This window comes from Nicotiana sylvestris, chromosome 6 (assembly GCF_000393655.2).
Source record: "Nicotiana sylvestris chromosome 6, ASM39365v2, whole genome shotgun sequence".
Taxonomy (NCBI): domain Eukaryota; kingdom Viridiplantae; phylum Streptophyta; class Magnoliopsida; order Solanales; family Solanaceae; genus Nicotiana; species Nicotiana sylvestris.
Genome location: NC_091062.1, coordinates 94,715,538 through 94,787,626, shown reverse-complemented (window position 1 = coordinate 94,787,626; position 72,089 = coordinate 94,715,538). Strand labels below are relative to the sequence as shown.

The 72,089-nt window shown below is 39.6% G+C and overlaps 1 protein-coding gene across 3 annotated transcripts; it reads left to right on the top strand.

Moving 5' to 3' along the window:
- The first annotated feature begins 15,764 nt into the window (after positions 1–15,764).
- On the top strand, positions 15,765–34,770 carry LOC104241726 (ABC transporter A family member 11-like). 3 transcript variants are annotated; one of them, XM_070150372.1, is made up of 16 exons: positions 15,765–16,338; positions 24,519–24,753; positions 24,869–25,065; positions 25,141–25,326; positions 25,429–25,524; positions 25,602–25,790; positions 26,028–26,187; positions 26,280–26,533; positions 26,975–27,092; positions 27,190–27,266; positions 27,361–27,450; positions 27,651–27,794; positions 27,877–28,179; positions 28,257–28,337; positions 28,426–28,602; positions 34,367–34,770. In XM_070150372.1, the coding sequence occupies exons 1-16, from the start codon at positions 15,964–15,966 to the stop codon at positions 34,562–34,564; spliced, it is 2,880 nt and encodes a 959-aa protein (XP_070006473.1). In that variant the 5' UTR covers positions 15,765–15,963; the 3' UTR covers positions 34,565–34,770. The 3 variants fall into 3 exon arrangements, with proteins under 3 accessions (XP_070006473.1, XP_070006471.1, XP_070006472.1); XM_070150370.1 differs by having other exon boundaries at positions 24,869–25,326; XM_070150371.1 differs by having other exon boundaries at positions 24,869–25,326; positions 28,426–28,606; positions 34,367–34,561.
- Positions 34,771–72,089: the final 37,319 nt, after the last annotated feature.

Genomic DNA, 72,089 nt, shown 5'->3' with positions numbered 1-72,089 from the left:
TTGAGTCTCCTTTAGGTGCCGTATGGCCGTTGCCTCGTTAAAAACCTTGCCGGTAAAACCCTTCTAGGGATAAAATCCGGTCGAAGGAAAAGAGTGCAACAGGTGCTCGAGGATGTTCTCGGAATTTTCCATCAGATGCCCTAGCAATAATATCGTTTTAGCATTGATATGTTCCAATTGCTTGGAAGTTGTTCGCCCTCCATGGTACCGAGCTTGTAAGACCCTTTGCCGACTACTTCGAGGACGCGGTATGGTCCTTCCCAATTTTGGCCTAGCTTTCTTTCATTAGGGTTTCGGGTGTTAAGGGTGACTTTCCTTAGAACCAAGTCCCCGTCTCCGAAATGCCGGAGGTTTGTTCTCCTGTTATAATATCTTTCGATCCTTTGCTTTTGGGTGGCCATCCAGACCAGCGAGGCTTCCCATTTTTCATCTATTAGTCGAGGGTCGTTGTCATGGCCTCGTTGTTCGATCTTTCAGTGGTGTGTTGGAATCTAACGCTTGGCTCCCCGACCTCCACTAGTATCAAAGCCTCAGCGCCATATACTAGAGAGAAAGGTGTATCCCCTGTGCTTGATTTTGAAGTTATTCGGTATGCCCATAGCACTATTCGGTATGCCCATAGCACTTCGGGCAACATTTCTCTCCATTTTCCCTTGGTATTTTCCAGCTTCTTTTTTAAGTTATGGATGATGGTTTTATTTGTGGACTCGACGTGGCCGTTTGCACATGGGTGGTAAGGCGTCAATAGGATTCTCTTGATTTTGTGATCCTCAAGGAATTGTGTTACCTTGCTCCCGATGAACTGCCTTCCGTTATCGCATGTTATCTCGGAAGGAATCCCGAATCGGCACATAATGTGTTCCCAGATTAAGTTAATGACTTCCTTTTCTTTTACCTTTTCGAAGGCTTGCGCTTCCACCCATTTTGAGAAATTGTTAGTCAAAAATAAAATGAATTTAGCTTTACCTGGTGCCGTTGGTAGGGGCCCGACGATGTCCATCCCCCATTTCATGAATGGCCACAGAGATAAGACTGAATATAGTTGTTCACCGGGTTGGTGAATCATAGGGGAAAATCTCTGGCATTTATCGCATTTTCGGATGAATTCCTTAGTATATTTTTCCATGTTGTCCCAGTAGTAGCGTGCTCTGATTATTTTTTAGACCAAGGAGTCGGCACCGGAGTGATTTCCATAAGTACCCTCGTGAATTTCTCGAAGTACGTAATCCGTATTCCCCGACCCCAGACATACTGCTAGGGGGCTATCAAAAGTTCTTATATACAGAGTCTTGTTTTCATCGAGCGAGAACCGGGTTGCTTTGGTTCACATGGCCCTCGATTCCTTTGGATCCACGGGCAATTTTCCCTCTTTCAGGTAATCAATATATTTATTTCTCCAGTCCTATGTTAGACTAGTGGACTTAATCTCCGCGTGACCTTCCTCGATCACTGATTTAGATAGCTGAATAACAGCCCCGGGGAGTAAGTCATCTTCTTCAACAGACGATCCCAGGTTTGCGAGGGCATCGGCCTCGCTATTCTGCTCTTGATGTACATGGACTTAATTCTATTCTTTGAAGCGACGTAATGTGACTTGGATCTTATCCAAATACATCTGCATCCTGTCTTTTCGGACCTCATAGCTCTCATTCACCTGGTTCACTACCAGGAGTGAATCACATTTTGCTTCAATAGTTTCAGCTCCCAGGTTTTTGGCCAGTTCTAAACCTACAATCATAGCCTCATACTCGGCTTCATTGTTAGTCAATTTTGCAGTTTTTATAGATTGTCTAATTACGCCGCCCGTATGTGGCTTTAGGACTATGCCGAGTTTGGAACCTCTCACGTTTGTGGCGCCGTCAATGAACAGGGTCCATACCCCGGAAGACATGCCTGATTTCAGTAAAAGTTCCTTTTCTACCTCGGACACAAGGGAGGGCGAGAAATCGGCCACGAAGTCTGCCAGAATCTGGGACTTGATGGTCGTTCGAGGTTGATACTCGATATCATACCCCCCGAGTTCGATGGCCCATTTGGCCAATCGACCCGATAATTCGGGTTTATGCAATATGCTCCAGAGGGGGTATGTCATTAGAACACAAATATGATGGCATTGAAAATAGGGTTTCAATTTTCGCGATGCGCTTATTAACGCAAGAGCCAATTTTTCAAGGTATGGGTACCTAGTTTCGGCATCCCCTAGGGTCCGGCTTATATAATAAAAAGGGAATAACGTACCTTGCTCTTCTCGAACTAGCACGCCGCTTACTACTATCTCGGATACGGCCAAGTATAGATATAATGTTTCATTCTTCTTTGGCGTGTGGAGCAGAGGTGGGCTACTCAGATATCACTTCAACTCTTCTAAGGCACGTTGGCATTTTTGAGTCCATTCAAAGTTGTTCTTTCTTTTGAGTAAAGAAAAGAAATGATGGCTCATGTCGGGTGACCTGGATATGAATCTGCCCAGAGCCGTTATTCGACCTATTAGCCGTTGTACGGCCTTTACATTATTTACCACCGTGATTTCTTCGATGGCCTTGATTTTACCGGGGTTAATCTCGATACCCCTGTTTGATACCATGAAGCCTAAGAATTTGCCCGAACCCACTCCGAAGGCACATTTCTCGGGGTTGAGCTTCATGTTGTAACTTTTGAGGATGTCGGATGTTTCCTGCAAATGAGTTAAATGGTCCTCTGCGCGTAGGGACTTAACTAGCATGTCGTCAATATAAACTTCCATGGATTTGCCTATTTGACTCTCAAAAATTTTGTTAACTAGACGCTGGTATGTAACCCTTGCGTTTTTAGTCCGAAAGGCATTGCATTGTAACAGTAGGTACCATACTTTGTGATGAACGAGGTCTCCTCCCTGTCTTTGGGGTTCATCTAAATTTGATTGTACCCCGAATAATCATCGAGAAAGGTGAGGGTCTCGTGGTCGGCTGTAGCATCGATCAGACGATCGATGTTAGGCAATGGGAACAAATCCTTAGGATACGCCTTATTTAAGTTTTTATAGTATACGCACATTCTTAGCTTATTTCCCTTTTTAGGTACCACTACTACGTTGGCCAGCCATTCGGGGTACTTTACTTCTCTGATGGATTCTATTTTAAGGAGTTTTTTACCTCATCCTTGATGAATGCGTGTTTTATCTCCGACTAGGGTCTTCTTTTCTGCTTCACTGGTTTAAACCTGGGGTCGACACTCAATCGGTGGGAGGTTATTTCCGGTGGGATACCTGTCATATCTAAGTGGGACCATGCGAAACAATCGATATTGTCGACAAGAAATTGAATGAATTTTTTCCTAAGTTCGTGGGTTAACCCCGTTCCCGGGTATATCTTATGATCGGGGAGGTGTTCGATCAAAACAACTTGCTCCAGATCTTGGATTGTCGATTTTGTTGCATCCGACTCTTCGGGGGCAATGAAAGTTCGAGGAGAAAGGAAATCTTCTCTGTCATCCTCGAGGGTCTGTATGCTCCCAAACATGTCTGAGGTCGGGAGCAGGGGGGTCGACTCCTCCTGGTAAATCGCGAACATTTCTTTCGCTGCATGCTGCTCTCCATATATAGTCGTTATGCCATTCTTTGTTGGAAATTTAATCATCTGGTGCAGGGTTGGTGGTACTACCCTCATGCTGTGTATCTACGGCCTGCCAAGCAATGCATTATACCTTATGTTACCATTGATGACTTGAAACTTTGTGTTCTGGACCGTGCCGGACGTGTCAACTGGGAGGGTGATTTCTCCTTTTGTTACTTTGCCGGTCATGTTGAAGCCGTGGAGAACCCAGGAGGCGGGTATGATTTGGTCGAGCAACCTAAATTGTTCTACTACCTCTAACCTGATTACATTGGCCGAGCTGCCTGGATCCACGAGTACACGTTTAACTTGAACGTTGTTTAGAAGAAATGAGATTACCAACGCGTCGTTGTGTGGTTCTGTCAAGGTCTCGAGATCCTCTTTGCTGAACGCGAGGGTGTCTTTGGCTACGCAGTCTCGAATCGGCCCTTCTATTATGGTGGATATTTTTGTCCACTTGATCATGGGCCCTTGGAGAATGTCGATCCCTCCAATAATCATATGAACGACATGCCGAGGGATCTCTTTTTGTGCCCAGGTCGGAACAGACACACCATTATCTCCCCGGTTCTCCAGGTGGTTGTTTTCATCTCTATTTACTGAGTTAGGTATTTCGACCTGAAATTTGAAGATCTTGGACAAGAACAGGTGTGAAAGATAACTTGCGTTATGTGACTAAACCAGCAAGAAAATAATCACAATTATTTTTAGCCCCACGGTGGGAGCCAAACTGTTTACCGTGAAAATGGTAATAACAATTAAATTTGATTATGAGATTCTAAAAATACGTGATCTATTTTTATGATAGTTTGTTAAGCAGTTGATGCTATGTGTGAGACTTAGAAACAAAATGAGAGTTAAGGATAGGGCAATAATCAAACCATTAGTCCAACTATCGGGGCCTCGAGCTTGTCGATTCGGGGCCTCGAGGTCGATTCCGGAGCCCGGCTGTGAGCTATCAAAGGTAGTCGAAGGGTGACTAACAGTTATACTAAAATTAACGGAGGCTCTTTGTGGCCAATGATGAGCAATAAATGATGAACAAATATGAAGATAATAAATAAAAGCAATAATATCAAGAGAGTATGTTAGAGAGCAAATAGAATGTTCTTGTATATTTCGTGTGGATCAACTGAAGCAACATGCCTTTACAAGATGACAAGGTCCCCTTTATATAGGAGGAGAATCCCAATATTGTACAAAATATATTAATTACAAAGATAAAGGGATGGGACAGCTAGTTGACACCCTGATCCAGGGCTAGGATAGTCCACTAGGCTCTATCAATCCTAGTCGTGTACCTTGGGAACTCCCCACTCCTACCATAGCCGTGGTTGACATTATCCCAAGGTCGGGCGTCACGAACCTCGAAGGGAAAATTAGACCGTAGCCTTAAAGCCTCGAGGCTTTGAGAAAGATCTTCTGAGGTTCCTCGATAACGAGAAATTGGACCCTCCGATTTCACCGTACACACTATAGAATTTTATATTGATGACATACTAGTAAGTTCCTGCGAGCAAAAGACCATTTAAAATATTTCCAGGAGACTTTAAATATACTAAGGAAGTACAATATAAAGCTCAACCTATAAAAGTGTGCATTCGGGGTTAGCTCGGGCAAGTTTCTCGGATTCATGGTATCCAATCGGGGGATCGAGATCAACCCCGATAAAATTAAAGATATCGAGGATATCAAGGTTGTAGATAACGTAAAGGACGTGTAGAGGTTAACCGGGCGCATAGCCGCCCTGGGTCGATTCATTTCGAGATCCTCAAACAGGAGTCACCGATTCTTCTCACTGCTTAGGAAGACGAACAATTTTGCTTGGACTCTGGAATGCCAGCAAGCCTTGGAGTAACTAAAGCAGTATCTATCGACCACACCGCTACTTCATACCCCAAAATTGGACGAATAACTTTACTTGAACTTGGCAGTCTCGGAGATAGCGGTAAGTGGACTCCTAGTCCGAGAAGTGCAAGGTACGCAATTCCATGTCTATTATGTTAGTCGGAATTTGGGTGAGGCCGAAACTACATATCCACACTTAGAAAAATTAGCGCTTGCTTCAATAAGCGCCTCTAGGAAACTAAAACCATACTTCTAATGTCATCCAATATGTGTTGCGACAACTTATCCTCTTCTAAATATCTTGCATAAAACTGAACTTTCAGGTCGATTGGCTAAATGGACCGTTAAAACCAGTGGGTACGATATTGAGTATCTACCCCGAACCGCCATCAAGTCTCAAATATTGGCAGAGTTTGTGGCTGATTTTGCACCAACCCTTGTACCTAATGTCAAAAAAGAACTGCTGATGAAATCGGGTACATCTTCGAGAGTCAGGGCCCTCTTTACGGACGATGATTCAAACGTGAAGGGGTCCGGACTAGTCATAGTACTAAAATCACCCACGGGTAATATAGTTAGATAGTCTATTAGAACTACAAAATTGACTAACAATGAGGCTGAATATGAGGCCATGATTGTAGGTCTCAAAGTAGCTAAAAGTTTGGGAGTAGAGGTCATAGAGGCCACGTGTGATTCTCTCCTCGTGGTAAACCAAGTTAGCATTACTTTTGAAGTACGAGAAGAATGAATGCAGAGGTACTTGGATAAATTACAGATGACTCTACATCGATTTAAGGAATGGACCTTGTAGCATGTACCTCGAGAACAGAATAGCGAGGCCGACGCTCTTACCAATCTAGGTTTATCGGTCAAAGACGATGAACTCAACTCGAGGACTGTCGTCCAACTCATGAGGTTGGTGATCAAAGAAGGCCACACCGAAATAAACTCCATGAGTCTGACCTGGGATTGGATAAACAAGTACATAGAGTACTTAAAGAACGAGAAGTTCCTATCGGATCTAAATGAGTCGAGAGCTCTTCCCATAAAGGCAACACGATTTACTTTGTCCGAAAATGGAATGTTGTTTAGAAGGATGTTCGATGGACCGTTGGCGATATGCTTGGGACCAAGAGATACCAATTACGTCCTACGAGAAGTTCACGAAGGCACTTGTGAAAATCATTCCGGTATCGAATCGTTGGTTCACAAAGTAATTAGAGCGAGATATACTGGACCAATATGGAAAAGGATGCAAAGGAGTTCGTTCGAAGATGCGACCAATGCCAAAGGTATGTGCCAACGATTTACCAGCCCGGAGAGCAGCTCCATTCGGTCTTATGCCCATGGCCGTTCATGAAATAGGGAATGGATATCGTCGGCCCTCTTCCGTCGGCCCATAGTAAAGCTCAGTTTATTTTATTTATGATTGATTATTTTTCTAAGTGGGTTGAAGCACAGGCCTTCGAGAAAGTCAAAGAAAAAGAAGTCATAGACTTTATCTAGGATCACATCATATGTCGATTCAGGATGCCCTCCGAAATCGTATGTGATAATGGAAAGCAATTCATCGGTAGCAAAGTGACTAAATTTCTCGAGGATTACAAGATCAAAAGAATCCTATCGATGCCTTATCATCCCAACAGGAACAGACAAGCCGAATCTATCAATAAAACCATCATTCATAACCTTCAGAAAAGATTGACCAATGCCAAAAGGAAATGGACAGAGATACTGCCCGAAGTTCTATGGGCGTACCGTACAACATCGAAATCCAGTACCGGAGCAACACCATTCTCATTATTTTATGGCGTTGAAGCTCTAATCTCGGTCGAAGTCGGAGAGCCCAACATCAGATTTTGATATGCAACAGAAGAATCTAATAATGAGGCCATGAATACGAGCCTAGAATTGTTGGATGAAAGAAGCGAAGCCGCCCTCGTCCGATTGACCGCTCAAAAATAGCGGGTTGAAAGGTATTAAAATCGAAAAACCAATCTTCGACATTTTAACATCGGGGACTTGGTGCTAAGAAAGCTCACCCTCAACACCAAAATCCAAATGAAGGAAATCTGGGTCCGAACTGGGAAGGACCGTATCAAGTTTTTGAAATCACCGGGAAAGGCTCTTACAAGCTCGGCAAAATGAACGACGAACAATTACCGAGCAACTTGAACGTATCACACCTAAAATAGTACTACTACTAAGGTACGACCCTTTCTATTTTCATTTATATTTTAAACTAACCCTTGTAGGTGTTCGATCAGAAATAACGATGGACTCCTCGACACGAAGTCTTTAGGTCTGAAAGCACGCGTTGCACTCTTTTTTCCGTAGACCGGTTTTGTCCCAAATGGGTTTTCCGGTGAGGTTTTTAATGAGGCAGCCATTGATCGTGCTAACTTAGAACAATTCAATAGTATCCAAGGCTTCTTTACAATAAACCTCAAATACTGGGGGCAATACCCTCAAATGTTTATTTTGTTGCGAGGAAATTACTTCATGGCATCAGGGTCTTGATAGGAAAATTTGTAAGGGCCAAACGGTCAAACGAATCGTACCCATGTAGTTTGCTCGAGCCCTGGCATAGAACATGTATGCATGTATAATCAATTATAAAGAGAAGTATTTTTCCTTGCCAATATCTCATGTCTTAGAAAAGTTCTTCTACTTTACAATTTCATACCATCTATCTATTATGTAAACAAGCCTAAGGGTCGATCATAACCAGAGTTCGGATAATTACCCCAACAATCGGGGACTACCGTCCGAAAAATAAACGAGATCGAATCGTTGAAATTTCGAGATCATAAGACCTTTTAGGCAACTTTCAATTTTTATAAGCCACGACCACCCCACTCGGGGACTGACACTTCGGGCAAGCTCTAAGTGAAATGGGAAAATTAGCCCAAGCAGCAAATTCCAAACTAAAGAGGCTACGACCAAATTAACACAGCTCGGAGAAGTCTGAATTCCGTAACAACATAGGCCTTCGAATTCTTTCATAAACCGGTTAAAAGGGCTACCCCCTAGCGAAGTCATAAAAGGCTTCGATAATATCAAGCCTCGAAAACTCTAAAGAGTACAAAATTGTTTGAACACTCGAACAATTCTTTATTTCATGCTAAGTCATTTCAACCTTTTTGAACACGAATGATAAACAAAGGGAAAACTTTAAAGGCCAAAAAGGGGAGAAAAGCCTTATGTATATGATTAAACGATCATTTTACAAAGGCTAGATCGGCCAAATACAAAATTTGCAAAGGCCTAAGGGCTACTTTCACTTCGAGTTCGATAGATCCTTCTCACTCGACTAGAAATCCTAAGGGCTATCTAATTTCGAGTTCGAGCATATCCTCACTCAATCATTAAGCTTAAGGTCTATATAAACTCAAGTTCGAGTTATCATTCGGGGTCCATCAATTAGAAAATGTCGAAGGCAAGGCTTATTGTCGGCCCTTACCTTCTCCAAACCATGGACCCTCGGGTGCAACTTCATGATCTTATGCTAAGGCATATTTATCCTTACATGGAATAACAAAAATGACAACTGATTCATAGAGAAAATTTTTATATATTCATTAGGATCTTTTTTTTTACAAGGGCAGCACGACCCAATGGAAGTTCTTTACAAAAGGCCAAAACGACCTCAACAAAATGAGAGAAATTAAGAGCCTAAGTATCCTGGTCATCTCCGGGAGTGGCATCCCCATCCTCGGTGTCTTCTGTACTTTCAGATCTGCTCAAGATTTCAGATTCATCATCATCAAGATAAGCTAATTTCTCAGCTTTAGCTTCAAGCTTCTTGGTGTTCTCGATCTCGGTTGAAAGATCGAAACCCCGAGCGTGGATTTCCTCAACGGTGACCCTACGAGATTGAAGCTTAGCATGCTCGGAAATCCTCTCTGCTCGAATCTGAGCGTTCTCAGCAACTTTCTTTGCTCGGGCTTGAGTAGCCTCGGCATAAGCCCGGTAGATGACCACCGCAACATCAACATCATCTTTGGTTTTCTTGACCTCCGATTTAGCCACTTCAAGCTCCATGACTAGTTTCAGCCGAACAGATTTTGCTGAACCCAATTCAAACTGGAGCTCCTTGATTTTTGGCTTATGCCAAGGTCTTATCTTTCACCCATCGAAGCTGGATTGAAGCCGAGGCCAGCTGGGCTCGGGCAGACTCCTTTCTGAGGCCAAGCGATCCATGTTCTTTTTCCATTCTTCGGCCTCAGTTTTTATTGCTTCTATTTCATTACAGAGCTGCACGATCACATTGAGCTTTTTTTGGACCTGCGGATTCCGACCATCAGTCACCATGACCGAGTCATCATCTATAACTTCAAAGATTCTTCTTACCTGCTCGGAAAATTTGACGTGTTATTTTTGAGCCATTTCTAGCTCTACGCTAAGGCCTGAAGCTTCCATTTCCCTTTGCTCACCGAGAAGCTTGAAGGCATTTTCTCCTTAGTAAGCCCTCGGACCTCGACCTCATGTCGACTCAGCTCCCCTTGAAATCGGAGGAAAGCCTCGTGATAAAGCACTGAAGCCTGCAAACATAGAAGGGAAAGTTATACAAAGGCAGAAAAGTCTAAGTATGAAAATTGCGATAGGGAAATCAAGGATTACCTGGTTTAGAGCCTGTTGGGCTCCGTTAAAAAGACAAGGCGCTCCCACCGCGTCCATTTGGGCTCGATCCTCTTCTTTAATTAAACACCATAGGTAGATGGCCACCCCTATGGGGGTAACAAGAACTCGAGCATCCTCCAAGACTACAATAACAATTGTTCGCTTTCACCCGGGATCGGCACTAGGGGCCGAAAACTGATTGGTCAGTTTAAAACTCGGGGAAGCCTCGCCTGAGCTTTTCTTCGGAACCTCCAAGTCACTTAAAATGGTGACATCCTCTACCTTAACAAAATAACCACGGAAAGTATCTTCCTCTCCATGGGATCCTTCCCCATGACAAGTCTCGGCGACCTGAGCATCGCGTATCATCGAGTCGGAAACTAAAGAAAACAAGGGGGAATCCCCGATCTCTATTGCCGCAAGTGGATCCTTTAGGCACCGCCTCCGTCTTGGGGAGCCTAGAGCCCGATTTCTACAACAATGTTTGCTGCCTCTTCAACAATCTCTTTTCCCCAAGGTAAAGCGTCTTCATTTTCTCTTAGCTCGGGGACTCGGGCTGAAGTCTCCTTCTCGACCTCATTTAACCTAGGTGGAACATTATCAACTCCCACCGGTTCTGAGGTTCTCCGAACTATGTGTTAGCTCAAGAACGAGCCACCAGCCCGAAATCATCTTCATTATCTTCTTTTTCATCCTTTTCGGGCTCCTCCAGCAGCCGACAGACTGAGTCCATTGTTAAAGGGATGACGCCCCCCTTGGGTTTACGAGTTGTCCTCTTTCGAGGCATTTGCCTCTCAGAATCGCAGAAGTCGAAGCCCTCTTCCTCTTCTTCTCCCCTACCAGCTTCGAAGCAGATGATATGGGATGAATTTCTTCATCACCGGACAGAGGCCTCATCATCACCTCTTTCCCAAGACCTACAAAAGAAGCGAAACAAATAAGTTCGGAAAAATGCTCAAACAGTGGTCAAATCATTAAGTCGAGGTGAGAAACTTACAATGGCTACTAGCCTCCCAACGACCCCTCGCCAAATCACTCCATGTGCGCTCTATGTGGGTCAATTGCGATATAAGACTTCTGACTCGGTCCTCGAGTTGGGGGACCGCACCCGGCATCCAGGCAACAACTACATCCAGCAAAACACTTATAAGAAAAAGTGAAAAAATAAAGACAATAAATAGGAATTAGGGACAGAGTCATACTTACATTTCATATTTCATTTATAAGGAAATGGCATACTTTCGGCCGGGATCAAGTTCGAGGTCTTCACTCGAACAAATCGGCCCATCCAGCCCCGGTCTTTGTCCTCATCTATGCTCGAGAAAGGTGCCCTAGTGGTTTGACATTGAAGCTTTATTAGTCCCCCTCGATAGAGTCGGGGGCTATATAGGCATATCAGGTGGTCGAGAGTGAAGGGAAGTCCATCGACTCTAGTTGAGAAAAAATGGAGTAATATCACTATCCTCCAAAAGGAGGGATGAATCTGGCTGAGGGTTACCTCGTACTTCTTGTAGAAATCTATAATGATCGGATCCAAGGGACCCAATGTGAAAGGGTAAGTATAAACACTTAAGAACTCTTCCAAATGAGTGGTGATTGCCTCTTCTGGAGCAGGCACCACCACGTGTTTTTTCCCCCCAGTTGCAATCTTTTTTAACTTGGGAGAGAAACTTTTCAGTTATCGAGCATATATATCTCGATACTGGCTCGCATCGGCCCGACGTCACGGAAGTCTTTTCAACCTTGAAATCATAATCGAGAACACACTCTCCGGGGAAAACTTTTCAGGGCATGGCTTCGCCGCCGGTTCCTCGCCGGCCAACCCTGACGATGAAGCAGTCTCTTTTTGCGGAACGATTTTAGATGTTTTGGCCATTTTAAGCAAGGAAGAATATAGATTGGAGTATTTGGTGTTTCAGAAGAAAAAGCTAAGAAACTTAAAGATCTGGAGATAGGAAACTCTGAAGAGTGCAAAGAACCATGGAGATTAAGATGAAGGAAAATGAAAGTAAAGTTTTAAAGAATGAAGAATGTGGCTATTTATTGGTTTCAACGACGGTTCAACACTGGTAGTGGCTGACCGTCGACTAACGCGTATTAAATGCCTAGCAAACTGAACCGACGGGATGTTTTGGTCACTTCGGCCGCTTGCGTGACAATGCTTACGTCATGGAAAATCAAGGGGAAGTTCGAAGACTCAATTTGTTTCTTGTCATTACACTCCAAAAAATGAGGGGACTATCTGTATACGGTCAAAATCGGGCCTCTCTAATTTTGTCTGACTAACCCAAATCGGGGTGGCAGATTAAGGCTCAGCCTCGGTTATATCAGAACATGGTACGAAGATGGATTGGTAAGCTCGTGGATCAATGGCCGATCAAGATCGAGACCAGCTGTGATCGAGACCGAAGCGAGAAAGAGATCGAGCGAGATCAAAGGAAGCCTGCTAGGTTGAATAACAAAAAGTCGAGATATCCGTGACCGAGCAAGGATCGTGGCAGAAATCTCAGCACGTATCAAGTCAAGACAGGACATTTAGCCAATCATGGGATTTCATTCTGTATTTAGAATTGTAGAATTCCTCTATTATATAAATAGGGTTCTGAACATTTTGTGTGTGTGTGTGTATATATATATCGCATAAACAAGCAATGTACTACATTTTTTCTCTCTTAAGCTCTCTTAAGCTCTAGTGTCTAGTTCATGCTTTTTCAATAGTATACTCATTTGGTTCGAGGGCGATTTAGCTCGAGGACTGCAGTTGTTCATCACATTGGTTTGCTTTATATTACTATTAATTTTTAGTATTAATTTTCATATTTATCAGTTTGTGCCAAGTGAAATTACATATCCTTAAAATCACTACTAAATTTAATTGTTATCCAATTTTAAGGGTAAACAAAATCATATATATATCCATCTGTCAAGGGAATAAGAACGCGGATCGTATAAACCTCACTCTTTTACTTTTTTAAAGTTTAATTACAGCCTGGTTCTTCTTTTTGCCTTCCGAATTTCTCATTATGGTTTCATACCTGTAAACATCTAAGGGGTCGTTTGGTTGGAATAGGGCTTATGCCGGTATAAATTATGATGGTATAAGTTATATTGGGATAAGTTATGCTGGGATTGTTGTTTATTCACTGTTTGATATGTTGTATTAAGAATAATAATTGTATAATTTCTAATAAGAAGGTATAAGTTATACCGGTGCTAATTACCCCACCCTCTATAAGGTATAAGTTATCCCGGTGTTAAAATTAACACCGGAATAACTTATACGTGATTTGCTAACCAAACAGAGTATTAAGATGATATTAAATTTTTATACCATCCATATACCTTCTTATACCTCATACCAAATGACCCCTAAGTTCCTATAGTTACAACAATGGACTATGACATCTATGCATATTTCAACCATGCAATTAATGTATGAATTTTTAGAGCCCGTTTGGACAGAAGAAATTTTTTCCTTTTTTAAAAAAAATTTTACTTTTTTCAATTTTCACTTGAAGATGCATTTTGAAAATTTTCAAAAATTTGAAAAACTTCAAAAAGTTATTTTTCTAAATTTTCACTCACTAAACTTAAAAAATAACCCAAAATTATACTCATGTCCAAACACAACTCTAAGTAGGCGTTTGGAAATAAGAATTGTAAAATTTGAAAAAATGGTGAAATTTTTTTTAAGAGAAAATGGTATTTGAAACTTAGAGTTGTGTTTGGACATAAATTTTAGTTTGGGTTGTTTTTGAAGTTTTGTGAGTGATTTGAGTGAAAATTTTGAAAATAGCTTTTTGTAGTTTTTCAAATTTTCAAAAATTTCCAAAATGCATCTTCAAGTGAAAATTGAAAATTTTATGAACAAACACTGATTTCGAAGAAAGGTGAAATTTTTTTGGAAAAATCTTCCACCAAATTTTATGTCCAAATGGGCATGAATTTCAATTACCATTTTTACTTAAAAAAAAAATTCACCCTTATTTGAAATTTTACAATACTTATGTCCAAACGCCCAATTGGACTTACTTAACTTTTCCAAAAGCAGAAAATACAAAAGTTCCAGTCCAAAGTGTCAATTCTTAGTGGAAACTTTTAGAATACTGAATCACTTTCATTTTCCACAATAAAGTAAACACTATGTTACATAGCCTTATCAATATTTTAAAAAGAAAATAGAACTAATTATGTTGGTTAAGGTATACAGGAGTGGTAGAGATGTCTCTACTCTTAATAATAACATGTATAGAATTTGAGCCTTAAAAATTGAAAATTTCTTCAAAACAATTACTTCTTTTATCACCTTAATAATTTATTCACCGCGAATTTAAATTAATTACTCATCTGTTTCAAATTAGATGATGTACTTTCCTTTTTAGTCTGTTCCAAAATAAATGACACATTTCTAAATTTGGAAATAATTCAACTTAAAACCCTTTATATTACCCATTTTACCCTTAATGAGAAACTTTTATAACCACACAAATTTTATGGTCCCACAAAACCTTTACCTCTTAAACTTCTAACGCCAACAATTTTAAAAGTATTATTTTTTTCTTAAACTTCGTGTCTAGTCAAACTACCTCATCTAAATTGAAACGGAGAGAGGGAGTAGTACATTCTAGATAGAAAATGCCTAACAACTTGTTTGGATGGTTATTCTTGTTGTATTGTATTGTTATCCCAAAACAATGTTTGTTTTGATTGTTTTATTAAAATTAATTGTATTGTACTGTTAAATCCATTGTTCCGGAACAATGAAAAGTCCCCTTTTTTGAAACAACCGATTTGATGTGGTGAGATTATATTGTTTCCATTTGTCTTTCCAATTAAGCCCTAACTTATTACTCCACAATTCTATTTTACCCTTTATCCTTTTTTTGTATTTTAACTCCAAATCTCCAACCTATTACCTACTTTGTTTTTTTCCTGAACTTCTGCCGCTATCGTTAAAGGTGTTTTGCCGCCTTATATTTTATTTTTTCTCCTAATTTGCTTTTAACTCAATTCTAATTATCTGTGCTCCTTTGTTTTGCCTTCTTCTGTCTCGCTCCTTTGTTCTGCTTTTTTAAGGTGTTTTACCTTCTTCTGTTTTATTTTTTAAAATTATTTTTATACATAATTTTTATTAAATTTAATATTTAAACAATTGAGGGTATTTTAGTAAACTTATCAATTATAGTACAATACGATACAGTAAAACCAAACAACAAAATATTATTTAACAATAACAAACAATACAATCTATCCAAATATTGTATTCATAAAACGATACGATACGGTACATTATAAAACGATCCAAACAGAGTGTAAAGATAACCAATAATACGATGAAATGGTTACTTCAGCATCAATAAGGAAAATAATCCAAACCATTACAATAGTTGTAATCTGTTTTTTTCTCATCGTACGCAAATGGTTTACCAAGTCACCGTCAACGCTTCGTCGCGCCTATGCTTGACTTCTTTGGATCTTTTTCTTTGTCTGTTAATGACGAGAAACCTTTATTTTCCAACTACTGACAACAGCCTTTAATCTAGTATTTGAATTGTTTTTTATTTTATTTTATAATTTTTATTGGAGAAGGGCAAACTATATTATTAGGGGTAGAATAGTCTTTCCAAAAGTGAAAATGGCGGAAGTATTTAAACGGTTTAGCAAGAAAGGACGTTGGTTTCCCCGGCGAAGAATGAATAAAAGACTCGCCATTGCCTTTGTTAACTTCACCATCACACCATGCCCATAAATTCTTCCATATTTTAACTCAAATATACCAATTTTTTAAAAAAGTACTCCTCACTATAGAGAAAGTTGCCTAATTAACACTTGATCATATATACAAAAAGAGAATGCATTCAAGTGAAACTCTACCCAAAGTTCGCCTGACTTGGAATTAGAAATGGCAATGGAATTGCAAAGAGGATTTTCATTGTTTTGGCAACAAACAATTGCTTTACTGAAGAAGAATTTCTTGCTGTCGATGAGAAGCAAGAGAGCCACATTTCTTCAGTTATTTTCGTCGCTCTTCTTCTTAGGTCTCTTGTTTGGAATCCAAAAGGCCATGGATTTTTGCTCCAAGCATCCGTCCGCTATAGGGGCAGTGAATGATCCTCAGGCTCTCACGAATCCTCCTATACCGCCATGCGAGCACAAGTTCTTTATTAAGCGTCCGTGTTATGACTTTGTGTGGAGTGGCAGTGGCAACAAAAGAATTGAATCCATTGTTAATGGTATTTTGGCAAATAATCCAGGTCGACCTATTCCTCCTACCAAGGTACAACTTTCACTATCCGTTGTTGCAGTTACAGTACTTTGCTGTTTTTATTTTTTTATTTTTAAAGGATATAATTTGCTTGATTTTATGCCAATGATCAATCCATCCAATAGCTTGATTTTCTAGCAAAAGCGGATTTAGGATGGGATAAACTGACTAATCGCTTCCGGCTCAGATATTTATACATATACGTAATAAAATCATACTCATAACTTTATATCCTAAATTCTCCTGTGTTTTGAGGGCAAAGCACAGAACATTCATAGATTAAATTACTATATCTTTCTCTTTTGCATTTTTGGCATAAGATGGAGAATGTAAATATTGGAACTTTTTAGGCTTCCTGATCATCAGCTCCTTGAAAAATTCGAATAGACAAGGAACTGAGTTTTTGTAATCACCCTTTGGAAATACTCGATCACAATCTCCATCTCAGTGCTATTTTTTGATGGATTATTATATGCAGCGGAAGCAATCCCAGTATCAAAATCACATGTAATTTAGACAACTAGCATAAACGGGATTTCACGGGTTACCTCTTGAAGCGTGAACATATCTCTTCTACCACGTGAGCCTTCAGTTCCATAACTTCTTAATGGAATCTCCATCACCCGCACAATCGTGATCCTCGAACGTTCCACGGTCTTCTACTGTGTTACCCAAATAATACCCGAAAATAGCAATTTCGTGTGGGCGAAATTTCTAGGAAAACTTGGCTGAAAATTTCAGCCACCATGTACTCATCCCTCTAGGTGGAAAACCTTATGTATTTATAGCACAAGTTTTAAGGGTTAAGACCCTTTTCCAAAACCTGTTAGGTTTTCTTTTCCACCAGAAAAAGGATTCCTTTATTTCCTATTATTTAGGCACAGTAGGGACCACAGAATTTAATTAACAAGGCTTCCAATTATGGAATTAATTTGTAATTTTCGAAATTAATATCCACCATAATTAATTACGAATTATTCCACTAAAAATTCGTAATTACACTCCTTATTCAATTTCGAAATTCATCCATTAAATCTTATTTAACTCCCCATGTTAAGATTCAGATACGAATCAATTAAATTAAATTACTGACGATTTAATTTATTGATTATTTCCTTTAGACTTTCGCTTAACTTATTTCATGTGTCGGATACAAAATCCACCGGCCGGGTTTACACATGAAAACTTATAAGCTTTCATAAAGGTATATCATCAATCTCTAAACCGAGACATGGATTCCATCAACTAACTATTACTTCGCCAATGTATATTATTATTATCCAATTTACCAGGCATATTGACCCACGAAAGAAATCTCGCCTTTTAATAAATCAAAACAATAATAATATACACAGCTAATAATAATTATATCAAGATTAAGAGTATAAGTACATTTAATGGCTAGAGAGTTTATTTTATTAAGTCAGTATAAAATACTTATCTCTACCTGGTCCGTTCAATACATACAAAATGTACTAGCACAAGAAGTTGGAATTAAACCATTCCCATAATCAAGATTAATTATATTTAATCTTGTGCTACAATCATTCCTGATGGTTTGTCCAATTCCATCATTAGATTGTGAACTCAAACTTTATACTTATAAGAACCGATGATTTAATCTTCCGTGTATAAGCTAAACTCTATACACTAAATCATCTACTATATAAGCAAAGGACACAGACTATTATATGATCTATTTAAAACTTTATTAAAACTGAATAAACAATTATTTCATAATAAATACTATATCTAAACCAAACTCATGGTTAATAGTATATATCCCAACAATCTCCCACTTAGACTTTTAACCATGATAATTATTAGAATATACTATATCCAAATGCATGGTTAATAGTATATACCCCAATAATCTCCCACTTAGACTCATAACCATGCATCTACAACTTTCTCAGGCATTCTTTTACATGACTATTAAAAGCCTTCACCAAATAAGGTTTTGTTAAAGAATCTTGCCAAGTTATATCTGATGCAATATTTGTCCAGTAGTACTTTTGTCGTAATTATCTAGTTTGGTATTAAACTCTTCAGAGATCCTGTTACCGAAACTATCCCAAGAATGAACACCGAACTATAATTTTCTTTAGCTTTCTCCCACTAAGACGAAGTACCACTAATATTACCTTCGTTACCTCACGACATTGAAATATTAGTGACTTCTTACTATAGTGTTCAATGTTCAAACATCACTCCCACTCGATAAAGGCATATTATGTCTATTAACGTTCTCCCACTACTTAAATGCAATGGAACGTCAATTCTGACGTGTGGGTTTTGATGTTCTTGAACATCTAGTTATTTCTTTGCCCAGTTCCTGTAAAAATAGTTTACTTCTAGGAACATGTTTTATTAAACAGTCCTTATCTAGAAAAATGCATTTGTTTTAACAATTGCCTTATTTTCTTTAGGACAATAAAATAAAGCTTCATTCGTTTTCTTGGATATTCGATAAACATGCACCTATCCATCCTTAGTTCCAACTTACATATCTGCTTTCCCTTTCAGCACATATGCGGGATAATCCTATATCTGAACATGCCACAGACCAAGCTTACATTCAGTCCACAGTTCTATAGATGTCCCAGGTACTAGCTTAGAAGGAACTAAATTCAGAATGTAATTTGAAGTTTCCAGGAAATATTCCAAAAATAAATAAGGCAAATCTGAATAACACGTCATTAGTCTATCCATATCCAAAAGAGACTTATTTCTTCTTTCTACTACACGACTCTATTATGGAGTTTACGGTGTAGTCAATTGAGATGTAATCCCTATTCTGATATGTAACTAAAAAACTCTTTAGAGAGATGCTCGCCACTACAATCAAATTGTAGTAACTTAATATATTTCTTTGGTGCTTCTCTATTTCAAGTCTTAAAAACCTTGAATTACTTAATTCATTAAGACTTACAGTGCATCAAATAAATATATTAATATTTTGAGTAATCATTTATGAACGTCATAAAATACTCAAAATCTATCTCTTACGAGTATGTTCATTTAACCATACAAATCAGAAAGGATTCATTCTAGCTTATCACTAGTTTTATTTCCTTTTAAAGGGAAACATCTTTTAGTCAAATTTCCTTCCAAACAGGATCCACAAGTTGGTAGTGCCTCTACTTTCAATGAACCTTAAGGTCCATACTTGACCAACTTGAAATCCTATCCAGATTAATATGACTTAGATAAAAGTGCACAGATAAGTTTTACTCAATTTTGAAGAACATATTCTCTTATGAGGTAGACTAATATTGTTCTGTTCAGGAGAGACATCAATATATAATAACAAGGTCATGCATTCATGTACCACAAGAGATAAAGTGTTTATTAAGCTCAATAACTCAAGAGTTATTCGAAAAATAAAACAAATATCCATCTCTTATTTTGCCCAGAAACCGGAATTAAATTCCTTCTAACAAAAGTACATATATTGCATCCTTAAAATTAATGCCTTATCACTAAAAGAAAATTTTAACAAGTAATACGACAAATTGCATAAAATCATTGTGGAGTTGAGATAAAAATATTAAATAGATCATAATAAGTCAAAACACTGAATAGTAAAATTCAGACTGCATTCAATATTTATATACATACATGCATCTGGAATAATAAATTTCGATGGGAAAAGAATTATTCATGCAAAGTATATTATATAATGCAAGAATTATACAATCCAAAAATAAATAGAACCAACTCAGATGGAGAGCATACTATTATTTTCAGTCAATTGTATATAACTTTTTAATACAAAAATTTTAAAACACACTACACATATATGTCATGCATCTTGAATAGCAATTTCGATGGGAAAGAACTACTCATGCAACATACATATGCAATGCCAGATTATTCACTCCAATAATTAAAACAGACCCAACTCAGATGGAGAGTATACTGTTAATTTAAGTCAAGTGAACATCATTTTTAATAGCTCTAGTTTCATTGATCCAACATGTATACTCAGATGGAGAGTAAGTACACGATGTAAATTACTAGTATTTCACCTAATGAGCTTACAATAAATTTATCCGATATGGAGGAAGACCTAAAGTTAACGCATAAATTTATTACTCACTTGAAATTAATAGTGGAAGACCATAGAAATATATTTCTATCACCACTTAATCATGATTGTATTGTAGTTACAAAATTGATTCAACCCTTTAAGCTCAGATGGAGAGTTAATACTGGTTATCAATAACTAGTAACTATAGCCAGTGAGTTCATAATAAATTTATCCGATATGGAGGAAGACCTAATGTCAACGCATAAATTTATTATCTCACTATAAATAAAAAAAATGAAGACAATAGGGGTTTATTCCCATCACCACTTTATCACAACCACGAACTTTTCTCTGAGGATTAAGTTCCATATTAAAAAAAATGCTCAATACCCATTTAAACAGTCTTAAAATACTAAAATTAATATTTCACACTGTATAGTGGTGATTATTGTTGACTGGACTATTTCTGATAAATCTACCAAATTTCATATCAATCAAAAATTGCGACCAAATTTGAAAAATTATCATTTTAAGCATTTTTTTAAGAATTTAAAATATGACCTACATTTTTTTTTATCATATACCAATTCATGTCAAATCAACATGTGTTATCATGTTCCAGATTAGACATATAAAATGATAGAAAGAATGACTTTTCGTATGTAAATCACATTTTAATCCGTCAAACCTCCAAAAAACTCACCTAAACGATCCCAAATCATCAAAATACGATGTGATTCACTGCATAGCAGTGAGTTCTTCTTAAATGATCGTTTCTAATGATCCTACCGAATTTCAGGTCATTCGGAGATCGTGAAATTCATGATTGCCAAAAACTAGACCAAATTCGAATAATTTTTTTTTTTTGGCGTAGTCAGGATTAAATCCATGTGATTTGCATTCTTGCTATATATCATATCAAGTTAAATCATCATGTTTCAGATTTAACACAAATATAACCGATATATAAAGAATAATTTTCATATTTATAACAAATTCAATTTAATAAACTGCTTGAAAACCCATCTAAACGACCTCAAAATGCCAAAAAAACAACATGATTCACTGCATAGCAAGGAGTTTTTTTTCACTAGATCGTTTTCGATGAACCCACCAAGTTTCAGGTTAATCGGAGTCCGTCAAATTCATGACCACTAGCCTGTAACCAAACTCGGAGAATAACCGTTTTAAGTAGTTTCATGAATTAAAATAAATATGATATTGATTTCCATTCTCCTTATAATTACACTATGAGCTCAAGGCATATATTATTTTCTTCCTATTTCTAGGATATATAATATCTCCTTTTGCAATAAATTATCCTTTTATTAAATACATAAGAACCTGAGATATTATATTTTCTCCCGTTCAGTGAAAACCCCAATATCTCTTCTCATGGGTGGAGTTAGTTTCACTAGTACCCAAAGATAAATACTCTTTTTCTAGTTATGAACCTCCACCATTAATGTAGATTTCTCAAGGATAATTTTCACATGGTATATTAAACATATTTCAGTGACTCAAATAAATAGACCATTTTGTGGATCCTACTTATTAATCATAATGCTCAATCCATGAATAGATATAATTTCACATGTACAAATTTACTAAGAATTTTTCATGAGTTCAAATAAACAAACCACTTCAGTGGTAACTATTTATTACTCATAAAATTCTCAATTTACAAGTGAATATATATTTAGCTCATAAAATTATTTTATGGTAGACCATAGCTTAAAAGTCATACCAACATTATAAAACTCATACAACATACCGTCATATTTCACTTAATTAGAACCTCCAATCAGAGAACAAAATTCTTCATCGAAAATCCAAACTAGTAATCACGTAGGGCATGAAAATATAAACTTAAATTTGAGAAATTTTTTATGCACAAACATGCCAAACGCTCCAATCATTAGTCATCCAGAATATCAAATAGAGAATTTTACTTTCTTACAAAATAATTATATCATTACACAATATGAATTATACCTTGTAAGACCTAGTCAATAAAATCTTACACCTCTATTATTGAATTTAATACAACAACACGTTTATTTGCTAATAGTCAATGTGTAAACCTATTATATGACTAGTATTTAATCATGGGGACCATGGGGAGTCATCCCCAACACCATTGAATTAAAAAAGAATTAAAATTATTAAGAAATAATTTCCAGAAAATAGAAAAACGTCCAAAACACAGTCTAAACGACCTCAAAACGCCGAAAAATACCATGATTCACTGCATATCAGTGAGTGTTTCTCACCACGGCGTTTCCGATGGATCCACCAAATTTCAGCTCAATCGGAGTCCGTCAAGTTCGCTGACCTCCGAAAATTCCGGCTATTCGGTCAAAAACAGGTTTTGCGTTTTTCTAGGGTTTACCCCAAAAAATTCAGATAATCTCAATCAAATATCAATAAAAAAACATATATCTCATGATTATAAGAATAATCCATAAATTATGCACAGTTAATTCACAAAACAGCAGTGCAGTTTTTCAGAAAACCACATATATATGTAATTCAAAAAATGCACATAAACACCATATTCTTGTTTCATGAAAAACTTAGTTATCTAATTAGATGTGAGTGAGCTCTGATACCAATTGATGGATTATTATATGCAGCGGAAGCAATCCCAGTATCAAAATCACATGTAATTTAGACAACTAGCATAAACGGGATTTCACGGGTTACCTCTTGAAGCGTGAACATATCTCTTCTACCACGTGAGCCTTCAGTTCCATAACTTCTTAATGGAATCTCCATCACCCGCACAATCGTGATCCTCGAACGTTCCACGGTCTTCTACTGTGTTACCCAAATAATACCCGAAAATAGCAATTTCGTGTGGGCGAAATTTCTAGGAAAACTTGGCTGAAAATTTCAGCCACCATGTACTCATCCCTCTAGGTGGAAAACCTTATGTATTTATAGCACAAGTTTTAAGGGTTAAGACCCTTTTCCAAAACCTGTTAGGTTTTCTTTTCCACCAGAAAAAGGATTCCTTTATTTCCTATTATTTAGGCACAGTAGGGACCACAGAATTTAATTAACAAGGCTTCCAATTATGGAATTAATTTGTAATTTTCGAAATTAATATCCACCATAATTAATTACGAATTATTCCACTAAAAATTCGTAATTACACTCCTTATTCAATTTCGAAATTCATCCATTAAATCTTATTTAACTCCCCATGTTAAGATTCAGATACGAATCAATTAAATTAAATTACTGACGATTTAATTTATTGATTATTTCCTTTAGACTTTCGCTTAACTTATTTCATGTGTCGGATACAAAATCCACCGGCCGGGTTTACACATGAAAACTTATAAGCTTTCATAAAGGTATATCATCAATCTCTAAACCGAGACATGGATTCCATCAACTAACTATTACTTCGCCAATGTATATTATTATTATCCAATTTACCAGGCATATTGACCCACGAAAGAAATCTCGCCTTTTAATAAATCAAAACAATAATAATATACACAGCTAATAATAATTATATCAAGATTAAGAGTATAAGTACATTTAATGGCTAGAGAGTTTATTTTATTAAGTCAGTATAAAATACTTATCTCTACCTGGTCCGTTCAATACATACAAAATGTACTAGCACAAGAAGTTGGAATTAAACCATTCCCATAATCAAGATTAATTATATTTAATCTTGTGCTACAATCATTCCTGATGGTTTGTCCAATTCCATCATTAGATTGTGAACTCAAACTTTATACTTATAAGAACCGATGATTTAATCTTCCGTGTATAAGCTAAACTCTATACACTAAATCATCTACTATATAAGCAAAGGACACAGACTATTATATGATCTATTTAAAACTTTATTAAAACTGAATAAACAATTATTTCATAATAAATACTGTATCTAAACCAAACTCATGGTTAATAGTATATATCCCAACATTTTTATCAATAAAACTCATTATGTTTGCTATCGAAAAAGATATTGTGGCAGGACTTACATTTTATCAAGATAACGTACGTATTTTCTCTGGAATGAATGTAGACAAAGAATTGTTCTTTTGCTTTATCAGTTTAAGAATGAGATACAAGTTGCCACCTGTTTGCTCTTCAAGTTGTGTATACTGCAGCAACTAAAGTTTTAATTTTTCAGGTCAAGTCATTTAGCACAAAAGATGACCTGAACAATTGGTTTCTCAGTGATCCAATGCGTACCCCTGGAGCTTTGCATTTCGTGGAACGAAATGCCACAGTTATAAGATATGGCGTAGTAACAAATACATCTACATACATTCAAGTTCCAAGGGTACCTGAAGATCCAACTTTCAAGTTCCAACTTCCCCTTCAGCTAGCTGCATCTCGAGAGATTGCAAGGTCCTTGCTTGGAGGTAGTATAAGTTAGTAGTTCTCCTTTACCATGATAATTAATAAATTCCAAAAGAATTATCATCAAAATAAAACATTTGTATCGTTAAAACTTAAGATTGTATCCTGCTTTCGCAGATTCAAAGTTCAGCTGGAATGTTGGTCTCAAGGAATTTGCCCATCCTGCAATAGAAGACCGTGAAGCTGGAGATTCATTTCAAAAGTTTGCTTTTGTTGCTATTTTCAGTCCAATCTTCTTCTATGCAATCTCTATGTTTGGTTTTGTATTTCAGATCAGCTCAATGGTTCTTGAGAAGGAGCTCAAACTTCGACAGGTAACATATTCATTTATTTTAAGAATCATGGATTTTATACCCAACTTTTTGTCTGATTTCCAATATGATTTACAGGCAATGACTGTGATGGGACTTTTTGACTCTGCGTATTGGTGCTCGTGGCTTATATGGGAGGGAATTATGACATTCCTTTCATCACTCCTCATTGTTCTTTTTGGAATGATGTTTCAGCTTCACCTTTTCTTGAAAAACAGCTTTTTGATTGTTCTACTTTTGTTTTTTCTTTTCCAACTCAACATGGTGAGTTTCTTACTTTGGACTATTAGAGAAATCATATATGACTAACTTAACCACCGTCGCAGTATTTCAGGACCTAAAGCTTTTTGCATCTTGATGTACTAGGTTGGTTTTGCCTTCTTAATATCAAACTTCATCCGCAAATCTGCTTCGACTACATCTGCCAGCTTTGCCATATTTGTAATTGGTTGTGGAACTCAGGCAAGTCAATTCCTGATCTAAACTTGCAGTAACTCCTAAATATCTCTTTGTAACGCGTTTGTTTTGTTCTCTTACAGACATTTTCAGGGGTGCTCTATAGTGATACAAGCCATAAAACAAGCTATAGAAGAACAATTTGGTCCTTCTTTCCGCCTAATCCCTTTTCAGGAGGTCTGAATCTGTTATTATTTGCAGCAGACAATGGCGGGATCAGCTGGAGTAGGCTTTCCGAGTGTGACATTGATGGCTCATATTGCTATTCAATTGTATGAAGAGTTTTATTTTTAATTTCTCTTTTTTGATTTATAGCAAAAAAATCTTATGTCTTGCAATTTTTGATCTCTTCTGAAATCTAATTCTCCATGTATATGAGATGATAAGAGACCCTAAAACCTAGTTGCTGTGCTTTATCTCTTGCTTATTCATGTTAAAACTTATTATCCTATATCTTCTTTCTAAAATGAAGTTTTTTGACCATTTCCTGAACTATTTTGAATTGCCAGCTCCGTTACTATCGATGGCTCATTGCGACGTTCTTCCTGTGGCTTATTTTGGCTATCTACCTTGACAATATCATACCCAACTCAGCAGGTGTAAGTAAACCCTTATATTACTTTTTGAAACCTGGATATTGGAGAGGAAGAGGTGAAGAAAAGTATAAAGGTACTACTGAGTTTTTGACTTAAATCTCATTTCCTCAGAAGAGTCTATTGCCATCCTTCAGTAACCAAGCTTAATCTTTTTTTAAAATTCAGAAAATGCCCCATGTTGCGGTTCTGGTTCTGCGCCGCCACATGACAGTTTTACTCAAGATGATGAAGATGTTCTTGATGAGGAAAATAGAGTGAAACAACAAGCGGAGGAAGGCAACGTTGATCCTAATGTTGCTGTGCAGCTACAAGATCTTAATAAGATGTATTCTAGGACAATAAGCTCAAGCTGCCATTCTTGCTGCCTTCTCTGTTGCTACTGTAGATGCAAGATTAAGAAACCTTATAAGGCTGTCCAGGTGAATTTATCATGAAACTTGGTTAGGAAGTAGTATTTGGATAAAGTTAATGAGAAAATTAGATTTTCTTTATTTCAGTAATAAATCATCAGATATTGGACTTCCACAGTTGACTTAATAGAAACCATAGTTGGTTTTTGTTGCATCGATTGCTTGACCCTTACATGATATAAGATGCATGCCCGCCAAATTTTATCATTTAGAATCTGCACTTGAAATAAGTGAAGGCATCATCTATTATATGGTTCTCATCAAACATTTTGCCCTCCAATATTTCTGCAGTCTGCTTCCCAAGGCTACATTATTAATACAGCATAGAAAACCTTTTGAAAATTTTCCTTTTCTCATTGTAGCATAACAGAAGATGTGTTGCAATGCAGAGAAGGTGCCCTTTCATTCAGGATGTATAGTTAAATATTAAGAATGATCCTTTTTGTTCAGGGTCTTTGGTTAAATCTTGAGAAGGATCAATTGTTCTGTCTCTTGGGACCAAATGGAGCTGGCAAAACAACTGTAATTAGTTGCTTGACTGGTATAACTCCAGTCACTCATGGAAATGGTAATAGCAATCCTTTTGAAAAGTTTCAAGTTAAATTGTTTTCTCCTTTGATTGAGAATGAATGATCATGTAACTCATATTTGTTGTTTTCTGACAGCACTGATCTATGGAAACTCTGTTCGAAGTTCGGTTGGTATCTCCAACATAAGAAAGCTGATTGGAGTCTGCTCACAGGTAGCTATTCCATTGATCTTTACCTTTCAATTCAAGTCTGTGCTTCTTCTTGGATTGGTTTTTCTTTCATTAACTTTGCATGGCCATATCGCAGTTCGACACACTTTGGGATGCATTATCCGGACAAGAGCACCTTGAACTCTTCGCCACCATCAAAGGCTTATCCCCGACTTCAAAAAAATCAGTAAGTGTCTGACGCCATCCTTACTCCTTGTCGGGATAAAAGAATGTGATTTATCTCTATCTAAATACTTGTACTTCACTGGATTATATGCATGTCATATTTCATCCTAAATAGATTGCCACAATTATCCATCGACTCTTCAAGAAGTGGTTATTGCATATGATTCTCACTAAAAACTTCTCCATTTGCTTGAATGTCAGGAAACTGAAAAATTGTTGGCTGATGTGAAACTTGATGATGTTGCCAAAGCGAGAGCAGGTGGCTACAGTGGTGGAATGAAACGTCGCCTCAGTTTAGCTATAGCATTGATTGGAGATCCAAAACTTCTATTTTTAGATGAACCAGTATGCTATATTTAGAATCTACAGTCTAGCATAATCAATATATTGCTTGTTCAATTCTGAAGTAAATTCATGGAATTTGTAGACAACTGGTATGGATCCTGTAACTCGGAGGCATATATGGAGTGTAATTGAGGCTGCAAAGCAAGGACGTTCTATTGTTCTGACAACACATTCTATGGAGGAAGCTGATATTTTATCAGATCGTATTGGAATAATGGCAAAGGGTAGACTTCGTTGCATTGGAACATCAACCTTGCTGAAGTCTCGATTTGGAGTTGGCTTTATCGCTAAAGTTAGCTTCAGTAAAACTGCTGACAATGTGAATGCCATGACAAATACACTAGACAGAAAGCATCATGAGGCTATCAAAGAATTCTTCAAACAGGTACTTTCTAGTAGAGCTTTTAAAGATTGTTGTCAATGAATAAACAAATATTCTTTACTTAGTAAGTTGTTTTACAGCATTTAGATGTCACACCAAAAGAGGAAGATAAATCCTTCTTGACTTTTGTTATTCCTCACGAGAAGGAGAAGCTACTCGAAGTAAGTACCTATCACGAGGTTCCTGAAGACAAGCATAACATGTATTTTGATCACTCACTACTATGTTTTATTTGCACATTTGTATCAGAATTTCTTTGCAGAGCTAGAAAATAGAAAACTGGAGTTTGGCATATTAAATATCCAAATAGGTCTTACAACGCTAGAAGAAGTGTTCTTGAACATTGCAAAGAAGGCAGAGCTAGAAGTGGCTGCAACTGAGGAAACTATCATGCCACTGATTTTACCATCAGGAACTACTCTCCAAGTAGGTGCGACTTGGGAATTATATTTGTGTCATAGATTTAACTCGCGTACACTGTCAGTATAAAGATTTTTACAATATCAACGTATTTAACCAATTATAGCAAGTTTTTACTGCATTTTAGGTTACCAAATTAAAATTACTATAAAGAGCAAACAACAACAACAACAACATATTCAGTATTATCCCACGTTGTGGGGTCTGTTTCCAATAGACCCTCGGCTCATGAAAGCATAAGCACCACATCAATGAAAATATAGAGACGAAGGGACTGTTGCGGAAGCCAAATGTATAGTGTGAATAAGTCACAACTACTATACCAAAAATTATGACAGCCACCAAATAATAAATAAGACAATAAAACAATAATAAAGGGAACACCAGAATTTACGAGGTTCGGCTAATTTTGCCTACTCCTCGGACACAACCAATATTTTATTTCACTCCAAAAATACAAGTGAAATAATACTAAAGAGAGAAGATACAAATGCCTTAAACAGATGAGAAGGCAAATGAGAGGTGTGTTTCAATCCTAAACATTAGGCCTTCTTTTATAGGGGAAAAATCCCCCCAAACTTAACTCCCAACCAATGTGGGACTTTGGCATTTTGCCAAACTTCAACAAATCTCCACCTTGGCAAAATTCCACATTTTCAATTCTCTCTCAATAACAAATTTTGGTTGTGTCTTCATCTTCAATCTTCAGTGTTCAACAATGTTGATCAAATCCAAACAATGTTGAAACTTGACCGCAGTCACCACCTTTGTCAGCATATCAGCAGGATTCTCTGTAGTATGAATTTTCTTCACCGTGACTCCACCTTCTTCTATGATTTCGCGTACGAAATGATACCGAACATCAATGTGCTTCGTCCTTGCATGATAAACTTGGTTCTTCGCTAATTGAATAGCACTTTGACTATCACAAAAAATTGTGATACCTTTTTGTTCAACACCAAGCTCCTTTAGCAATCCTTGAAGCCAAATTGCCTCTTTCACAGCATCTGTAATAGCCATGTATTCTGCCTCTGTTGTAGACAAAGCAACTGTTGACTGCAAAGTAGACTTCCAACTAACTGGTGCCTTTGCAAAAGTAAACACATAACCAGTAGTTGATCTTCGTTTGTCCATATCACCCGCAAAATCTGAGTCACAATATCCAACTACAGACTGATTGTCTTCCTGCTCAAAAACTAACCCGACATCTACAGTATTATGAATATACCGTAGAATCCACTTCACAGCTTGCCAATGCTCCTTCCCTGGATTGTGCATATATCTGCTAATAACTCCAACAGCTTGTGAAATGTCAGGCCTTGTGCAAACCATTGCATACATCAAGCTACCAACAACATTTGCGTATGGTACCTTTGACATATACTCTCGTTCAGCTTCATCCATTGGCGACATAGTAGTACTTAGCTTAAAATGGGAAGCAAGTGGAGTACTAACTGGCTTAGTCTTGTCATCTATGCCAAAACGTTGAAGTACTCTCTTCAAATATTCCTTTTGAGATAAACAGAGTTTCTTTGAACGTCTATCTCTAATTATCTCCATGCCAAGAATTTTCTTTGCCTCACCCAAATCCTTCATCTCGAACTCCTTCTTCAGTTGAATCTTCAACTTATCAATTTCTTCCAAATTCTTGGAAGCTATCAACATATCATCAACATATAGGAGAAGATATACAAAAGAACCATCTTTAAGCTTGTGCAAATACACACAATGATCGTATTTGCTTCTCTTGTACCCTTGCCGCAACATAAACTCGTCAAATCGCTTGTACCATTGTCTAGAAGATTGTTTCAATCCGTACAACGATTTTTCAAGTTTGCACACCATATTTTCTTTTCCAGCAACTTTGAATCCTTCTGGCTGAGTCATGTAGATTTCCTCCTCCAAGTTTCCATGTAAAAACGCAGTTTTTACATCCATCTGAACTAGTTCCAAATCCAATTGTGCTACCAAAGCCAACATAATTCTAATGGAGGAATGTTTTACAACTGGAGAAAACACTTCATTGTAATCAATTCCCTCCTTTTGAGCATATCCTTTGGCCACCAATCTTGCTTTGTAGCGAACATCTACTTGGTTAGGAAATCCTTCCTTCTTTGCAAATACCCATTTGCACCCAATTGCTTTCTTTCCCTTCGGGAGATTGGCCAATCTCCATGTATGATTCTGATGAAGGGACTGTATTTCATCATTCATGGCAATCCTCCACTTATCTTCTTCTGAACTTTGGACAGCGTCTTTATAAGTAGTAGGAACATCATCAGCTACAATTGAGGTTGCACAAGCAACCGTCTCTATGAGACGAACAGGTTTCGTTATTGTTCTTTTTGGCCTGCTGGTTGCTATTGATTCAAGTTGTTGTTGAGATTCCTGAGTTGGAATCTCCTCTACTGGCTCTCCTTCCAGAGGGTAATCTTCATTTGTTTCCTCCTCTGCTTCTTGTGTAGGAAAAATAAATTTTCCCTCAAACTCCACCTGCTTAGAAGCACCTTCATTTTGTTTGGTATCTTCTGTTACCTTATTTACCATAGCAAATTCATCAAAGGTAACATCTCTGCTGAATATTACTTTCTTTGTCATAGGACACCATAAGCGATATCCTTTGACTCCAGAAGTAATTCCCATAAAAATAGCCTTCTTTGCCCTTGGATCCAATTTTGACTCTGTCACATGATAATATGCAGTTGAGCCAAACACGTGCAAAGAGTTATAATCTACAGCAGGTTTTCCGTACCATTTTTCAAATGGTGTTTTGCCATCAATAGCAGCAGATGGTAGACGATTAATGAGGTGGCATGCATATGTAATTGCCTCAGCCCAAAATTCTTTGCCCAAGCCAGCATTGGACAACATACACCGTACCTTCTCCAGCAAGGTCCGGTTCATACGTTCTGCCACTCCATTCTGTTGTGGTGTATGTCTAACAGTGAAGTGTCGGATGATGCCATCATTTTCACAGACCTTATTGAAATGATCATTTTTGTATTCACCTCCATTGTCTGTGCGAATACACTTGATTCTCCTGCCTGTCTGATTCTCCACCATCGTCTTCCATTTGAGAAAAATTCCCAACACTTCATCTTTGCTCTTCATTGTATACACCCATACTCTTCGGGAAAAATCATCAACAAAGGTTACAAAATAGTGCTTCCCACCCAATGAAGGTGTTTTGGAAGGACCCCAAACATCAGAGTGTACATAATCCAAAATGCCTTTAGTATTATGGATCGCTGTACCAAATTTAACCCTTGTCTGTTTCCCTTTAACACAATGCTCACAAAACTCCAAGTTGCAAGCCTTTACTCCTTTTAACAATCCTTGATCTGATAGAGTTTTCAAGGATTTTCCTCCAGCATGTCCCAAGCGCATGTGCCATAGCTTGGTTGCTTCTGCCTCTTTGTCGTCACTGGATGTTACTGTCGCTGTCCCAATAACTGTACTGCCACGATAGCGGTACATATTATTATTCTTCCGATTAGCCTTCATTACCACTAGTGCACCGGAGCATACTCTCATCACTCCATTTTCTGCAATGATTTTGAACCCTTTTGATTCTAGGGCTCCCACAGAGATGAGATTCTTCTTTAAATCCGGTACATATCGAACATCTATCAATGTTCTGATCATTCCATCATGGTTCCTTAATCGTATTGAACCAATGCCATATGAGGTAAGAGGGCTGTTATCCGCTGTGTGGATGACTCCATATTCTCCTTCTTGAAATTCCACGAACCAGTCCCTGTTGGGACACATATGATAGCTACAAGCCGAGTCCATCAACCATATGTCTGATGATGTTGATGACTCTGTTGTAACTAATGAGAAGTCTGAATCATCACAATCAGCTACATTTGAATCCATAATAGCCTTTCCATTGTTATGTTTGGCCTTATTCTTCAACTTCGGACAGTCTTTCTTCCAGTGCCCTTTTTCTCGACAAAAGGCACATTCATCTTTGCTGGGTCTGGATCTTGACTTGGATCTTCCCTTCTTTGTCCTCGTTTGATTTTGAGGACGACCCCTCACAAACAGTGCTTCTCCTTCTCCGCCCTTCTGTTTTTCTCGCTTTCTTTGTTCATAGCTGTACAAAGCTGAACAAACTTCTCTGAGAGAAATTTCGTCATTTCCATGGAGTAGAGTAGTTTCAAGGTGCTCGTACTCATCAGGAAGTGACGCCAACAACATTAAGGCCAAGTCACCATCATCATAAGTTGTATCCATATTTTGCAAATCTGTGACCAACTTATTGAAACTGGTGATATGTTCATTCATCGTGGTACCAGGAACATAGGTGAAGTGAAACAGTCTCTTCTTCATGTACAATTTATTTTGACTGTTTTTCTTCAAAAATTTATCCTCCAGTGCTTTCCATAATTTACTTGCAGAAGTTTCCTTTGTGTATGGATATTTCTGCTCTCTAGCAAGGTAGGATCGAATGGTACCGCAAGCAACACGGTTGATAATTCTCCAATCTTCTTCTCCAATAACATCTGGTTTCTTTTCTTCAATGGCCAGATCTAGCCCTTGTTGAAAAAGGACATCTAGAACCTCGCCTTGCCACATCCCAAAATGTCCGGACCCGTCAAAAATTTCTACCGCAAATTTCGCATTTGACACAATTCTTGTCATAAGCGAAGATGCCAATGATGACGTATTGTTGACACTTGATGTAGATTCTTCTTGTTTATTGTCCCCCATATTTGACACAAATATTATTTAATAGCTGACGACACAAATCAAGATTATTTCCTTTCTGATGTAGAAGATCAGACTAAGCTGCAACTACAGAGCATACTCAGACAGAACCTTGACTCAGTTACCAAGATAAATCTTTTCTGATGTGGAAGATCAGACTATGCTGCAACCACAGAGCATACTTAGACAGTACCTTGGCTCTGATACCAATTGTTGCGGAAGTCAAATGTATATAGTGTGAATAAGTCACAACTACTATACCAAAAATTATGACAGCCACCAAATAATAAATAAGACAATAAAACAATAATAAAGGGAACACCAGAATTTACGAGGTTCGGCTAATTTTGCCTACTCCTCGGACACAACCAATATTTTATTTCACTCCAAAAATACAAGTGAAATAATACTAAAGAGAGAAGATACAAATGCCTTAAACAGATGAGAAGGCAAATGAGAGGTGTGTTTCAATCCTAAACATTAGGCCTTCTTTTATAGGGGAAAAATCCCCCCAAACTTAACTCCCAACCAATGTGGGACTTTGGCATTTTGCCAAACTTCAACAGGGACATTACCAAAAAGCCAAATAAAAGCAGAATACAAACAACAAAATAGTAAGGTGATAAATAATAAACGAAAACAACGGTTAGTCATAAAAACCTACTGCCAACAGAAAGCGAGACTGCGTGCCAATACTACTATTATGAACACTCTAGACTACCTACTCTACTACCCTAATCCTCGGTCAGCTGAAGCTGCACCATGTCTTGCCTAATCACCTCTGCCCGCGTCTTCTTTGGCCTACCTCTATCTCTCCATAGGCCCTCCAATGTCAACCTCTCACACCTCCTCACTGGGGCATCTGTGGTCCTCCTCCTTACATGACCAAACCACCTAAGCCGCGCTTCCCGTATATGTAATTATTATTGTAGGTCATGATGATGTAATATACTGTACATTGTTAGTGCACATAAATTAAATTCGGGTCCTATTAGCTGGTTGAATAGCATTCAGATGAAAAACAAAGTGATTAATTTGCATTACGAAATGAATACAGGTACTTCTAGGATCGAAGTATGTGGAAATCCCTGGCACGATTTCCACAGAGAACCCCCGAGGCCTTATGGTGGAGGTCTATTGGGAGCAAGATGATCATGGAAACCTCTGCATCTCAGGGCATTCAGATGAGATTCCAGTGCCACCTAATCTTCAAATATCAACTTCCAGTTTAGTTATTGCCGAGCCGAAAGTCTAAAGATTGAGAACAGTGACCTATTTATGCTTCTGCTCTTGTTCTATGTTGTATAATATTCCTAAGCATAAGAGAAGATTTCAAATGTACTCTTTAAATTTTATGTAGGAATTTCGGGAACCTTTTTTTCAGGATATTCAGTAATAGAGAAACTCTCATTTCAAAATATCGATACTAGTTTTCTTTGACAGAACAAGGCTACCCTTGTCTTTATTCTCACTTTGAATGTGTAACACACCTAACTAGTACAAGTAGTAAAAATAGCACAGGCTAGCCAGTTTTCGGACAGTCATTCAAAAATAGCCAGCGTTCATAAAATTATTAATAAATGGCCGCTATTTGCTGCAACACGGAAAGTTCCAGCATAATATACTGGAGATCGATACACCTGTATATGAACTTCCAGCATATTATGCTGGAACTCCAACACACGGAAAGTTCCAGTATAATATACTGAAGATTGGAGCATCAGTGCTCCAATCTCCAGTATACTTATGCATACTGAAGTATTTTTTCGGATTTTAAATAGTGTTTTCGTTCAGATTTATCTTTACATGAAAAGTAGATAAATTTCGATTACTTTTGAAACTGTGGCTATTTTTAAATGACCACTTGTAAATCTGGTTATTTTTTAATTTCTCCCGTACAAGTATTAGCAGCAAAATGGATTAAGAAAAAATTATCCATTCATAAAATCTATCTATCTATATCTATACTATATTAAAAGTACGAAACTCTTAGCGAAATGTCGTTCGCATCTTTTACCCTTCGTAAGTACATTTTAAGTTAGATAAAGAGTTGGATAAAATGGTAAATAAAAATGAAATTTATTTTACAAAAAACAAAATTGTCGTATGACAAAAAAGGAAAAAGAAGAAGAGTAAGTGATAAACTCTTTCAGTTACTATATCCCTAATAAAGAGTGATTATCGTTGGTTTAAAAAGGAAAAAAGAATTAATTAATATTCCTATTGAGGAGAAGTCAAAATTGTCATAGGTTCTAAACGAAACAAGAATAAGTAGGAAACTTACATTTAATATCTTTTTTTAAAAGGATCGGTTGATATCCCAATTTTTAATTTGTTCTCCATGGGCACTAAGGTCTAAGGTTTAGTTTCCTGGTTGATTAATGCATTTATCAATTTAATTTATTTTTTGGTGGACTTCGGGAAGGAAGAATAATAAAGAATGATGAAATTATAGAACTAAAATATAACGACCTAGACGGTCGTTTTATGAATTTCAGCATCGTTTCCTCCATTTTTGCTTCTTTATGTCTTGTTCAGCTGTATTATGTGGTATCGGATTGGTTGGTTCGGGTTTTGAGTGGTTTTAGAGAAGTATGAGATACTTAGTCTCTTTTGAGTAAGCTTAAGTTGGAAAAGTCAATCGGATATTGACTTATGTGAAAAAGGTCTCGTATGTGAATTTTGATGGTTCAGACAACTTCGTTAGGTGATTTGGGACTTAGGAGCGTGATCGGAATGTATTTTGGAGGTCCGTGGAAGATTTAGGTGTCACGACCCAAACTGATGGGCCGCGACGGGTGCCTGAGTCCTACCTGTCAAACATCCCTAAGCATGCGTCTAAGATATGAACCTGAATAACATTTGCTGAATTACGAAAATAACCTACATGAAGAAAATCTGCCAACAAGGCGTATGTACGCACATGCATATATATATATATATATATATATATATATATATATATATATATATATATATATATATATATACAAACATATCGTACCAAAATCAAAAGCAGCTCCGGATCAAGTGGAGCGCGCCAACTCTCGTTGATCAAGGATCCTAAGAAGGGGGATCGTCAGCTTGCCTATCTGCACCCGCGGGCATGAAACGCAGGCCCCGTAAAATAGGGCGTCAGTACAAAAAATGTACTGAGTATGTAAGACATGAACATTTGTACGTAAAAGACATAGATGAAACGTGAAATAAAGAAACACATCTTTGAATCTGAATAACTTTGTAAATTCTGAAACATTTATAATGTCATGCACATGCGTATAAATGTCGTGCCATGCATAGGTATGAGTGTACATAATATCATCAAGCCACTAAGGGCATCCCATCATATTGTCTCGGCCAATGTGAGCAACATCATCAACATATACCAGCTGATCAGGTGGTGGTGTGTATATAACGTCGTAACCTTTTCTCATATCCCATATACATATATTTACATATGTACACGTATATAACGTCATCTGGTCATGGGTCAATGCACATGCATAAATGGGTGAAATGCATGAAAAATACGTAAAAAACTCAATATTCCTTCGGGATAAACTTTTTCAACTGCGTATTGTGAGCAAGTGATTTTTGTCCTATACGAATTACTCCCAAAAATTTCAAAACAAAATAATTTTTCCATTATTTGCGATTTTTGTGAATTTTAGTGGCATTTTTTGTTACTGTGTGAATATTGTCTGTGCCTGTTTATTTTATTTAGTAATGAAAAATACAAAAATATATTGTAATTGCATTTAGGATTTAATTTGACATTTTTGAATTAATTAATAATTAGGTGTTTTATAAAAATGAAAAAAAAATCACAAAAATAGTTTATTCTTGTTTTTTTTATTTTAGTCTTGAATTTTAGTAGTTTTTCCTTTGATTTGGTACTTAATTAATTGGGTTAATTATTATCTAGAGATAATTAAGTTAATTTGGTGGAATAATTTGGTTTAGGGATCAATTTAGGATTTAAATTAATTTTGAGAAGAAAATAGTTTGGAAATAAATAGAAAGGGAAAAGAATTCTTGGGCCAATTCAATTTAATCCCCAGGCCCAAATCAAATACACCTAATACCCAGCCAAAACCAGCCTAAACACATGTCATACCCGGTCCATTCAATTCAGACCTCAAAGACGACTCAAACAACGTCGTTTCAGTGTCAACCAATCTCAACCGTCCATTCCCCACATCCAACAGCCAGGACTTAACCCATTACCCGTTTAACCCGACCCTGAAGCGTTTCATCCTAAACCCGATCCAGCCTATAATCCTAATAAACTACACCGTTCAAATTAATCAAATAATCCAATCCGTTGATCTCGTTTGATCGAACGACCTGGATTTAACGTCTCCCTTAGTATATAAAACAGACCCCGCCCCCTCATAACCCCCCTATCTCATCGCTCATCTTCCTCACCCAAACCCTAGAGACCAGCCGCCACCATTCCCCACCGCCATTCGGTGGCGGCGCCGGCCCCAAATCGCCCCGAAAATATACCCCAGAACCCCCTTGATCTCCTCTTTCATAATCCGTAGTTAGTTTCCTTCGAACACCCTTAGGACATTTCGAATCTTGATTTTAAGCTATGAACCCTAGCAGCAGCCACCATTCACCCTAGCCTTCCGGTGGCGGCGCTGCCTCCAACCCCTCCCAAATTAACACCCTGAAGCCACCTCACTCCCTTCTTCCCTAATCCACAATCCATTACCCTCGAATCAAACCAAAACTTGTCGAATATTAAATCTAAGTTTTAAACCTAAAACTGCAGTGTCAAGTTTTATTGATGCTTTAAGTTAATCAAGAACACACAGTTAAAATCAAATTTTGGTTTAAAAATGAAGATTCGAAGGTTTCTTTCAATTACTATTGACCGGTGAGTTTCTGTCTTTTTTTTTCTATATTTATATTTTATTAGTATTATTCTGATATTCGTCTTCCTCGTCTCTTTTTCTTTTTCTGGTCAATTTCAAATGAAATTCGATAAGTTCTTTGGTATAAATTATTTTTGTTCACTGTTGTTTCTTTAAGATTGGTTTTGTGGATTTGTTTCGTATAATTAGGATATCAGCTTGTTTTAAGATTGTGAAATTGTATCTCGTTTAATCACTTAGTCAGAATAATTAGGATTAGTTCAATAGTTTGGTTTAACTTCTTGTTTAATTATGTTGATAAGAACTGATTAATATAAGTATAATTTAAGTGTTTACCTACTTAAGAAGCTTCTAATAGTGGTAAGGCTGGGATTGCAATAGCTATTTAAATTAAGAAAGCACTAAGCTAGTGGGTAGTTAAAAATAAAAATGTGAATTAATAATGGAGGATACACTAAAATGAATGCCTATTTAAAGGCTGAACTTGAGAGGTGTTAAGGGACACAGACAGGAGAGATTCTGAAATACTGGAAATGAAGAAGAACACTTTCTGAAAAATACTAAAAGAAATATTGAAGAGATTTTGAGAGAGTTAAAAATTCCCGGAAAATACAGTATACTACAAAGGAACTACTGTTCCATTGATCTTCCTTTGAATCTGGAGGTTTTTAGCATTTCGAAATAGTTTCTGATTTCTCTTTGGTATCGAAGAAATGGTTTAAAACTGGTTTTTGAAAGTTCTGGGTTGAGTTCTGTTGCCTGGTTACTATTCCATTGGATTTCACAAATCGATTTCATTGTTCAACTGGTTGAATCTGGGCTTTACTGCTCCTGCTGCCTGTTTTTTTCCTTGCTGAATCAATTCTGTTGCTGCCTACTGATCCCTCACTTCTTCTTGCTTTCCCTTTATTCCCAGGTATCTCTTTCGAAACATGAATGGAAATGAAGTTTGTTTAGGCTATTGTGTGAAGATATGTAATTCCAGTTGAAGAAATGGACCATTGTTACTTCTTTGTTGCATTACCAGTTTCTTTCAAGTTTGTTGCATTTTGTTTTATGTTTTCTCCTAGCCAAGTTTTCCCATGTGTAGTTAATAATGTAATCAATACTGCATGTTTATCTTAATATTACATATGGGTCTTGTTTTGAATGTAGGCAATTCAGAAATCTCTTAGATCTTGCGTAATATGTATTAACTGAGGACTTTGATTCTTTAGCTTGATTGTGAGGTTGGTTGGTTTTTGAGTGTCTTTTCCATAAGTATGGGTTATGTACTTGCCAATTTAAATCATTCATGTTTGGACTGATGAATCTGAGCTAAGTCTGTTTATCCCATCAATCATGTGTTCAGATTCGTATATATATATATATATAGCTTGAAGTATAGTTTATTGATTTCAGAAGTTTGTAACTTAGTATTGCCTCTGTTCATGCATAGCCCCTTTGGATTTTAAAAGGATTTTAAATGGAATTTGATTTTGAAGTCAGACTTGAGAATCTTTGAATTTGGCTTAACTCTTTGCACTTGGTTTTCTTTAGAAAGTCTCGAGCCATGTAGTTTTGTTAAGAGTGCTGGTCTGAAGTTGGAATTTTGCATGAATTTAGGTCTCTGAACCTTGTTGTTAAATGATGCATAATTTGCATAAGGCCCGTGACTTCACTAGGAGTATATTTCAACATAGAATGTATGTGATGTCCAAGTGTGCTTTGCATGTGATTAAAGGAGTCAATATTTGGTTCAAGTTCAAAGATTTTATGAAAGATGTAGTGTTCCCTCATTTGTTAAGGTTGACGCATCAAATTGGGCTTCAGGCCAGGCCAACCCTTGGAATAAAATAGAACGGATTTCGTGTGTTGTTTTCTTTGATTAGCAAATTAAGTTTAAACCTTAAACGAAAGTAATTATAATTTCTTTAAGCCTTTCCTTAATTAATTAATTGGGCTCTTGAAAGTGCGTCATATTAGGCAAGATGTAGTTATAGCCCTCAAAAGCGTAGTTTGAATTTCCTTTAGAAAATTAGAATCGAGATGCGCCGTGCTAAATAATATCTCAAAATGTATGGCCCTCAGATAATTAATACTAACTCTTTTAAAACCGGGGTGTGCCATCAATTGAATTTTTCATGGCCTCCGCAAATTTCTTTTGTTATTTTGAACGATCGTAGTTTGATGTAGAACCGATTTAGATTAGTATTGTGATTATGTATACGCTCGCGTAACATAATTGCAAATTTAACTCTAAAAAAAAGGACTCGAGGGATGCGTTCGCGCAACTTGATAAGTTAGGATTTTAAAGTGATTATGTCCCTACTTGCCTATGCTTTGAGTATAAATTGATACAAAAACAGTCCCAAAATTCTCACAAGTTGTGCTTGATTGCAGGGTTGATTGACAAAGTGACGAAATGTCAAAGATCGGCTCAAAAAAGGAGTGAAACCTGTTCAAGTATCAAAGACCAAGAGAAGTGAAGAAAAAGGGGCCTAGTGCAGACCGCAACCTCACTAGGAGGTTCAGAGACTGGACATTTTCAAGCTTAAGGTCACGCGGCCGCGGTAGGATTCACGCAGCCCGCGGAGAAGCTTCGCGGCCACACTCCTGCTCTGTGCGGTCCGCGTTCATAGGGTTCAGCAAAGGGCATTTGTCCTCACGCGATCCGTGGTCACGTCAGCGCGGACTGCGCCAGTTGCCTTCGCGGCCGCGGTACACTTCCACGCGGTCCGCATCCCCCAGTTCAAGTCATCAAACAACTGAAGCCCAAGAGCCAGTGCGGCCGCGGTCTATTTTGTGCTGCCCGCACTGACCCCATAGGGGTATTTTTGTCCAGTTTTTCCAGCCTAGTATAAATAGAACATTTTACTATTTTTTAAGGGGTCGGTCAGATCTGAGAACAGAAGAACAGCTGCGCTTGGTGTTGTAGCCATTTTTGGCATATTTGCTTCCCATTAACAATAGATTATTGTAGTTTCTTCTTAGTAATTAATTAATATGTGTAGTTCTTCATCTATTTCTTCAGTTTCTTCTTTAATTATGTGTAGATAAACCCATTAGCTAGGGTTGTGGCTCAACTCTAGTGTGGGTAATTGATGGGTATTGCCATCTAGGGTAGATTGACTATGGGTGTTTGTTATTTGGGTTGATTTTATGATTTAATTTAGAATTGGTGGTTGCAAACACTGATTCAAGCTTTGTGGGTTTAATTCTTCTTGAGAAAGAGAGTCTATGACCTCAAAATTGACCCAACAAGGAATTGGGATGGACTCATGAGAAATGATAGTCCCAATTAACGGGTTAAATCCCGAGAGAGTAATCACCCTACTTGAACCCTAGTTGCTTGGTCTAATTTGCCAACCCAATTGGTCTCGAGAGAGTCAATTGGGAAAAATCACTCTCTCTACCGAGAGGTGTGAGAGTGGGTAAAATTGTGCAAGGGTTATAGCATAAGCCCCAAATAAGTCAATCGAACCTAAGTAACATCTACCCGTCAATTAGCCACCAAGGTAATGCCACGACCCTAGTGCTCTTCCTTCCCATTAATTACAACTTAGCAATATTCTCCTAACATAATCTAGCTTTAATCCGTAGTTTTATAATAGTAGTTATAAATAGAAAACCTCAAACGATGCTTGAAGTGACATTAGAAGCACAACCGCAACTCTAGGCTAGACAGAAAATACAACTCCACTACTAGCTCCCTATGGAAATTCGATCCCAGCCCTCTATTCGGGTAAAAGTTATTGCGATCCGCTCTTCCTACCATAGTGTAGTGTCGAGTCGGCAGCGATCAACTTTTTGGCGCCGTTGCCGGGGAGCTTACGGTGTTGACTATATGTTTAGTTAGTTTTGTATTTTGCTTCTCTTTCCTTCTTGTTTACTAATTTTGTTTGTGTCGATCAATCAGGTACAATGGCTCTTAATGCAAATGACCCTCTCGGCAATGTGATAGCGGGGGAGGAGGTAGAGGATCTAGAACCAGATGAGGTCTTACCTCAAGTTCCACGGAGAGGCCGGCATGTCAATGTAAATGCAAATGAGAACTACAATATTCTAGACCCTCCTCCGGCACCACCGAGAGTGACTCCCAGAGTTTTACCAAATCAAGGATACGCTAGTGCTATTGTTCCTCCCCGAATCCGGGCGGAGAACTTTCAAATCACAAATGTTATGCTGACCTTGCTCGAGCAAAGAGGGTATTTCACGGGTGCCTCCGATCAAAATGCCTACAAACACTTGAAGGGGTTCGTAGATACATGCTGGGGTAGCACGCAGACAAACGTGTCCGAGGATGCGTTGAGATTGAGGCTTTTTCCGTTCTCTCTTCGGGGTAAAGCATTGGATTGGTTAGAAAGGCTCCCCAATCATTCTTTTACAACATGGGATGAATTGGCGGACAAATTTATTTCCAAGTTCTTTTCTCCAAGTCATATGGCAGCTCTTAGGGATGAAATTCTATCTTTCAAGCAAGAGCCAACGGAACCTTTACACGAGATATGGGAAAGATATAGAACAATGGTGAAAGAGTGCCATAATAACGACATGACCGAGGCTATGATTCAACAAACCTTTTATCGGGGCATCAACACCACGAATCAATGCATTGTGAACCAATTGGCTGGAGGGAAATTTATGAAACTTTCTTACCAAGAGGCATGTGATGTACTTGATGAAATGGCCGACACCTCTTCGGCATGGCAAAGCCGAGCAAATGTGACCCAAGGTGACCCCACGGTCATCCATTTGCACAAGGAATTGCACGATCATGGCCAAGCCATCGCCGAGCTTACAACAACTATGAATCAATTTGCAAAGGCGCAATTGCAACAAGTCCAAAACCCGTGCCAAGTCAATGCAATGGAAGGTGTTTCTATGTTGAAAAAGAGGCAAAGAGGACAACAACCTCAAGGTAATTGTGAGCAATATGACAACAACAATAATGGTGGTGGTAATTCAAATGAGTGCTATGATGATCAAAGCGAAGAGGTCCAATATGTCAACAACTACCAAGGGAATAGAGGTAAGTCTTCAAATCAACAATGGCGTCCTCAAGGAAATTGGGGCAATCAACAACAAGGCGGAGGTAATTGGAATAACAACAACCAAAACAACAATTGGGGTAATCAAAGCAACCAAGGAAATTGGAATGGTAGTAACAATAATTAGGGCAACAACAACAATAAAGGAGGGTGGAACAATAGCGGGAACCAAGGCAACCGGGGGCAAGGCTTTCAAAGGCCCCCCATGTACCAACAACCGAACAATCCACCCCCTTTCCTTCTCAAGGTCCGAGTTCGTCCGAAAGTGATATGGGGAGAATTGAAAGCATGTTCGAGCAAATGATGAAAAAGAACCAAGATTCCGAGGCCAACTAGCTTCGCATAACACATCTATTCGGAACTTGGAAGTGCAATTAGGCCAAATCTCTCAAACATTGAATACTCGTCCCAAGGGTGCGCTACCAAGTGATACGGTGGTGAATCCGAAGGGTGGAAATAATAATCATGTGATGGCGGTTACATCAAGAAGTGGGAGAGGCGGTGATGTGAATGCCTCAATGCAAAAGCAAGTTATGGATGAAGATGTTGAGTTGCGGGATGATGATGTACCTTTGATTGTTGATGATGTGGTTAATCAAAATGCGAACAATGATGTGCGGATTGATATTAATGATGAGGCTGAGGTAGAGACTCAAGATGCCGTGAAACCGTCTAGGGACCACGTGATTGACATGCCCGAGCCGGTTGTACAAAAATCCAAGGCACCTTTGCCTAGGCCACCTCCACTTTATCCTCAACGGTTAGCAAAGCAAAAGAGTGACAATCAATTCAAAAACTTCATTGACATGATGAAGAGCCTCACAATCAATGTCCCTTTGGTTGAGGCACTTGAGCAAATGCCGGGGTATGCAAAGTTCATGAGATTTGGTTACAAAAAAGAGGTCGATGGAGTGTGAAACAATTAAGATGACTCATCAAGTGAGTGCCATAGTGCATTCAATTGCACCCAAGCTTGAGGATCCCAGAGCTTTTACTATCCCATGTACTATCGGAAGTGTGGATTTTGCTAAAGCCCTTTGTGACTTGGGGGCTAGTATTAATTTGATGCCGTACTCGGTCTTCAAGACTTTGGGAATTGGGAATCCTTGACCTACCTCAATGAGACTTCAAATGGTGGATCGATCGATGAAGCGACCCTTGGGCATAATCGATGATGTTCTTGTCCGTGTTGATAAATTCATATTGCCGGCCGACTTTGTCATATTAGATTGTGAGGTGGATTTTGAAGTGCCGATTATTCTTGGAAGACCTTTCCTAGCTACGGGGAAGGCATTAGTTGATGTTGAAGTGGGTGAGTTGACATTCCGAGTGGGAGATAAAAAGGTGGTATTCCATGTTTGCAAATCAATGAGATAATCAAATAGCACGGAGGTGTGTTCTTTTGTGGACATTGTCACAGCCGTGATAGTGGATGACACAAGTTCCATGATCAATGTTGAAAATCCTCTTGAGGCCGTGTTTCTTAACATGGATATCAATGATGATGCTAGTAGAGTGGAGTGCGTGAATGCATTGCATGGTATGGGTTCATATTCTTATGAGCCTAGAAGGCTATCTTTAGATCTTGAAAACCGCAAAACTCCACCAACGAAGCCATCGATTGAGGAGCCACCGGTGTTGGAGTTGGAGCCACTTCCTCCACACCTCAGGTATGAATTCTTGGGTTCAAATTCTACTTTACCTGTCATTCTTTCTTCTTGCCTTACTAACATGCAGGTTAAGGCCACCTTGGCGGTTTTTCAAAAGCGAAAAAGGGCAATCAGATGGACTTTAGTTGATATTCGGGGTATAAGCCCCGCCTTTTGCATGCATAAAATCATATTGGAGGAGGATGTGAGGCCTTCACTTGAACATCAAAGAAGACTAAATGAGGCTATGCAAGAAGTAGTAAAGAAAGAGGTTATCAAGTGGCTTGACGCAGGTGTAGTTTATCCCATTTCTGACAGTTGAAGGACTTCTCCGGTGCAATGTGTACCGAAAAAAGGTGGAATGACTGTGGTGACCAACGACAATAATGAGCTTATTCCGACTCGGACAGTGACGGGTTGGAGAGTTTGCATGGATTACCGGAAGCTGAACAAGGTGACTAGAAAAGATCATTTCCCATTGCCATTCCTTGACCAAATGCTTAATCGTCTTGCGGGCCGGGCTTTCTATTATTTTTTGGATGGTTACTCGGGGTACAATCAAATTCTCATTGCCCCGAAGGACCAAGAGAAGACAACTTTCACATGTCCTTATGGCACATTCGCTTTCTCCAGAATGCCATTTGGATTATGTAATGCTCCGGCGACCTTCCAACGTTGCATGATGGCTATTTTCACCGACATGGTGGAGGATATCTTTGAGGTCTTCATGGATGATTTTAGCGTGGTTGGGGATTCTTTTGAGGAGTGCTTGATAAACTTGGATAGAGTGTTGGCCCGGTGTGAAGATACCAACCTTGTTCTAAACTGGGAAAAGTGCCATTTTATGGTAAAAGAGGGTATAGTGTTAGGTCACAAGATCTCGAAGCGAGGAATTGAAGCTGATAAGGCCAAGATCGAGGTTATTTCAAGTCTTCCTCTCCCTACTTCTGTCAAAGGGGTGAGGAGTTTTCTTGGGAACGCGGGTTTCTACCGGAGGTTCATCAAAGATTTTTTTAAGGTAGTTAACCTGTTGTGCAAATTGCTAGAGAAAGATGCCAGGTTTGTTTTTGATGAGAAATGCATGGAGGCTTTTGAACTCCTTAAACAAAAGTTGACAACTACCCCCATCATCATCGCACCAAATTGGAGCTTACCATTCGAGCTCATGTGCGACGTGAGTGACGTTGCGGTGGGGGCGATTTTAGGCCAAAGGATCAACAAGATGTTCCATCGGTGTACTACTCAAGCAAGACCATGAATGAGGCTCAAAGGAACTACACAGTCACCGAAAAGGAGTGGTTGGCTATTGTTTTTGCTATGGAAAAGTTCTGTCCTTACCTTATGGGGGCTAAAGTTATTGTGCACACCGACCATGTCGCCCTTAGGTATTTGATGACCAAGAAAGATTCAAAGGCAAGATTGATGAGATGGGTTCTTCTTCTTCAAGAGTTTGATTTAGAAATTGTTGACCGGAAGGGTAGCGAGAATCAAGTGGCGGACCACTTGTCCCGTTTGGAGGAGGAGGGGAGGCCTTGTGACGGCCTTGAGATCAATGATACATTTTCTGACGAGCAACTCCTTGCGGTGTCAATGAGTGGAATATCGTGGTTCGCCAATATTGCAAACTATCTTGTTACCGGAATCATCCCGTGTGAGCTCTCTTCTAACCAAAGGAATAAGCTCAAACGGGATAGCTTGGATTAGTATTGGGACGAGCTCTATTTGTTTAAGATTTGCACCGATGGTGTGATTCGATGAAGTGTCCCGGAAGAGGAGCAATTGGGTATTTTGGAAGCTTGCCATTCCTCACCCTATGGTGGCCATCCTGGCGGGGCGAGAATGGCTTCTAAAGTGCTTAGTTGCGGATTTTATTGGCCTACTTTGTTTAAAGATGCCGGTGATGTGGTCAAAAAATGTGATGAATGCCAACGAGCCGGTGGAATTTCAAAAAGGGATGAAATGCCCCTCAATACAATTCTCGAGGTAGACATTTTTGATGTTTGGGGCATCGACTTCATGGTTCCTTTCGTGAGCTCTTGTGGAAACACTTACATTCTGGTGGTGGTAGATTATGTCTCCAAGTGGGTTGAAGCCGTGGCTTTGCCCAACAATGAAGCCCAGAGTGTTGTGGCATTTCTTAAAAAGAGTATCTTCACGAGGTTTGGCACTCCCCGTGCTATCATTAGTGACGGGGGATCTCACTTTTGCAACAAAGCTTTTGATTCATTGCTAGCCAAATATGGAGTTAATCACAAAGTAACCACCCCTATCACCCTTAAGCTAGCGGTCAAGTGGAAGTCTCCAACCGAGAAATTAAGAGTATCTTGTCTAAAACTGTAAATGCAAATAGGACCGATTGGTCGAAAAAATTGGATGATGCACTTTGGGCCTATCAGACAGCTTATAAGACTCCGATTGGTATGTCCCCGTACCGGTTGGTGTTTGGGAAAGCTTTCCATATTCCGGTGGAATTGGAGCACATGGCTATGTGGGCCTTGAGGAAGTTGAACTTAGAATGGGATATCGCTGCAAATCCGAGGGTTGAACAACTTAATGAGCTCGATGAGTTTAGATTCCATGCATACTCCAGCTCGTCCTTGTATAAGGACAAAATGAAGTACCTTCATAACAAATATGCTCGGGGCAAGGAGTTCAAAGTTGGGGATATGGTTCTCTTGTTTAATTCCTGGTTACATCTGTTTCCGGGTAAGCTCAAGTCAAAGTGGAGTGGGCCATTTGAAGTTGTGTTCGTGTCCCCGTTTAGTGCTCTTGATCTAAAAAACAAAAATGGTGTAGTCTTCAGAGTCAATGGTCACCGGGTCAAGCATTATCTCGGAAAGTTCGATGGCAGCCACGTAGTGGCGCTTCTTCATCTAAAGTGATGTGGTGGTAACATGCGTTGTGCCGTGACGTTAAATCAGGCGCTTCTTAGGAGGCAACCCATGTGTAGCTTAGGATTTTTGAGCTAACTGTTTATGAGATGTTGTAGGGATTGTGTTGAAGCAGTGCAAAACGAAGTTGGAAAATGGCAATATCTCTGAAGATTGCCAGCGCGGCCGCGGTGCATTTTGTACGGTCCGCGCTGGCATGAGTCAAAAGGGGGACTCTCTGAAGTTCTTCACCGCGGCCGCGGTCAAGTTAGTGCGGTCCGCGGTGGGCTGACATGGCCGCGGTACACGTTTGTGCGGTCCGCGTAGGTTTCATCATGAGGGGTCACACAAATAAACCCAGCGCGGTCCGCGGTCACTTTGGTGCGGCCGCGCTGGTAGGTAAGTACGGGTCCTACTGGGGCTCTATAAATAGATACCAAGGGTCTCATTTTACCCTTTTTGCAAATTGGAAACCCAGAACCCTAATTCTACTATTCATCCCCGTCCAAGACTGAGATTCTTGCTTGTGTGGATAGATTGCATTCATTCTTCATAATCGTGGTAACATTTCATGCATTTTTGATTATTACTCTTTTATTTTTATTTTAATTGCTTGCCAGTAGTCTGTAACTTCTTTCCCTTCACAATGGTCTTTGAATTGTTAGTCTAGGGTAGCTTCCATGTTAGTTTAAAATAACTAAGGATTGGGTACATGAGTATGGACAAGTAGGGGCAAAAGGTTGAACAAAAATAGAACAAAAGCATGCAATCCCTAGCTTACTCACTGAACCTAACCCAGTACGGGCCGCGGTCTCCTTAGCGTGGTCTGCGGTGCCCTAACGCGGTCTGTGTTATGCTTCCACACGGTCCGCGATGCTTGAATGACTGAGGAACAACTTGTGTCCAGCACGGCCGCGGTAACCTTTGTGCGGTCTGCGCTGGCCCACCGCGACCGCGACCCCATTTTGTGTGGACCGCGGTGTGAGATTCAGAGAAGACCCTTCCTGGGGTTTATTTCAGTGCAGCCCGTGGTCGCCTTAGCGCGGTCCGCGGTGCCTTCAACGCGGCCGCATTCCTGATGGTGCGGTCCGCGGTGCCTGGTTCTGCAGTAGTGTCTACAACTTTCATTTTGCTTCTGCAATTTTAATTCAGTCACATATTTCACTGCCTGTGCTTTAACTAACAATGTTAGAGGTGTTTGTTTGCAGACAATGGTAAAACAACGAGGAAGAGGTGCTAAACAACCCGGCCGAGGTGACTCCTCCCGGGGAGGAAAAGGGAAACAAGTTAAACTCACTTCCCGACCTAAACTGAAAACAAGGAAACAAATTGTTATAGAGGACCAATCAGGGAGTGAGTACGTACCCTCTCAGGACCTCTCTTCTGATTCAAGGCCAGCTACTGTAGTCCCGGCTTCACATACTGCCCAAGCCCCATAACATATACCTTCTGAGTCATCTGACGACTCAGCAGCAGGCAGTGGTGAATACTCCACCTCCTCCACAGCTTCAGTATATGGGGAGAGTGCAGAAGGCAGGACTAATAGTGATAATGAGGTACCGGACAGTGGGGTGCCCCAGGTTGGGGGTGTTGAGAGAACTAGAAAACCTGAAGTTTGGGAAGATCGATTTGTCAGCCAGGTGGCGTTCCACAAATTTAGAGAATGGTGGCCGTCACGGAAGTTGATACTTGAGCAGAGCTTTATTGACAAAGACCTTCTACCCCTAAACCCCAATGTGCATAGACAGTTCCAGGCTCGAGTGGGTTGGGAGTTCTTTAAAGACAATTGTTTGAAGGCAAATGAGCATATGGTCAAGGAGTTTTACAGCAATGTGGCTCATATCTTAAAAGGCACTAAAGTGACAAAAGTGAGAAACAAAAGTGTGGTTTTTACCGGGAAGGTGTTGAATGAGTATTTGGGGTTCATTGACGAAGATGAGTCCCTGTACAATGAAAAGTTAGCAATGGGCGAGGAGGTTCGTCTGTGGTTCGCTTCGTACCTGGCAATCCCGGGTATGGTTCCAGAATGGTTACAAGCAGGGACTAAAATACTTCGAAGAACTTTCAACTTCGAGGCTAGAGGGTGGTTGACCTTTGTATGCAGTCGGCTCGACCCGACTACTCATGATCAGACTATTCTACTTGCCCGGGCAGTTCTTATTGCTTCTATTATGGCAGGTTATCCTATCAATGTGGGCAATGTGATGTCCCGCACCATTTCTGCAGTAGGGGTTGAGCATGACCGGAACTACCCTTTTCCCAGCACCCTTACTATGTATTTCCGGGACTTGGAGGTGGCGAAGAGACCATTTGACATCAAGGTAAAACCTGTGGATCCATTCTCCTAGTACAGTTTGAAGGGGCCAGACAACCCCAAAGACAAAGGTTACAAGCCGCCTTCCTCTACTCTAGCTAGCCAGTCTGAGGAGCCAGTGGCTGTAATGTCTTCGGTTGAGCCCCCCACAGAGCCTTCCACTATGCCTACTGTCACCACTGATGATGATTTGCCTCCACGACCCTCCTCCTCTGCTGGCCCCAGTACTTCAGTTGACACAGGGGTCCCTTCTTCCTGGACTCATCCTTTCACAGCCCAGCAGTTGAACCGGATAATAGCTAGTTTGAACATCTGGATGTCAGCTGCGACATCCAAGTTGTCTACATTGTCTGCTATAGTTGAGGCACATTCAGCACCTTCAACTACTCAGTTTCCTTAGTCCATTGAGGACACACTGAAGAAGCTCCTGGAAAATCAGGAGAAGATTATGAGGACTCAGGACGCCTTGACTATGGCGGTGGATTCACATGGCAAGGCTTTGAGGGAGCTTGCCAAGGAGCACAAGAAGATGAGGAAGTCAAGGGTGTCCAAGGAGTCGGTGAGAGTGCTACGGACTGATGTGGACAGGCTATTGGCAGACCAGTTGCCTTTAAACTTGTTATTCGGGGATCCAGCCCCAGCAGTAGCACCAGTGCCCCAGCCACAGCAAGAGCAGGAGCAGGCACCCAGGCCCCCAATAAAGAAGAGGAAGCTCACCAGTTCAGTTGGTGCAGTTATTGAGCTACCAAACCCACAGGAGACCCCCTCCAGTGATGCACCTATCAGTCAGCCGGTTCAGGAGCAGGGCCCAGTCCCAGCGCTGGGCAACAGGAGATCGGGAACCAGTCTGAGGTTCCCGTACATACAGAGGACTTGGGGACCACTGATGATCCCATGCAACGGACCAGACCTAGGGAGATCCTATATCCTTTCTTTTGTTTTGATATTTATTTGATAGTTGGCATTGAGGACAATGCCAGCTTTTATTCATGGGGGTGCGCCCTACTTTTTTTTGGATGACTGTATATATATAGATTCTTAGTTTATTTTTATTGATTTTGTGTTTTTTTACTTTGGGTTGTATATAACTTTACATTTCTGTATATATTCATCCCCCGTTGTATATTCTACTCCCCTATTGTACATATTCATTCTATTTTCTATTTTCGCAAAATTTTCATTTTTAGCTTTGTAGTTAGGCTCGTAGCTGCTTGTTTTGATTTTGGCGTTTCCAATAAGCCCTTGATTTTCTTAATGCCACGGTTCTTTTCAAGGATGGAGTATTGTGTGAACCGGGTGGCTCTTCCCAATGATAGATGGCGTGACAACCTTCTCAAGGGTTTGAGTCCATTTCTTTGATTTTTCTTTTGTTTTTGATAGCGTAGTTAAAGGCACCACAAGCAAAGCTTCACTTGGGCCTAGCACATTTGCCTTTGATCCCATGGTCAAAGACATAATGTTGTGTTCAGGATGGTGAAAGTCGTGGCTTTGAGACTCTTGCGTTGACCAAACGATCATCATGTGGTCTTTTTGGACCATTGTGTGTTTAAATCATAACTAAGGTCGTTGTGGGCCCTCAACTCGATGTCTTTAGCAAATCCCTAGCGTGTGTGGTGAGGAATTGAAATTTGAGTCCAAGTCCCGAGCCAATGGTCTAGAACTTGCCCTGAATGTCTGTTGAGGCGAAATCCTAGGTGAAATTTGACTTGAGAAATGATTATAGGCTCTCCTTGATCCAAATGCTAAGTTGAACAATTTCATAGTCTTCCAATGAAATAATCCCTAGTTAACCCTTTTGAGCCTTAAACCTTTTTCTTTCAAGAACCAATGCTATAAGCCTATACCCATTCTAAACGATTACCCTCTCTAGGCACCCAAATCTTCCCTTGAGTAATGGCAAAAATCTAAGTTTGGGGGGGAGACAAGAAAGGAAGCAAAGCAGTAAGGTACAAAAGAAAGAAAAGAAGTCAATGAAAAAGCAAGAAAAATAAAAAGGACAAAAAGAAAGTCCCATGTGAACAAGAATAAAAAGGGATTCAAGGAAAACAAAAGTGAAAAAGGTGTGGAGAAAGTAGAAAAAGGAGAAATGTTTTGAATTGTATAAGAAAGAGTGACAATGTGTCTCTCTAACCCCTTGTGAAGAAGTGAAATCCTCAAAAAGAGCCAAGAAAGTTGCGCCGAAATGAATCAAAAGAAGTGCTTAAGGGAAGATTGAACCCACATGAATAAAAATATGTCCTACCCTTGCCTAAAAGCCTTCACAATGACTCCACAAAAGCCCTATTTGATCTCAAGTTGAAGGGAGCTTACATTAGTGGATACTTACATAAGTGGAAAGCATATGGTACTTAGAGCCGGACTTGTGACCTTCCTTTTTGAGAGAGATGAGTGAAATTTCATTTGCTTCAATTTGTGTGTCAATATTTAAAAGGTGAGGTTCGCTTAAGGAGAGTTGAGGATGTGAGAGTTTGGGTTTCACAATGACCAAAGTAAGTGAGACAAGCTCTTTGATAAAATGTGTCAACTCTTGATGCTCTTGTGTCACACTTGATCCATAGTTTTCAAAGTTTTAAATGTGTTAATGATGCATTCGTATTGAGGGCAATTGTTAGTCCCAATTGATGCTTGTTGAGGTTATTTTAGGATATCTAGAATTACTTGGATATTCCTTTAAGGGGTGGGTCTTATTTTGTTGGCTTGAGGACAAGCAAAGGTTTAAGTTTGGGGGAGTTGATAAGTTAGGATTTTAAAGTGTTTATGTCCCTGCTTGCCTATGCTTTGAGTATAAATTGATACAAAAATAGTCCCAAAATGCTCACAAGTTGTGCTTGATTGCAGGGTTGATTGACAAAGTAACAAAATGTCAAAGATCGGCTCAAAAAAGGAGTGAAACCTGCTCAAGTATCAAAGACCAAGAGAAGTGAAGAAAAAGGGGCCTAGTGCGGACCGCGTAACAATGACCGCGGCCGCATTAGGAGGTTCAGAGACTAGACATTTTCAAGCTTAAGGTCACGCGGCCGCGGTAGGATTCACGCAGCCCACGGAGAAGCTTCGTGGCCACACTCCTGCTCTGTGCGGTCCGCGTTCATGGGTTCAGCAAAGGGCATTTGTCCTCACGCGGTCCGCGGTCACGTCTGCGCGGACCGCGCCAGTTGCCTTCGCGGCCGCGGTACACTACCACGCGGTCCGCATCCCCCAGTTCAAGTCATCAAACAACTGAAGCCCAAGAGCCAGTGCGGCCGCAGTCCGTTTTGTGCGGCCTGACCTGACCCCACAGGGGTGTCCAGTTTTTCCAGTCTAGTATAAATAGAACATTTTACTATTTTTTTAAAGGGGCGGTCAGATCTGAGAACAGAGTAGCCATTTTTGGCATATTTGCTTCCCATTAACAATAGATTATTGTAGTTTCTTCTTAGTAATTAATTAATATGTGTAGTTCTTCATCTATTTCTTCAGTTTCTTCTTTAATTATGTGTAGCTAAACCCATTAGCTAGGGTTGTGGCTCAACCCTAGTGTGGGTAATTAGATTGACTATGAGTGTTTGTTATTTGGGTTGATTTTATGATTTAATTTAGAATTGGTGGTTGCAAACACTGATTCAAGCTTTGTGGGTTTAACTCTTCTTGAGAAAGAGAGTTTATGACCTCAAAATTGACCCAACAAGGAATTGGGATGGACTCATGAGAAATGATAGTCCCAATTAACGAGTTAAATCTCGAGAGAGTAATCACCCTACTTGAACCCTAGTTGCTTGGTCTAATTTGCCAACCCAATTGGTCTCGAGAGAGTCAATTGGGCAAAATCACTCTCTCTACTGAGAGGTGTGAGAGTGGGTAAAATTGTGCAACGGTTATAGCATAAGCCCCAAATAAGTCAATCGAACCTAAGTAACATCTATCCGTCAATTAGCCACCAAGGTAATGCCACGACCCTAGTTCTCTTCCTTCCTATTAATTACAACTTAGCAATATTCTCCTAGCATAATCTAGCTTTAATCTATAGTTTTATAATAGTAGTTATAAATACAAAAACTCAAAAGATGCTTGAAGTGACATTAGAAGCACAACCGCAACTCTAGGCTAGACAGAAAATACAACTCCACTACTAGCTCCCTGTGAAAATTGATCCCGGACCTCTATTCGGGTAAAAGCTATTGCGATCCGCTCTTCCTACCATAGTGTAGTGTCGAGTCGGCAGCGATTACAGCTTCAACTAAAATTTTCTTAAATAAACAAAGTGTTATTAATTGTGGACACGTTCGCGTGACATGATTTTTTGATGCGCCAAAGGGAAAGAGTATACGTACGCGTAACTCAATTCTTTATTTACGAATAAATCGAGTGATTTAAAAAGCGGTTTAATAGTTGAAAAATGCACACAGGTTTGAAAATATTTTAAAATCAGATAATTAGGCCAATAATAATTGTTGAGCAACCGTGCTAGAACCACGGAACTCGGAAATGCCTAATACCTTCTCCCGGGTTAACAGAATTCCTTACCCGGATTTCTGATTCACGGACTGTTAAACAAAGTCAATTTTTCCTCGATTCGGGATTTGAACCGGTGACTTGGGACATCAGACTCTGAATTTTAATTAGATAATCCCATTTCGAATAATGTCACTTTAATTGGAAAAACTCCCTTACACCCTTTTGGGGGGGGTGTAGGTAAAAAAGGAGGCGTGACAGCTCTGGCGACTCTAATGGGGACCAAACCCAGAGTCTCTGGTTCAGGGTTCAAGAATTCGAGCTTATAGTAACTGTTATATTTGGCTTTATTATTATCTAATTTTTACATGTTTGGGCCTAATGTGCTAAATGTTGCTTTTTACCGCTTTGATATTATCTGAATTGTATATATAAACTGTTATGAAACCCTTCTTCTTTCTGAGTCTTCTGAATTTATGGTGCACACGTGCGCGTGGCCCACCACGTAGCCCACCTTTCTGTTAGAAGTCATACCAAATAGAACGAAGTTCGGCCAAGTAACTAGGCCGGGTAGACTTTCGTGCTCCCGGTACGTTGCCCCACTTCGGCTCGAGCTGTCCGCTTGGGTAAGTCAAGTATAGAACAGTATACCCCATGTTTTACACTTAGAATAACTCAAATTCATGTCGGATCCCTAGTAGGAACGTTTGTTTGCATCATGTGCATTTGACTTCGGAGACTCAACATAGGGGTTGGGTCTGTCTAGGACAGGTGTACCCTGAAATGAAAAGACCATCCTGATGCATCTTACTTGTGCATTCATTTGTTTCAAATTTGCATGTTGACCAGCTTATAGGAAAAAAGTTAGAAAAGGAAAATCAAAGTGAGGACCGAGAAAGAAAATTGGCTATTTTTAAAAAAAAACAATTTCCAAAATATTATGAAATTCTTTCGAAATTTTGAAAAAACAAAAGAAGGAAATTTTGTGTTTCTTTTAAAAATAGTTTTCTTATTATGAACTACGTAAGTTTTATTCTCGCCGGATGTGAGATACGTAGGCAATCCACATCGGGCCCAGCTATTTTTTTTTAAAAAAGAAATAGATAATAAATAAATAAAAATATGGGTACATAAATGTCGTTGTGTTGTCATAAGTAAGGCGATGTCATTCTTGTCCAAAATATGCCGAATGTCCCCAAAAGGGCGCCAGAAGGCTGTTTTTGTAAGAACAACCGCCTTTGGTCGTTTTTAAAAAAAAAAAAAAAATTTGGCCGGCTAGCAAACACAACCTTTAAATCTTCTTCATAGAAGTGTTTTTTTATGAATTTTTTAGAAATATTGATGATTTTTTCAAAATGAGTCTTGATTTTTGTTTTTAAAATTAAAATCACTCACAGATACAAAATGAGCACCATCCAAAACCCACCGTTCACAGATGTAGATGAGTTTCTATTTTGGCTTCAGATATGGTGGTATGAATTAGGAGGAGATTGTCAGAAATGGGTCATTAAGTATTTGGGAGCTCTCACAGATATTATGAAAGTAAAACCACGCGATGATTTGATTACGACACTAGTGACTTTTTGGGACCCTGTTCACAATGTCTTTCGCTTCTCTGATTTTGAGCTTACTCCCACATTAGAAGAAATAGCTGGATATTCTGGTTTTGACGGAGATTTGAGAAACCAGAATCTTATATTCCCAAAGGCTCCCTCTGTACACCGATTCTTTAGTCTTCTGAATATCAGTAATCAAATCAGAAAAAGCAACGTTGTCGAAGGGTGTTGTTCATTCAACTTCCTATATTCAAGGTTCGGAAAGCCGGATGGATTTGAAATTCATGAAAAGGGCCTTACTAACAAACAAAACAAGGACACCTGGCAGATTCACCGTCGCTTCGCTTTCGTGGTGGCTTTTCTAGGAGTCATGGTCTTCCCAAACAAAGAGCGGATGATTGATATTCGCATAGCTAGAGTCGTACAAGTCCTCACTACCAAAGAACATCACACTCTTGCCCCGATCATTCTCTCAGACATTTATCGGGCGTTGACTTTGTGTAAGTCCGGGGCAAAATTCTTCGAAGGGTGCAATATTTCGTTGCAAATGTGGTTGACCGAACATCTCCGACATCACCCCAAGTTCATGCAGTATGGTCCGAGCAAGGACAATTTCATTGAGAGTTATGAAGAAAGAATAAAAGATTATAAATCTCCAGAAGCGGTGGAAGCCTGGATATCCCATTTAAGATCTTTAATGGCAAGTCAAATTGAGCGGATTTTGGGATGGCTCCTGGTAAGAGGTGATACACATGTCAACCTTAAAGAGTTATTTGTTGTTGTTGGGTTTAAGAAGTGTCCAGCCGTATGCACCACAGAGAGTTCTAAGACAGCTAGGGAGATACCAAGTTGTGCCTGATGATGAAGATTTGAGTGTGCAAGTGATTGAGCTACACCCCGAAGCCACACTCCCTGAGGCTTTAATCCAACGGATTTGGAATGGTTGTCGATACTTGAAAGATGATACCCAAGTTCCAGATCCTGCGAAAGGTGAGATAAATTCGGGTTATGCTAGATGGTTTGAGAAAAGATCTCGTGTGGATGATGCACCAGAAACCGATCCCAGAAGGCCCATAAAAAGATCGCATATCCAAGCCTTTGATGACAAAATCCAAGAACGGTTGGCTTGGGGTGAAAAGGAAAAGGGGTACAAAGCAACTATTCATGCCTTAGAAGAAAGCCTGAGGAACCTCAATTTGGAGAAAGACTTACAAGCACAAGAAGTAGAAGGTGAAAAGAAGAGTCTGATTTAAGAGAATAAAACTCTTCGCGCTCAGTTTCAACAGATGAAGAAAGCCTCCGAAGCGCCAGTGAGAAGTTGGAAAGATCAGAAAATCATTTCCAATCTGATCGAAAAGATGCAAGATTATGACTCCATTTTGGCAAGAACCAAAAAGGCGTTAGATAAAGCTAAGGAAAGAATCATATAGTTGAATGAAGAGGCCAAATCTAGTAAAAAACACCAAGTAATGAGATTTGAAGAAGAAATGGCTCAATTCAAGAAAGAGAAGGATCATTGGATACGTTCAAAGGCTCAGCTCCATGCACAATTGGAAGAAATGAGAAGGTACAACAAAGAACATCAGCATGCAGATATTGATAGGGAGATAGCACATGCAAGACTCGAGCAGGCCAGACTTCGGGCTCAATTGGAGTCGACTTTAGATCGCGAAGGCCACATAAGAGATATAGCCACCACTCGCCAACAACAATTTCAAAACCAAGACCAAAATCTCCAAGATTTCAGAGCATAAATCCATGATTTGGCCATTTATACTTCTCAAAGTTATGTGAACTGCCAGGTGATGGATTATGAAAGGTTTTTGGAGCATGCGCCTACTTGTGCCCGTTATCTTGCAGTAAAGTTAGAGAGGATGTACCGTACATTAGGGGGTCAGCCGGGTCGCCGTGAGCAGATGTTCTAGTGATTGAAAGCACAAGATTATGGAGTAAAGCATAGTCATAATTGTTGAAACTTTTCATACAATAGTCATGTTTTAGTTTGAGCACATGTCGAGTCTTTTAAAATATTTTCTTAAAGTGTTCTCCAAATGTAATGTCATTTCTGTCTTTGTACTGTTTCGTTTGTTAAAATAAATAAAAATAATAATAATTGTTTCCACCAGAACTACACTTGGTCTGATTCACGCAGGGTCATGATACGTAGGCAATCTTTATAAGATTCGACCACAACCAAAAGAAAAGAATAAAATGAAAAAAAGAGGAGGGGAATAAAAGATAGGTGTGAGTGACAATAAAAGGGAAAGGTCAGGAAAAGCTGGGATGACACAAACGACCGAGCAAATACATGGTAGAAATGACTAATTGCCTAGGTGCATTGCATTCCTATGTGTGGTTGCTTATTTGTTAAAACTCTAATCACTGACAAGTTTGGTTGTTGCCCAAAATTCAAGCAGTTAGTTCACCTAAGCATACTGGCAACCCACCCATACCAAACCAGATCCAAAGGAGAAATAATCATGTCTATCCCAGATGTAGACACCGGTGTCATTGAAGGAGAAGAGTTGGACGTTAACGCCATAAAAGAAGAGATGTACAAATTAAAACAACAAATGGCCGAAATGTATCAAGCCTAGGCTAAAGGACAACCGCCATTCTCTTACCCGGCTAACCCTACCTTCACTCCACCACTGGCTCAAACTCAGGATCATCCTGCCACCGATCTATCCCCGAGCTTTACCATTTACCAACACTACCAGGGTACCACTTCTCATACACCACAATCTCCACCCTCTAAACCAATTCCATACCCTCCTCCACTAGTAACTCCTGTCTTCGTAGCACCTCCACCAGCTACACTCCACAAATCTCCAAGCGAGCCTATGTTCCAGGCCCAGAACAACCAATACTACCTCTCGGAGCCCACTATCAAAGCTCCAGAAACCCATTCCTATACTCCTCGCTTTGACCTCCCGATAGAAGCTAATAAATCAGTCAAAAATACCAAACAGGAGGAGATGTTCAGGAAAGTTAAAAGCTTAGAACAATCATTCAGAGACATGCGGGGGTTGGGAGGGAAAGTCAACGTGGCCTACAAGAACCTATGTATGTTCCCAAATGTACAATTACCAGTAGGTTTCAAGATGCCCAAGTTCAATCTATACAACGGGCAAGGTGATCCAGTAGCCCACTTGAGGGGTTTTTGCAGCAAGATGAGGGGAGCTGGAGGAAAAGATGAATTGTTAATGGCTTACTTCAGTTAGAGTTTGAGTGGATCAGCATTGGAATGGTATACCCGCCAAGACCATGGAAGATGGTACACATGGGATGATCTGGCGGAAGCATTTGCTTGTCACTTCCAATACAATCTTGAGATCATTCCAGATCGACTGTCCTTGACTAAACTAGAGAAGAAGCACAGTGAAAGTTTCAGAGAATATGGTTTCCGATGGAGGGAGGAAGCAACAAGAGTAGATCCCCCAATGAAGGAAAGTGAGATGGTAGATTACTTCCTACAGGCTTTGGAACCTACTTACTATGGCCATTTGGTCTCAGTTGTGGGAAAGTCATTCAACGAAGTGGTAAAGATGGGGGGCATGGTAGAAGAGGGCTTCAAGTCGAATAAAATCATGAGCTATTCGGCTATCAAAGCGACTACTCAGGCTATTCAGGGCGGCATAGGAGGGATTGGGAAGAAGAAGAGAGAGGAAGCAGCAATGGTTGATTCAGGAACTTGGTCCGGATCCAGAGGTTCACCTTACCACTACAATCAACCTCGACCCCACCAACAAACTTATCACCACAATCCACCCCAACACTACTATCCCCCACCAGAACCTCATTTTTCCGTCCACCATGCACAAGCATACAACCAACCTCCTGCCCACACTCAATGGCGTGCTCCCATCCTACCAAATACTTATCCACATCCACGAGCCTACCAAAACACTCCCGGACCAAGTTTCAGGCCTAGTCAAGCATTCAAGGGTGAAAGGTTGCAGAAAAAGAAAACCTTTACTCCGTTGGGAGAATCATACACTAGTCTATTCCACAGGCTAAAATAGCTAGATATGCTAAGGCCGATACAGTCCAAACTGTCAAATCCTCCTCCAAAGAACCTTGACTATACTGTCAGCTGTGAGTATTGTTCTGGTACTCCGGGTCATGATACAGAAAAGTGCTGGCACTTGAAAAGTGCAATACAGAAGCTTATTGATACCAATAGAATTGAAGTTCAAGCTCCCGAAGCACCCAATATCAACATGAATCTGATGCCAACCCATCAGGAGGCGAATATGATTGAAATAGTGCATGAGGAAGGGGAACCCAAGAAGCCATCACAAACTGTCATGATGATTTGGTCCAGTGGAGTCAAGACAGATGAACAATCAACAGGTGATGAGTCGGTGCTCAAGTCAAGCAAAAAGAGTGTTGGGCCATCTGTGGCTATTGAGAAAGGGTCTTTAAGCAAAGTTGAAACGAAACAGGAAGTTGAGAAGGTGATTGTACTAGGAGCGGCCAACAAACCCGTCATAATTGTGGAAGGTGCCCGCGCAGATTGGGTTATTATCAAGCCGGTAACCCAATTACAAATAATCAACAGCAAGGCTATTCCATGGAATTACGAACGGGTAACAGTGATATACAAAGGGAAGGAATTCAAAGAAGAAATCTGTGAAGTACAGGGTTTGACTCACTCGGGAAGGTGTTTTACTCCCGAGGAGTTAAGAAGAGCTAAAGATAATCCAGCACTAGTAAAGAAAGTCGTAACTGAAGAAGAAGCAGAAGAATTATTGAGGAAGATGAAGCTACAGGACTACTCTATCGTGGAACAATTAAGAAAGACACCTGCTCAAATTTCCCTATTGTCATTATTGATCCATTCGGATGAGCACCGTCAAGCTTTAATGAAGATCTTGAATAAGGCACACATTCTCGATAAGATCTCCGTGAATCACTTGGAAAAAATAGCCAAAAAAATCATCGAAGCAAACAGAGTGACATTTTCCGATGATGAATTGCCTGTAGAAGGTACTGAGCACAACAGAGCTCTTTACCTCATAGTAAAATGTGAGAACTCTGTGGTGACTCGGGTATTGGTTGACAACGGTTCAAGTGCAAACATCTGTCCTCTCTCCACTCTAAGCAAGTTGAAAATAGAAGATGAGAGGATCCATAAGAACAGTATTTGCATGCGGGGATTTGACGGCGGACGTAAATATTTAGTTGGGGACATAGTGCTGGAGCTGACGATAGGGCCAGTTGGGTTCACAATGGAGTTTCAGGTGCTGGATATAGCTGTTTCCTATAATTTGCTGTTGGGTCGACCATGGATCCACGCCGCTAAAGCAGTCCCATAAACACTACACCAGGTAGTCAAATTTGAATGGATAGACAAGAAATAGTTGTGCATGGGGAAGACAGTTTATGCGCTCGCAGAAATGCCATTGTACCGGTCATTAAAGTGGAAGATGACCAGGGACCATGGGTCTACCAGGTTTCTGACACGATGTTTGTAGAGAAAGTTCTGGAGGGGAAATACATTCCAAATCTAAAGATAACCCCTGCATCAGTCATGGTAGCCTTTGAGATGTTGAAGAATGGTTTTGTACTCGGTAAAGGTTTGGGCTCATCTTTGCAAGGCATCATACAGCCGGTGTCCCTTCCTGAAAACTTAGGAACATTTGGTCTGCGATTCAAGTCGACTGCCGCAGACATAAGAAAGTCCAGAAAGCTAAAACAGAAGGCATGGGTCCTTTCAAAGCCAGTCCCACGTCTTTCCAAATCATTTGTTAAGTCCGGTACCAGAAGTCGCCCAGTAATAGCAATTCCCAGTTTTGTGATTGATCCTGACAAGGAGTTAATTGAAAGATTTGAGAAGTTGTTCGACAGTGTGAACATGGTGGAAATTGGAGAGGGTTCTAGCAATGCGGAAGTGCAATTTGTCGGGCCAAAAACAAAGCTTAACAATTGGAAGGCTACTCCTCTCCCCACTCGGAAGGAGTCTTGGTAGTTTATTTTGAGTTTCCTTCAGTTTGTCTGGGTTATTCTAGGGTTGTAATCCAGATTTTTTATCTTTCAGTTTGTTTGAAGTGTGAAAACCTTGTTATCTTTCATCATTCAATGAAATGCAATTTTCCTTTCTTTATCATTCCTGATAGTTTTTCTTTTGTTTTTCTTTTCTTTTATGTACAATTCTTTTTACGCTGGTTCTAATGACGTGGCATGCATGAGGAATCCTCAGCCCAGTCTTAAAAATCAATCTGATTCTGAAATAATAGTTCAAGAAGTAGATTGTGACTACGAATCAGAATACGATAAAGATGAAGCCTTCGAAGAGATTAGTAAGGAGTTAATTCACTTCGAAGAAAAACCCAAACCCAACCTGAATGAAACAGAAACCATCAATTTAGGGGACATAGATAATATCAGAGAGACTAAAATAATTGTCCATATCGAGCCAAAGATCCGGGAAGAGTTAATCAAAGCACTCATCGAATACAAAGATAATTTTGCATGGTCGTATGATGACATGCCAGGTTTGAGCACTAATTTAGTGGTCCACAAATTGCCCACTGATCTAGCGTTTCCTCCCGTCAAGAAAAAGTTGAGGAAATTCAAAACTGATATGAGTGTGAAGATTAAAGAAGAAATCACCAAGCAGTTGGATGCAAAGGTTATTCAGGTCACTCGATATCCTGTTTGGTTGGCTAATGTCGTGCCTGTGCCGAAGAAGGATGGCAAGATCAGAGTATGCGTTGATTACCGCAATCTCAACAAAGCAAGTCCGAAGGATAACTTCCCACTACCCAATATCCACATTTTGATCGATAATTGTGCCAAGTGTGAGATTGGATCTTTTGTGGATTGCTATGCAGTGTATCATTAGATTCTAATGGATAAATAATATGCAGAAAAGAAGACATTCATCACACCATGGGGGACTTACTGCTACAAGATAATGCCATTTGGTTTGAAGAACGTCGGGGCAACTTACATGAGAGCAATGACTACTGTGTTTCATGATATGCTACACAAGGAGATTGAGGTATACGTGGATGATGTGATCATAAAATCAAAGCATCAGGCCGACCACGTTGGGGATTTGAGGAAATTCTTCCTGAGACTTCGCAGGTACAACCTCAAGCTTAACCCTGCCAAGTGCGCATTTGGTGTTCCATCTGGAAAGTTATTGGGATTCATAGTCAGCCGGCGAGGCATCGAGTTGGACCCATCAAAGATCAAATCCATCCAAGAATTACCACTTCAGAGGAACAAGACTGAGGTGATGAGTCTATTAGGGAGGTTGAACTACATCAACAGGTTTATTGCTCAGCTCACGACAACTTGTGAGCCTATTTTCAAGTTGCTGAAGAAGGATGCTGCAGTCAAATGGACTGATGAGTGTCAAGAAGTATTTGTTAAGATAAAAGGATACTTGTCAAACCCACCCATGCTGGTTCCACCAGAACCAGGGAGACCTTTGATTCTTTACTTGACAGTCCTGGAAAATTCATTTGGCTGTGTACTGGGGCAGCATGACATCACCGGCAGAAAGGAACATGCCATCTACTATCTTAGCAAGAAGTTCACGGCTTATGAGGTTAAGTACACTTATCAGGAAAGGACATGTTGTGCCCTAACTTGGGTGGCTCAAAAATTGAAACATTATTTGTCATCCTACACTACTTACCTCATTTCGCGCTTGGATTCGTTGAAGTATATCTTTCTAAAGCTTATGCCAACAGGAAGACTTGCGAAGTGGAAGATCTTGCTCATAGAGTTTGGCATCATTTATGTGACTCGGACTGCGCTGAAAGCTCAAGCATTGGCCGATCATTTGGCCGAGAACCCAGTCGATGAAGATTACGAGCCATTGAGAACTTATTTTCCCGATGAAGAAGTGATGCATATCGATGAACTGGAGCAAATTGAAAAACTAGGCTGGAAACTTTTCTTTGATGGGGCTGCCAACATGAAAGGAGTCGGAATAGGAGTTGTCCTTATTTCCAAAACAGGGCATCACTATCCTATTACGGCTCAGCTTCGATTTTATTGCACCAATAATATGGCTGAGTATGAGGCATGTATTTTGGGTCTAAGGCTAGCTGCAGACATGGATATCCAGGAAGTCTTGGTCTTGGGAGACTCGGATCTTCTGGTACATCAAATTCAAGGAGAATGGGAAACGCGAGATTTGAAGCTCATACCGTACCGACAATGTTTGCATGATCTTTGTCAACGGGTTTCGATCAGTGGAGTTCAGGCATATTCCAAGGGTCCATAATAAGGTCGATGATGCTTTGGCTACCCTGGCGTCAATGTTGCACAATCCGGACAAAGCTTATGTCGATCCTCTGCATATTCAAGTCCGATATCAGCATGCTTATTGTAACATGATTGAAGAAGAACTTGATGGCAAACCATGGTTCCATGATATCAATGAGTACATCAGAATGGGGATATATCCAGTGCAAGCCACGGGGGATCAAAAGAGAACAATTCGACGGTTGGCAAGTGGATTCTTCTTAAGTGGAGGAGTTTTGTATAAACGCACACCAGACCTTGGATTATTAAGATGCATAGATGCTAGACAAGCTACGGCTGTCATGTCCGAAGTACATTCAGGAGTCTGCGGACCACATATGAGCGGATATGTGCTGGCAAAGAAAATTCTCCGAGCAGGTTATTATTGGCTTGCCATGAAGCGAGATTGTATCAATTTTGTGCGCAAATATCATCAGGACCAAATACAAGGAGATTTGATTCATTCTCCACCATCAGAATTGCACAAAATGTCGGCACCATGGTCTTTCGTTGCTTGGGGCATGGATGTCATTGGACCAATTGAGCCAGTAGCATCCAACGGGCATAGGTTCATTCTGGTAGCCATTGATTATTTCACCAAGTGGGTTGAGGCCAAAACTTTCAAATCGGTGACCAAGAAAGTAGTGGTCGATATTGTTCACTCAAATATCATCCGTCGATTCGGAATCCCAAAGGTGACCATCACGGATAATGGTGCTAATCTTCACAGTAACTTGATGGAAGAGGTATGTCAACAGTTTAAGATTACACATCGCAATTCTACCCCATATCGTCCCAAGACGAATGGAGCAGTCGAGGCAGCCAACAAAAACATAAAGAAGATACTTCGGAAAATGGTAGAAGGTTCGAGGCAATGACACGAAAAATTACCATTTGCGTTGTTGGGATATCGCACTACTGTCCGTACTTTGGTAGGTGCAACTCCTTATTTGTTGGTATATGGCACTGAAGCAGTAATACCTGCAGAAGTTGAAATCCCTTCCCTTCGGATTGTCGCTGAGGCTGAGATTAATGATGATGAGTGGGTCAAAACCCGTTTGGAGTAGTTGAACTTGATTGATGAAAAAATATTGGCAGCAGTATGTCATGGCCAGTTATATCAAAAGAGAATGGCAAGAGCATACAACAAAAGGGTGCGTCCCCGAAAGTTTGAATTGGGTCAGCAAGTGCTGAAACGTATCCTTCCACATCAGGCTGAAGCAAAAGGCAAGTTCGCCCCGAATTGGCAAGGGCCATTTATTGTAACCAGAGTATTGTCCAATGGTGCTTTATGTTTAATAGATATCGAAGGAAAGTGCATAGACATGGCTATCAATTCCGATGCAGTCAAGAGATATTATGTATAATTTCTTTGTTATAATTGTTGATTGTTTGTACTTGGCATTGTTTCGAAGAATGAAATGACAAAGGCAATTTGTTCCGCTATCTAAACACTCTACCCTTTGTTACCCCTTTCTGAGCCTTATTTATTTCTTTCATACCCCTCTTTTGGAATCAATAACGAAAAAGAGAGAAAAGAAAAAGAGAAAAGAAAAGAAGTGAAAAGAGAAAGTATAACAACAAGGAAATTCAGGTGTGAACTACGTTTGACCTGATTCCTGTTAAGGATACGTAGGCATCCTCACGGCTCGGTCATATTAAAATAAAAGGCAAAATATCCCAAGCAAGAAACTGGGGAAGAAGTTGTGTTTGTAATAAGAAATGTGATTCCAAAAGTTGCAATTCTGAACCATTTGAAGTTGTTTTGAGCCCGTTTTATACCCTTTCCTTTCCAAACATATCCAAAAATCCATATTGTTATCCAAAGAAAGGCCTCCCAATCAGTCTTTGAGAGATGTCAAGTCAAGCAATGTAAATAATTCATATCAGGAGTAACACTCTGGTTTAAGCAAGAGAAATCCAAAAAAAAAAATGAGAGAGTCTTATTGGTGAAAACCCTCATGGGCACCATGAGGCGACGAAAGCCGAGAGAAAGTAAAAATTAGAGAGTCTTATTGGTGAAAACCTTCACAGGCACCATGAGGCGACAAGGAATTGAGGAACAAACAAATGAAAGAGGTTTGTCGGTGAAAACCCTTCAGGGCACTGCAAGTCGAACAAGGTCCGTAAGTTGGCGGAAAGTAAAATTGGGTTGTGGAGATCTTGGAGCACAAAGTAAAACAATTGGAAAAGAGATTGGTTAAATAAACTGGGGTTGATTAATCCAAAATGCATACCATGATCATTGGTGTCAGTGAATCCACTCAGATAAGTTTCTTTTCCTATCTCCAACAGTCATCCAAATTCGTATTTTCTTCTTTATTCTTAATTCTCAAAATCGTTGCATTTCATTGCTCTTAATTTTACTCCTCTAAATCTCTTCCAAGATTAGCCTTGTTTCAACAAATAAGAAGGAATGTCAGAGTGTACTACCAGATTCAAAATTGCACAAAGCAAAATACGGCTAGAACATGCCGGAGATAATATGATAAAAAGTGAGACATAGGGTGTAAGCAAAGGTTATATCAGTGGAATGGTTCAATAATGTCGTGGGAGGTGTACGGGTTCAGGCAGAAAGGTCAAGAGGGGAGAATAACAGTTGGGGGATCCTGTAGTCCAGGATCAGTCAGAAAGTCAAAACAGTCTTACATTTGATTCGATTACTTTTGAAACTGTGACTATTTTTAAATGACCACTTGTAAATATGACTATTTTTTAATTTCTCCCGTACAAGTATTAGCGGAAAAATGGATTAAGAAAAAATTATCCATTCATAAAATCTATCTATCTATATCTATACTATATTAAAAGTACGAAACACTTTCATTTCAAAACATCGATACTAGTTTTCTTTGACAGAACAAGGCTACCCTTGTCTTTATTCTCACTTTGAATATGTAACACACCTAACTAGTACAAGTAGTAAAAATAGCACAGGCTAGCCAGTTTTTGGACAGTCATTCAAAAATAGCCAGCGTTCACAAAATTATTAATAAATGATCGTTATTTGCTGCAACATGGAAAGTTCCAGCATAATATACTGGAGATCGATACACCTGTATATGAACTTCCAACATATTATGCTGGAACTCCAACACGCAGAAAGTTCCAGTATACTTATGCATACTGAAGTATTTTTCCGGATTTTAAATAGTGTTTTCGTTCAGATTTATCTTTACATGAAAAGTAGATAAATTTCGATTACTTTTGAAACTGTGGCTATTTTTAAATGACCACTTGTTAATCTGGCTATTTTTTAATTTCTCCTGTAAGCACGTGATTTTTGCTTCACGGACAATCGCTCCAAAAGAAAATAAAAACAGTGGCAAAAGGCTTCGCTGTACAAATTTTCGATCTTTCCGTGACGTGTGTTGTTAGTCGTTTGTGAGTCTGTCCATTTTGCATCTAGTCATTATCAAACAAAAATACGAAAATATATGTGGCGTTAAAAGAAAATTCAAAAAAATATAAATATATGTGCATCGTCCGTCTTAGGTTGTGATTTAACTTACTTGGTATGATAATTATGTTGAAATGCCATAATGTTATTTGTTTTAATTTCATTTTTTTTATTAGTTATTTTTATTTTTCTTTAAGTTGGAAAACAAAAGAAAGTTGAAATCAATTTGGGCCCAGAAAAAATAAGACAAAACAGGCCCAAACCAACGATCTGACCCGGTCCAGACCAGGCCTGCCCAGGCACCTCCTGAAACGATGTCGTTTCGGGCAAATCAATCTGAGCCGTCCGTCCCAACCGATCCAACGACTCAGGACCTCTTTCATCAACCCGTTTTTAAACCCGACCCAATAACCGGTCTGACCCAACCCCTCACTTAAACCAAACGACCCCGTTTAACTGCAAAACGACCCCGTCTCATTTCTCAGCATCAGATCCAAGCCGTTGAGATCATATGATCCAACGGCTCAGATCTAAACCCCTAGACCATATATAAGCCTTCCCTTACACCCACGCCCCCTATACCAACACCCCACCCCTTCGTCCCCAAGTTCAAACCCAGACCTCCCATTAGAAACCCTAGCCGCCCTCGTCTCCCTTGCCATTAAAGCCGGCGGCATGGACGCCGGTGGCCACCTCCTGAACACCCTAGGACCACCTCACTGTCCTGAACACGAATCCACTAACCACGAGCCTCGAATCACTTCCGTTCGTCTCGAATCTTCGTTTGAAGATTTGAGTCGAACCTGGACCTATGCCAAACCACCCCATCTTCATGCTAGACACTCTCCTGACCTTCCTCGTGACCAAACCAAACTTGGTTTGGTCCGAATCTACCCACAACTCCTAAAAATCCAGATCTGGAAATCCAGACTTTTGAAACACATGCACCTGGGGAACCCGGCCAGTTTTGACATGGGTTTGAGGTCTAATAGACCTTAATCAAGGTGTTATCGTGTGAGAACACCCTGATTAAAGTTTGTTCGGCCTCAGAAGGTCGACGTTGAATCAAGTTTGGGTCTGTTTGCTTTAAACATTTTCGGTAAGTTTTTCCTTTCTTTTGTGTTAGTTTTGATTAAGTGGTCAGCATGTTTCGTGGTGTTTGTTTGTTATTTCTGTTATTTTCATCCGGATTTCTTTCTTCCCTGTAAAGGCCTTTTTATTTGGTCGATTGTATTCTGTGTATGACTCTGAATGTACTCTGTGAGTAAACATGATCGTCGATTAGTTTAATCGTCAGATAAGTTGACTCATATAGGCCCCCAGTAATTGAACAAAAATTGTCCGATGCCCTTTAGGTCCCTAAATGTATTGTTTATGTGAGCGATCGATTATTACCTGCTATAATTAGTATAGTCGACTCGAAAATGTCGTCGATTAGTTTTCTATAACTAATGAATCGAAGGAGCTAGTATTTTCACATAACTAATTGAACTCAGACACTGGCTGGATGACCTAGTAATGTTTGAAATGGTCTGTTGGCATTATAAAAATGACTAAAAGGGTTCAGTCTAGGCAGTCCTGAGTTCGAGCTTTCATCAGTGCAAAAAATGCCCTAATGCTGCAATAGGCAGGGGCAGTAATAATCAAGGTTGACAGGGGTATTCTGGGGTGTTAAAAAGAACAGAAATAATTAGTTTAAATGAGCTGACAAGTAGGGTACTAATTTGGGATTAAACTAATACCAATGGGGAACAAGACACAAGGGTATGGGGCTTAAAATGAATAAACAAATGAGCCCATAATTCTGGATTAAACAAAAAATCAGGCGTGGGGAATAAAGGGGTATGGGCAGGCTGCAAGTTGCAGCAAAAAGGGCAGCCTAGCTGCACTGAGTCATTTGGCTTATAAATAGGCCATTTGATAACTTAAAGGGGGCTGGACTTTTAGTCTTCAGAAAAAAAGAGAGAAAAGGCTGGAATTTTTAGTTTGAAAGCTGAAACTTTTAGTCTAAAAAGTTTTACTGAGTTTAAAGAAAGCTGAATAACATAAGTTAGTTTCCAAATAGATTGTAACCAAACACTGCCTGAAAGTTGTATAAGAGTGCATATTGGTCAAGCTGTCTTGGCCAAGTTCTGTTGCTTGCATTGACTGAGTTGTTTGTGGTTGTTGAATTGGTGGCTTTGCTGCATCTGAACCCTCAGTTATTGCTGCTATTTCTTTACTATTTCCTGGGACTACTGGCTTGGCACTCGGCTATTTGTTAGTCTTTGTATTCTGGGAGATCACTGTTGGTTGTCTGTGGCTGTGGAAGACACTTGGTTCAGTTGGTTGTTGCTGTGTTTGTTGTGTATCTGTTTGCTGCTGTATTTACTGCATACTGCCCAGCTGATCACTTCCTTCTTCTTTTGTCTCTCTATACCAGGTACATGACTAATACTCTGTCAAATGTAATTGGAAAGTTGAGCATGAATACAAAAGAAAAGACCTGAAGAGTGACTTTTATACATAAATTGTTACATTAGATATCATGTACTGTATAATAATTTTCATTCCTGTTTTTGACAATGGAAGTAGCATGTATGCCCAGTATATATCAATGTAGATTAGCTGAATGTTAGTTTATATATGTATGTTGTTAGGTGAGAACATTCCCAATATAATAGGTTGTATCTTAGACTTAGTTTAACTGTGTAGTATATTCTTTAATGTAGGCCAAGCATGAAAACTATCCCCTACTAGTTAATTTCTTTCCCTTTAATAGGCGATCCCTTCATACCACGCCAATAGAACCCAGAACGAGTTCACGGCCTCAACCTCACAAGGGTCGAGCCCAGGTCGAAGACAGACCAGGCAGGCCCGCATCGAACGAGCAGTGGCCCAGGTCTGGCCAACCGCGCGTGGGCTGGATTTGGGCCCATGATTATTCGTTTGGCCGACTGTGCACGCAGCTTCGGTCCTGATTTTGAAGCATTTCCTAATCACATTACAAACAACTTGCAAGCATGTAATTAATTAAGACTATCTACTGTTTTCAATTGATAGAGACGAATACGACAAGAAACGTAGTTGCTATAGGATATCCTTAAATAAAAAATAAGAACGAGATGAGCCTCGACGAAAATAAACAAAACGCGCAGATGCGGGGCCCTTGTTAAATGTATATTATTGAAGCATTTAGTTTCCGGGACGGGTTGTTTAGCAAATCTCACAACCCTCCTAAAATAACAATACGTTAGTCTCTTTAGGATGCGCTTTAATAAGCCTTACCTTCTTAAAAACTCGGGTGCACATTTATGTGACCCAAATCCAAATCTCGACGGATTCGAAATGTATTTCTAATCACGGGTACATTGATTGTGACGTGATCCGAGAGGCATATCCATGACGTCGCTAATTCCTTTTAAAAGTAGAACGAGACGAGCCTCGTCAAAAATAAAAAATGTACACAGCCACGGGGCTCTCCAACTATATATATATTAAAACACTTAGAATTCGGGACAGGTCATTTAGCGAATTTTACGGCCCTCCCCAAAACAACCATGCGTTAGTTGCTTTAGGCGCGCCTTAAATAATTTATTTTCCTTAATTCGGGTGCACATTTATGTGACCCAAATCCAAATCTCAACCGAGTCGAGATATATCAATAACCACGGGTGCATTGATGTAACGTGGTTCGAGATATGTTTTCACGACGTTGCAAGTCCTATAAAAATAACAGTGAACGATAAAAGCGGATAAAAGATAAAATTGGCACATAGGTTCATAATTGTATTAAAAATCAGATAAATAAGCCGAATATAACAGTTGAGCGACCGTGCTAGAACCACGGAACTCGGGAATGCCTAACACCTTCTCCCGGGTTAACAGAATTCCTTATCCGGATTTCTGGTACGCAGACTGTAATATAGAGTCATTATTTTCCTCGATTCGGGATTAAAATTGGTGACTTGGGACACCCTAAATCTCCCAAGTGGCGACTCTGAAATAATTAAATAAATCCCGTTTCGATTGTCCTTTAATTGGAAAAAAACTCCCCTGCGCCCCCCGGGCGCGGAAAAAGGAGGTGTGACAGCTCTGGCGACTCTGCTGGGGACCATACCCAGAACCACTGGTTCAGGGTTAAGAATTCGAGCTTAAAATAATTGTTATTATTTGGCTTTATTTATTATCTGATTTTTACATGTTTGAGCCTAATGTGCTAAATGCTGCTGTTACCGCTTTGATATTATTTGGACTGTATATAAACTGTGCCGAAACCCTTCTCTTCTTACCTACGGGGAGAAGCTCGCTGGTCGAGACTCCCTATTCTGTTAGTGTCAATACCCGAAATAAGAAAGAGGACGGATAAGTTACGAAGCCGGACGGCCTTTTGGTTCCCGGTA

Coding starts and splice junctions, on each gene's coding strand:
- LOC104241726 (XM_070150370.1), top strand. CDS start 15,964: ATGGCAATGGAATTGCAAAGAGGATTTTCATTGTTTTGGCAACAAACA. Junction 25,327..25,428: donor TTCTTTTCCAACTCAACATG/GTGAGTTTCTTA, acceptor TTGATGTACTAG/GTTGGTTTTGCCTTCTTAAT. Junction 26,534..26,974: donor AACCTTATAAGGCTGTCCAG/GTGAATTTATCA, acceptor CTTTTTGTTCAG/GGTCTTTGGTTAAATCTTGA.